This window comes from Schistocerca piceifrons, chromosome 2 (genome assembly GCF_021461385.2).
Source record: "Schistocerca piceifrons isolate TAMUIC-IGC-003096 chromosome 2, iqSchPice1.1, whole genome shotgun sequence".
Classification (NCBI taxonomy): Eukaryota; Metazoa; Arthropoda; class Insecta; order Orthoptera; family Acrididae; genus Schistocerca; species Schistocerca piceifrons.
The window spans coordinates 762,784,647-762,856,735 of record NC_060139.1 but is presented as its reverse complement, the minus strand read 5'-3'; the positions used below and the strand labels follow the sequence as shown (position 1 = coordinate 762,856,735).

The window sequence follows — 72,089 nt, the reverse complement described above, 5'->3', positions numbered from 1 at the left end:
CGTTACTACGAGATTCGCCAGGTAGAAGGACCGTATCGGTGTATTCTGCAATCGTGTGCTCCACCATGTTGCTCTAACATTCATAGACACATGAATGAGGCTCCAATCTGGTCAGAGGGTCGATGGAAGTCAAATGACTTCAGCCGATCTGACTTGATGCCCCCCCCCCCTCTCTCCCTCCCAACCATGACTACTCTGTTGCTTACCTACCTAGCCACATATTTTCAAAAGATAATGAAAAGTTGCGTTTGTAAAGACCCTGACAAGTGTATGCTTGGTGAAAGACAGTGGAACACCACCTAAAATGCCCATTTGTGGATGTATCTAAAGTATACTCAAGAGGACCTCCTTAACCTCCTTATTTATATCGAGACAGCTTCAGGTTACATCGAATTCCTGATTAGCGAAATAAGATGTAGTATAAAATCTTCTCGGTTTTCAAGCAGCGTCAATTCCGATAAAAAAATGATATATCTTTATCTTTAAATATGTATCTCTGAATTTCATTAGTGTGTTTTTGTACAAGTAAATCTAGTTTGCATTTTACATTAAATACTTCACTTTTTGAGTTGCTATATATTTTATGATGCAGTTCATACACGAATAAACAAAAAAATCATATGTATGCAAAATAAATGAAGTTTCTTTATTTGTCATTGTTCATAGAGTTGCGGTTTCAAAGGCTAGAAGTGGGTATATATGTGTCTATTTTATTTCTTGATATTTTTTTTATATTTTTTATATCTGTACACTATGCAAATGTTTCTCAGAGCATCGTATCCTCTGCACTTAAACAGCAAATGAATACTGCATGAATATCCCATACTGTCCTACTTCTGTATTTATTTAATGAATAGTCTACTACTTTGCCAGTAACTTTATTTAAATGTTAAGTACAACTGATAATACAAAATCATGGTAATTTAAGAAGTGGTTATTCACATGTGTTAGCAGAAACCAACATTGTAAAAGAGTACCAAAAGTTTCTTCTGTAAAAAAGGCATAAATAATAGTTCAAACGATGTTTAAAAGTATTCATTGTCATTTGTCTTGAGCTCATTCCCACAGGAAAGCTGGATTAGTTACGAACGAACTTATACATTTATTGTAAAAGATCTGAGGGTAATCGAATGTTCATTACATTTTTTTTTAATATTCGGCAATACGAGGGCTGGAATTTAAATAGCGGCAACTATTTATTCACAACAGACAAAAGAGTTAGATGTTTGCAACTGTTACTATCCTTCAAAGTAGTCATCAGCGTTGTGTAGGACCCTTTGCCAGCGAGGTGGAAGGCGTAGTATATGGTTAGAAGAGCCTATTCTGTAGATGGTGCGAATGGAGCCGTCACTGCCTGTACTAAAGAGCATGGTGTGTGAGCGTCGAGGTAAGGGGGGAAGGGTTTTAAGGATTTCTTTTGGTTTTGTTTTCCTCGAAGAGCTCAATAACCACGGCTTCTAGCGAAAATGTTCTTAGTGCAAGAAAAATCCTTATTTATTTGTTCTCTTGGACTAATACTTTTTGCTATCAAGAGGAAAGAAAAACAGTAATTATTAAAATTGTCGTTTTAATGATATAAAATTAATACTTATTGTTAAACTGAGTGGTTTAAGAAGAAAAGTATTAAATGGGTCTGCCACATGTAAGTGCATTAAAGCCGTATTAAAGGATAAGTTGTATTCTTGGTATTCTTGGGGGTGTAACAGGGGGACCGGGGGGCGGGGGGGGGGGGGGGGGGCGTTTGAAGGCAGGAGTATGAGGCAAGGCAGATCTTGACTTATGATCCTGCACTCGACTACTTCATAGGTCTGCAAACTGAACAGCGAACAAGAGCCGAATCCCCACCGTATACACAACACTACGTCACAACCACAGGGTGTTCAATAAAGTTATACCGACCCTTCCACAGCACACTCCATGAATCGCTGTCAATGCAATGAGCAGACATTTCTGGCCTTCCGTCTTACGTCTTCCCCCCCGCCTCAACATCCTTCAAAACCATGTCACATCCAAAACACCATTAATCCTTTAACATGATTCTACTGCACTTACATGGGATACATAGTTTTATATTTGTCCTTAACCCACTTTATTTAACATACCTCTAGAACACTATTTTTAATAATTTAGATTTTTCCACGCCCCGAAAACTTGAAACTATTAGCCCTATAGAAAAGAATGAATAGAACCTTTTTTGTAGGAAATTTAATGTAGTTTAATTTTGTACTGAGAAAAATTCTCTAGAAACTGCGACTTTCGAGTGGTTCACGAAGAACATTGAGTTACTTCTAAACGCCTTCCCATCTCCATACTCAGACCTCATCAGTCGGGGTTTTTAGAATGCTGTTCACGCCAAACCCTCGCACTACGCAAAAATTAGTGACTATATTAATTTTTTTGTTTAACTTCCCTCCGCTGAAAGGACTAAATGAAGAAAATACTAGTGAATGGGTTGAGTGATTGGAGTGAGGAGTTTCTAGCAAACAGAAGACAGTATGGCACCCTTCATGGAGGGAAATCTTCAGAAGTAGAAACAGCTTCGGGCGTGCCCTGAAGGAATATTACAGGACCATTATTATTTTCATTTTTTGGAAATAACCTAGTGGATATCTTTGGACGTTCCATGAAGCTTTTCTCCAACTGCCTAGTTGTCTGTGGGACATTAAACATTATCTCCCTTCTTTTCTGCGGATGAAGTATACAGAGAAGTCGCAGCACTAGACAATTGTAGCGAAATGAAGAGAGCTTTGCAGGGACTGGACTTTCGGAGAAGGGGCTGGCTGTTCACCCTCAACATTATTGCTCGATTGCAGGACAGTCACTGCCAGCGGTGCATCCATTAAATAATTGGTGGTATGTATGTGGAGTGCAAAAATGGTTCAAATGGCTCTGAGCACTATGGGACTTAACATCTGTGGTCATCAGTCCCTTAGAACTTAGAACTACTTAAACCTAACTAACCTAAGGAGATCACACACATCCATGCGCGAGGCAGGATTCGAACCTGCGACCGTAGCAGTCGCGCGGTTCCGGACTGAGCGCCTAGAACCGCAAGACCACCGCGGCCGACGTATGTGGAGTGATTTAAAGTGAAACAACCACATAAAACGAATCCCAGGTAAGATGCAGAGTGAAAATCCGCGGAAGAAACCTCAGGCATCCTCCAACCACAAAGAAGATAGCTTACAAACCATCATTTGACTGATACTTGAATACCGGTCGTCAAGATAGGATCTGTATCAGATAGAATTGTTAGAGGAAATAGAGATTATGCCAGTAAGAGCAGCGAATTTCGTTGTAGCATCATTCAGTAAATATGAAAGGTAGCACATGCCACAAGAAGGACGTTGTGCGTAACAGTATGGTTGTTTTAAGAATTGTGAGATGTACATTACTATAAGAGTCAACCAATATACTGCAGCCTACCACACATATCTTGCAAAAAGACCTCGGATGTACGAGCTCATAGAGATTCACCAACAATCTTTCTTCCTCCTATCTATTCACTAATTGAACAGGAAGGTAGGGAAGTGACGGTCATGCACAAAGAACCCTCCGCTACATGCCATGAGCTGGCTTGTAGAGTATAAATGTAGATATGTTTATGCGTGACGTAAATGCGAGTTGTCTCTGCCTTACACGGTCATGATGCGCGCATGGTTCAGTGGTGGTTAAACAGTGCTCTAACGATAATACGTCGTTTGCTTGATATTTACCCAAATCGAAATTCTATGCTTCTAAAGCCATGCTGTAACTAGATCTCAAGTTGTAAGAGAAAAGAGACTGGTTGGTATACGGTTTTCCGAGGATCGTTCCAGACTGTTCATTCTCAATAAGAGACTACTTCTGTGTTATACGCTCCCAACTACGCCAACGGGAAACTTACACTTGGCATTCCTTCTAGGGAGAATACAGCAGGAACATTGTATACTACTTCCATTTAGTGGAAGCTTAGAGAAAGTTCACAATCAACGTAACTTTTTGCTATGAAATATGCACTGGAGTTTTTTCAGAGTTTCTACAACGCCCTTAGGAAACAAACTAGCAAAGAATCGAAAATCGAGGTTCATATAAATCACAAGCTGGGTGATTTAAAATTCTTCTGGGTATTGTGCCACGTCATTGCTAAAAACTAACAATAATAAACTAAAACCCATGTTTCGGCCGAATTGCAACGTTCTTCCTCAGGGCACAACTGGTTTTGCATGGGGATAGGTGCTTCTATTTATTACAGACTATCGATGTCTGACGTCACTGTTGTAAAACTTTTAATTGGCCCTCTAATACAATTGGCTAGTCATGAAGTATGGGAAGATGGAAGGAAAGAGGCCATTCGTGGATGTCCATGCAGTCAACGATTGGTAGCTGTCTACCAATCAGCGTTCGGCTTCTGGCCGGCAAGTTCTCCTCCTGGTGTGCGCGGAAGTGGACTGACAGTTGCTCTACAGCTGTTTGTGCAGATACGCCCGTGTCCCGTGTAACTTCTGCCCCGCGACCGCTCGCGGCCCGTTGGACTTGGATGGCCGGCAGCCAGGACTCAGGGAGTTTGTAGCCATCTTCTCTGTTGATGAGGTCAGGCTGCTTAATAATTTCGAACGCCTACCGTATTTTGCGTTCTCGCATCCACGACTCTATCGACAGTACTCGGGCTTCCTAGAACCTGATAGGTTGTCCACAGTCACGGTGGTGTTCCGCTGTCGCCGATTTATTATGTTGTTGTAATCGTACATAGCGTTCCTGTTCTGCTACCTGTAAGCTGATAGGTGTCCCCGTTTCTCCTATGTAGGCAGCTCCGCACTCACACCGTAGTTCGTAAACACCTGCAGTGTTAAGATTGTTGATTACATCCTTGGTGGAACCTATCATTTCGTGGATCCTGTGACTGCTTCGAAAAATCGGTTTGAAACCTTGTCGGCGGAAGACGTTGCCTAGCCGTTCACTGACGCCATTTACATATGGTAAGTGTACCAGTGGGAGCTTCTCTTCTTTGCCTTCTTCTCGTGTTCTCCTCCCTTTGGTTTTAGCTATCTTTCATATGATGTTGTCATCATAGCCGTTGGCAGGAAACGTGTGTTGGAGCTCCTTTAATTCTTCCTTGATGTTATTTTCATCGCTTATCCGGTAGGCTCGGGCAGTTAACGTATGCAGAATATTTTTGAGCTGGGTGGTGGTGGCTCTCCGCGTGTAGGTACCGATTAGTGTACGTTGGTTTCCGGTACACTTTGTGTCCCAGTTTACATTCGGCAGCCCTGTATACTTCCACATGCAGAAATGGCAAAGTACAAATGTTTTCAGTCTCATGTGTGAACTTTATATTTTTGTGCAGACTATTGTGCTGGAGGAAGTTTCCCAATTCCGCTTCACAGTGAGGCCAGATAACGAATGTGTCGTCCACATATCGTAGCCAACAAGTGGAACGTAACGGAGCAGAAGCTAGGGCCGTTTGCTCAATGGCTTGCATGAAGATTTCCGCAGCTGCAGGGGAGAGCGGGAAATCCATTGCCACTCCATCTAACTGTTCTTAATATTTTCCCCGCTAGATGAAGTATGTAGATGACAGGCATAAGCGCACCAGATCGCAGATATCTGGTGGGATCCGATCCTCTAGAATGCGCATAGTCTCCTCAACAGGTACGTTCGTGTAGAGAGACTTGATGTCAAAACTGACCATAATGTCTGATGGCTTTATTCGCAACGCCATGATGCTTTGTATTATGGAATGACAGACCGTTGCTTTTTTCTGACAGTTATAGGTGGACCTATAAGTTTACCACATGCAGACTGTCATTTTCCACATTTAGAAACATTGTCGGCGGTGAAAGAAATTTTAAGTGGTAAATGTACATACTAATACTGACCAGTGCTCGAAAACAATATCTCTGAATCCATAGCCTGATGCTTTTACACTGAGATATGGATCCACCACAGTGCAGAAAACAGATCCTATGTATAAAAGCTTCTGAGATTTTGGTAGACTATTGGAAGAACTACAGAGTTTAATGACTCCTACTCCTACTCTCGGCAAAATGTGAACGGTTACAGGATCAAATATAAAGAGCTTAAGAGTATTCTATAGGAAATTATTGCGAAAAATATGTAGGCCTTTGAGAGAAGAAAGGTGTTTGAAGAGGAAGATAAAATCATGAAATACCGAATATTTTACGAGGGAAAGATGTAAATTTATCTAATAGTGAAAGATAACTGGGTATGACTATTGGAGAAGGTTTCGGATGACCAGATGAACAAATGAATAATGAAAACGAACCTCAGTTCCATCAGAATAAAGGGCCGATGAAACGCGAGATGGATGGAAAATGTGTTGAATGGCCTTGCTAAAAGATTATCGAAGTTGCAGGAAGAAGCAGGGAACAGAGCTGTTTGGAGGCATAGTATTGCGTATGTTCATAGTGATTTTAAATATTCCAGGCCCATGTGTTTGCCAAACGGACACGGCAAACCGTAAATTTTTTCAGCATATGGTCGCCTAATTCCTTTTATTGACTTTTGCAAATTAGTTCCTTGTGGTAACTTGTCCTATTATTCACGCAACAACCATTCGGCTGCTACAGAAGATACTGAAAATATATGGAGGATTACTGTACTGTGCTGGCACATGATATTTAAGAATCACAGTTGTAGTAGCAATTGTCAGAGATAAATATTACAACCGGGGTGAAACGTACAGAAACGAGAAAAAGGTATTGAGATTAAAAATTACTGCCGGAAAAAAGTTAGTACACCTGAATAGACTTCAGTTTACATCCGATGACGGTATATGCCACCTGGGGAAAGCAGAAGTACTCATAACGGTTTCAATGGCGTCCGCCAACAGATAGCCTAGTGTCATAGCAACCAGAGCGCCATCTTTGTCTACCTGTTAATATGGGATGCTCACAGCCAGAAGGCTCAATGTGGTGTAGACGTGTGAAGGAAGCAGGCAACCGTGCGACGGAGCCGCACTCAGTCAACTGAGCGAGTTTCAAAGGGGTCAAATTATGGCCTTCCGAATGGCATGGTGGTCCTTTCGGAAAACTGCCACACAATCTGGATGTGCTATGTGTCAGTTGTGTGACAACGCTGCTATCGGTGGTCACGTGTACAATCTCACACCTGTTCACGAGGTTCTGGACGTTCACGCACCACAGATGCCCGCCAGGTTCGTCGTATTGCAGGGCAGCAGTGGCAGATCGTACAGCTGGCACAGCACAGACAAGAGGGTTTGTGATCCTAGACTTGTCAACAGGAACTGCTGGGAACCGAATATTAGCACTGGAATGCGGGCACACACCACACACCTCCAGCCCGTCTTCCACTCATGCCACAGCATCGACGTGCACGGATAGACTGGTGCCGCTAGAGGATCACTCAGAGGATGGAATGGTGCGCCATGGTCTACAGCGGTGAACGCATATTCTGCCTGCACGCAAGTGATCGTCGAGTGCGCGTACGACGTACACCTGGTGAGCGTGTGTTCATCAACAAACACTGGCACCACCCCAGGCTTCATAGTCTGGTGTGCGATGAGCTAAAACTCTCGTTTACCTTTGGTGTTTCCAGAAGAGACGCTAATCAACGCTCGATACGTGCGGTTGTAATATCCATTCCTTTTGCCATTCTTTCAAATTGTTCAACCGGCTGTAAGCACCATGGGACTTAACATCTCGTGTCATCAGTCCCCTAGACTTAGAACTACTTAAACCTAACTAACCTAAGGACATCACACACATCCATGCCCGAGGCAGGATTCGAACCTGCGGCCGTAGCAGCAGCGCGGTTCCGGACTGAAGCACCTAGAACCGTTCGGTCACATCGGACGGCTTCTCATTCTTTCAACAGGATGTGTTGCTGCACTGGTATAATATTCGTCCACACGCTGCCCGTAAAACTCAACGTACTGTGCAAGGCGTGCAGCAACTTCTCGAGCCAGCAAGGCCTTCAGACTTCTCTCCAATTGATAACCCGTGGGATATGAAGGGACGCGTAGTGATTAACGCGACTCGTCGACCAACAGCTCTGACTGAATTACGTGAATATGTAGAGCATTCCAGGACAGTATTCGCGGTCTGTACGATCGACTGGATGCGAGACCTCAACGCCTGAATTGGCCCCAGTGGAGGTTAACCAGTTAATTAAAAGGGTGAGTTGTCACGTGTTGATATCAGGTACCTCAGAACTGCTTATGCTACTATTATGCAAATGTGATCGTATGGAATGTTGCAACAATAAATCGTGTGTGTGTCGGAAACGTCTAAAAGAGTGCTTTAATTTTTTCCGGCATTGTATATATATGAATTACGATGTGTCAGGAGAAACATCTACCTAGGCGTCGTACAGTGGATTGCAGAGTATGTATCCTGCATAACGCAGGATATGTTGCACAATTATCAGTCATTCACTTTTCTGTTCCACTTGCAAATGGAGCGAGCGGAAAACGACTAGCCGGCCGAGGTGACCGAGCGATTCTAGGCGCTGCAGTCTGGAACCGCGCGACCGCTACGGTCGCAGGTTCGAATCCTGCCTCGGACATGGATGTGTGTGATGTCCTTAGGTTAGTTAGGTTTAAGTACTTCTAAGTTCTAGGGGACTGATGACCTCAGAAGTTAAATCCCATAGTGCTCAGAGCCATTTTTGAAAACGACTATCTACATGTTTTCGTATGACCCCTTGTCTCTTGTCTTCCCGATCCTTACTCCAAATGTATGTTGGTGGCAGCGTACTGCTGTCAGCAACTAACATAGATTCTTTACATTGTCGTAGTAGTGTTGAGCGAAAAGATGTTCGTCATATCTCCAGGGATCCCCTTTGAGTTTTCGAAACATTTAAGTAACACTCTCATGTTGATCGAACAAGTTGGTAACAAATCTAGCAGCACGCCTCTGATTTCATTTGATATCTTCTTTTAAGAGATAAAACCACTGCAGAATTTTCAAAAAATTATCTTTTTGACTTAATTCTTCGAAATTCTAAAACGTGTGGCAAAAAATCTAATCCCTGAAAAAAATGTATTCAGTGGATTTCCGAGCTGCTCCTATAGCGTCTCGGAGAACTCAGCCTGCCTGCGCCAACTCGACACCCCCTGCAGTGTGTGCGTGTAGTTAGAAGCATTTCAAAACATTAACACATTAGCTTGGCGTTAGCAAGGGTCAGTACTTGCACGCGTACGAAAACGACTGTTCTTTCGCCTCGAATATTGATTTTTGTGTATAGTATTGACTTTTGGTAGTTTACTTATGATCTTGTAGCATACAGTTATGTATGTCAAGTACGAGTGGGTGGTAAGAGAGTATATTCGGGCAGGAAAGTTACGAAAACACCGTATCCAACGCGGCGTCGAAGCTCACAAAGAATAGATATGAGGTCGAGAGCAGCTAGGAAACAGTCAGTGCCTCTGCTGAGAAATTGAAAGCCTGTACAGGATTTTGATGAGAAATACAAATCAAGCTATAAGATTATATATTTTCTCGACGTTTTCTCTGTATTTTCTCAACACGTGAAATCCAATTGTACGTACAATGCTGACATCACGTTGCAAAAACGATGTTCTCGAGGCTTAAGCTTCACAAAGATTACTGCTTGCTCATACTGCCCATTAGTTGTCATACCATGTAGTAAGTTTATTCGGAAAGCATACGAAATCCACCGTCAAATCGTCCAAGCATACGCCTGCTTGGAGTAGGGCAAAATGGAATTTTATAGTTCAGTACATTCATGGAATTGCCACAACCGATATTACAATCGTTATATAATAAATTCATGGATATAATTTCGATCACAACAGTACGACATGCCAGCCCTGCGATAGCATATTAATGGTACGAGTTTTTTAAGAGCAGGATTTTTTCATTCGTTCATGTCTATAACACATTGCAAAACTTTAAATGCGGTTTGATCGTAATACGGTGTTTCAAAACTGTACGCAACGTAGCTCCAGCTTTTTATTTGAAAATTTAAGTACAACTTTGAAATAACTTTTAAAAGTAAACCACAAAAGGAATTTTCGATCAGTTGATTTAAGCGATACTTATTAAAGACGACTGTCCTTTTTGGTGAAACACTCAATAACTACGCAAAAATCAGAATTTATAAAATCCCCTACGTGATTCACTAGCTACACTTATGTAAAATACAAAGATTGTTTTTTTTCCAGATTCAGACTGGGATCAGTTTTATTGCGTGTCACAGATCGCCTCAAGTTCAACATGCCTGGGAGTTGCCATTTTCTTATATTTTCCGACAAACGATTTTTGTATACGTAAATATATTCTCAATCAGTACGTCAGTACTATTTATCTCTCATCTTTCCTTCTAGCAAAAAGAAATATATATATCTGTGTGTGTGTGGTTGTGTGTGTGTGTGTCATGAAAATACTTTTTTTTTGCCCTTTACAGTACAGTAGCATTACCCCATACCCTTGTGGAGCTCCCAAACACTAGAATATTACTGAAGTATGGATCTGACTAGTGCTGTATACGCGATCTCCTTTACAGATGGATTATATTTTCCTAAGATTCTCCCGCCAGAGTGAAGTCCATAATTTTTCCTAAAGGCATAATAATGAAACACAACACCATATTTAACGTATTTACTTCCATCCCGTTAAATAATAACGGTATTCTGAGTGATTACGACAGGAAAATCCTCAACGGTTGAATTATATCAAAGACTTACGCACGCGGTATCAAAATGTGCCTTGAATAAGAGAGCAATATTTGCTAAGCAAAATATTATACAAACGAATGAGTGAAAGTGGAGTAGAAAGACGACAAGGCTTAACGTAAATACGAGGTATGATAAATTATACGAAGTACAGAGCATGAAACAGTTCTCACCTTATAATAAAATAGTGAGAAATGTACTTCATTGAGATTAGAAGGAAATACACTCCTGGAAATTGAAATAAGAACACCGTGAATTCATTGTCCCAGGAAGGGGAAACTTTATTGACACATTCCTGGGGTCAGATACATCACGTGATCACACTGACAGAACCACAGGCACATAGACACAGGCAACAGAGCATGCACAATGTCGGCACTAGTACAGTGTATATCCACCTTTCGCAGCAATGCAGGCTGCTATTCTCCCATGGAGACGATCGTAGAGATGCTGGATGTAGTCCTGTGGAACGGCTTGCCATGCCATTTCCACCTGGCGCCTCAGCTGGACCAGCGTTCGTGCTGGACGTGCAGACCGCGTAAGACGACGCTTCATCCAGTCCCAAACATGCTCAATGGGGGACAGATCCGGAGATCTTGCTGGCCAGGGTAGATGACTTACACCTTCTAGAGCACGTTGGGTGGCACGGGATACATGCGGACGTGCATTGTCCTGTTGGAACAGCAAGTTCCCTTGCCGGTCTAGGAATGGTAGAACGATGGGTTCGATGACGGTTTGGATGTACCGTGCACTATTCAGTGTCCCCTCGACGATCACCAGTGGTGTACGGCCAGTGTAGGAGATCGCTCCACACACCATGATGCCGGGTGTTGGCCCTGTGTGCCTCGGTCGTATGCAGTCCTGATTGTGGCGCTCACCTGCACGGCGCCAAACACGCATACGACCATCATTGGCACCAAGGCAGAAGCGACTCTCATCGCTGAAGACGACACGTCTCCATTCGTCCCTCCATTCACGCCTGTCGCGACACCACTGGAGGCGGGCTGCACGATGTTGGGGCGTGAGCGGAAGACGGCCTAACGGTGAGCGGGACCGTAGCCCAGCTTCATGGAGACGGTTGCGAATGGTCCTCGCCGATACCCCAGGAGCAACAGTGTCCCTAATTTGCTGGGAACTGGCGGTGCGGTCCCCTACGGCACTGCGTAGGATCCTACGGTCTTGGCGTGCATCCGTGCGTCGCTGCGGTCCGGTCCCAGGTCGACGGGCACGTGCACCTTCCGCCGACCACTGGCGACAACATCGATGTACTGTGGAGACCTCACGCCCCACGTGTTGAGCAATTCAGCGGTACGTCCACCCGGCCTCCCGCATGCCCACTATACGCCCTCGCTCAAAGTCCGTCAACTGCACATACGGTTCACGTCCACGCTGTCGCGGCATGCTACCAGTGTTAAAGACTGCGATGGAGCTCCGTATGCCACGGCAAACTAGCTGACACTGACGGCGGCGGTGCACAAATGCTGCGCAGCTAGCGCCATTCGACGGCCAACACCGCGGTTCCTGGTGTGTCCGCTGTGCCGTGCGTGTGATCATTGCTTGTACAGCCCTCTCGCAGTGTCCGGAGCAAGTATGGTGGGTCTGACACACCGGTGTCAATGTGTTCTTTTTTCCATTTCCAGGAGTGTATACTCTCTCTATTAATCTGCATTGCGATGTCAATCCGTTGTTAGTAATGATATTTATCTTTTGCCCCCAGTTTGCAAATTTCTAATCTCTGATACTTTCAACAGACATTTGCGGACTCATCTTTTTGTTTCCGTAGGAGATTTGTGCTCATATTTGCTTCACAGTTGTGTCGTCACTGTAAAACAAATTGCCACTAACGTGACACGTCTCTATACTTGTTAGCTGTGTATTTAAATAACGTCACCCTTAATATTATTGTAATAAGTAGAGCTGCTTTTGGATTGTCACTATTAAATCAGTATTTCCACAGCACAGACAAGTTGTAGCAAATTGAGTATTAATAATAATGAGGAGAAGGGGGAGTTACAAAATTTACGTTTACGCAAGTGATTAATAGCATACTAACTTGTATTCTGTTTGCGTGTGGGGTCCTTGAAAGTACACATTAGCTAGTAAAAGACAGAAGGTCCTCGTCGCACTGCGTTGTCTGCCGAACTTTGTTGTGCGCGTTTGATTTCCAGGATGTTTAATAGTAATAATGCTGACACAACGCAGTTTTACTCTCTTGACTAAATATAGAGGCACACCATATTCAAAGAGAAGGGTGCTGCTTGTGATAATTAACAAGCGGAACGTACGTTCCTATGTATTAGTAACGGAATTGGATGCACAGACAGCATCCATTATAGAAGAAGCTTAACTAGTACTCGCTTTGCCTGTGCCAGCGAGTTGGATTGGCTTAGCACGATACCCAGTCTCGTAGAGACGTAAGAGTACTTCCAACAAGTAAGTTCCGGATTGCACTTATTTCTTCGATACTTCGTATTTTCCAACAAAAACAGAAGAGAAACGCTAATGTGGACAGGCAGACATATGTAATTAACATGGTATTGATTGTTCATCGTGCTGTTCAAACATTTTGGCTGAAAAAGCGTGCTGATATAGTCCAGAGACTTTTACAATTTTTTGTAAATGCAATAAAGAGTATAAGCGACAGTCGGTCCTAGAAATAACAGTGTATAGGCCTGTTACAGTTGGTCCTCAAGTCGATAATGTAGTTAGGGTCGCAGCACGAGCTTTTGACCAAGGATGGGGAAGAAGTCTCGTTTCCTTTTCTAAAGAATAAACCGAGAATTTGGATTAAACGATTTATGAAAACAATATAAAACCTACGTCTCAATAACCGGATCGCGCTTTGAATCGCTTCGACGCCTCAGTTCTACATCTACATCTACGTGATTACCCTGCTATTCACAATAAAGTGCCTGGCAGAGGGTTCAATGAACCACCTTCAAGCTGTCTCTTCCGTTCCACTCTCGAACGGCACTACCTAGAACATCCTACAGTCAATAAGTAGTTGGCTCTCAAGCACAGCAGAGAACAAGATAAAAATCACAGCTGTTCTCCTCCAATGGCATTAGCCACTGTCATTCCCACCAGTGTTATTTCGTAGACATTGATCTTATTTCATACCGAAACTGACCTTCCCATCATTTGGTCCTTCCTTTACTCGCGAAAAGGTCTTGCGTTATTCATGCTTACCTCTCATGCAATATTTCAGTCTACTTTTTTTCCACAGTTTCAAAAACAGTTGTTTCCAAACATTTGCTTTGGTTTATTATTTGGCAGCTTCACAGCTTCATTGAAAAAGGCGTTTACAAATTAAACATTATATGTCAATATATTATGTTGTTTTGTAATGCGCCATTATGTTTTTAATTTCACAATTACAACTATATTCAAGAAACTAGTAGCGAACAAGTCTACGATTTGTTTGCTGCAAGTTCTGCTCTGTACTTGAGGATGTATTGCATGTTGGTTTTCATATCGCGACCTTCGACCAAAAACGTTACTGAAAATGATGTAATAAACAAATAAAAAGCTAGTGCAGCATGTTTTATAAATACTGTATTCTATTTGTGAAAGTTTTTAAGAAACGTTCTCTGCTGCTGACAATTCTCGAGTCTTCCTTTTCACTATAGCAGTGTTTGTAGACTTATTGGACAACGGTAGGTGCAAAAAAAGAAAAAGTGCAGGCGTAATTCATTCCTAAAACCGAGTAATAACGTCGTTATTTGAAGCTACACGGGAGGATGGCAACATATTTGTTGAAGCAGTTGTAAATATACACAGATCAAAAACAAGTAATTAGCAACTCCAGTTATAAAAGTTGCTAGTACCTTTAACATGAAGAGGGTTTTCTTTCATTTTTTTTTTTTTTTTTACATGTCGGCTTTTACTCAATACAGCGGTTCTTTTCCGGTAAAAAACGGAAAGAAACTGATCCTTTTCTTTAAAAAAAGCCATTTATTACTTTTTCTAACTTTACTTCATTACAAACAATTCAGTGAATCTTAATAATATAAGCTGTAATTATGTGGTGTTTGGCTAGCGTATTTGTAAATATTGAATAATGTGGCTATATTAAGTAAATAATTAATGTTCTCGACAGCAGATGATTTAGATATAATACAAACACTAGCAAGTTACAGTAATTAGCGCTGTGGCATCGAATACAAATACAGCAAGGCTCAAAATACAACTTTTTCCTCTCCAATACTCATCTCTCTGGCAGGTCTAATCTAAGAGTTCTGTAGCGGGTTTAAATATGTGTGGAGTTCGTCTCAAGGCTACAGATATTTTCGTGTTTCAGCAGAGTGAAAATAATAATGCTATTCTATTTTTCACCTTGTCTTTTCTATAACTTTTTGTTATTATCACGTCACTCTCTACATATTTATTCCATCTCTCCGCAAGTAAATGTGCAGGGGGAGGGAACTCCTTATTAAAACACTCTACATAGATACATACCCACAATGTGTTTTCACAGGTAGCTGCTGTGACTATATATTGACGCTTCAAATAAATATCCATAACTAGTCCCTAATATGCTACAGATGTATTAACCAAACACGACTCGAACGCTACAATCAATTGTCAGGTGAAAACTTTAGTGCCTAATTTAGCAACATTGTTCTCAAGAAGACACTGTCGAGAAAAACTGTAAAAAAGAATATAGGTTTAGCTCTGTGAATACAATAGCATTGCGTGGATTAAGGTAACAACACATATTTGAACTGCTATGACGTACCTGTAGGTTATTCGTGCTTTAATTGCATATTTCCCCAGAGATGTCTGAATTTGAGCGCTACACTCCACATAGTGTTTACAAAATGTTCGAAATGTGTAATACGTTTCTCTTCGTATTCTGTCTTACTGAGATCTTAAAACCTATTGAAATCACCAAAAGTTGTTTTCTACAGTCCTAACTCATTTGGATGCGGAAAACTATCTATATAGCTAATTGATTCCAAGCGTTATATGTAGAATGGAAGGATATACTTTACTTCTATTTTTGTATGGAGACAAATCTTAGCAGATCGTAGCACTGATTTTATAAAAACCTTGCCTGTGTTGCATATAGCTTGGGCTCTGGCTGTAGTTTTCGCTATCGTTAGATTTATTTGTGTTGCCATAGATGACATGTGAGATAGGTGGAGTACGATGTGATTAGTACATTGGGTGTAAATCTGGTGTACTTATTAAGAAAACAAGCAACACAGATGCGACGAAACTAGACGTGCTACATCAAGTATGGAAATTTTGTTGATGCATCCGGAAAAATGTGAGGAAGATTAAGATTTAACGTCCCGTTGACGACTAATTCATTAGAAAACGCAGGAAAACCTCGTATAGAGCAAGGACGGGAAAAGAAGTCGGCGACGTGAACAAGTCCTTTTCAAGGAAACCGTTTCTGCATTAGGTCTGGTCAATTCAGGAAGACAAGGGAGAATCTGAATGTGAGTGACCGGAGGGGGATTTCTGTCCCGCACTTCAGGAACAGGATTTTGCGTGCTAACCACTATACCATATCGCTTCCTAGGTATTCGTCGAATACGTCTGCATTGTTTTTAGAAATTTCTGCAGTTTTGAGCCCTGGGATGACTTTGCAACAGCAGTAATTAATGTTTGTCACCTTAGTACCGAGAAAAGTCTTCGAAACATTATGGCTTGATATATTAAAGAGATTGTTATTTGCTTAAGAAAAGATTTTGTCGTTCAGTGAATAGTGTGTAACTAACAAAATTGAAACGCTCTCTCTTGTTTTGGTTACGATGAAATATAATCTGTTCAAATCCTCACTAGCAGCACAATTACAGCGACTAACCGCAGATGGTATGCATTATTACGTACCCATCACGTGATGATGGATCTGTGGCTCTAAGGCTGTTCAACGGAAGAATACGAAGTGTTCAACACATTATAATGCGTCTGGTTGCAGCTCTCTCACAATTCATTTCCTTCCTGATCACAGACGCAGAATTCATCTTCCAGGAGAGATATACCTTGATAATGGCCTCAGTTCGGTGAAGGAGAGTTTCTTCGCTTGCATCACATGCGACTAAAACCAGTCGTTCCCGTGTTAGAGCCCGTATATGTAACAAATATGAGGGTCTTGTAGAAATAAGGAATATTAACAGCCGTACTTTTATAAAATATATGAATTACAAGACCAGTTTCAACACTAGTGTCATCTTCAGGCCTAAATGCAAATTGAGGGGTGACATCCAACTTGTGTAATATCGATATTGGTCTCCTAATTAATACATTTTGTAAAAAGTACGGCTGTTGTTATTCTGTACTGCCAGAAGTTTATGACCAGACGCAGGCCCACGTCCACTTCGGTAAGGGATCATCTAAAATATATCAGCTGTTCCAAGTAATGCAGCCATTTAGTGGACCGCTCGAGGTGCCACCGGATGCCTAAATCTTCATCCAACCAGGAATGGGTGCATACAGCCCTGTAAACACTGTTGTTGTCATCTTCGTAGAATACGTAGAGGAAAGAGCAAAACTTCTTGGTTCATGTTCACGGAAACATGAATGGGTGGACGTAAATCATGATGCAAAAACCATCATAGCTTGACTACACTATCACAAACTGCGCGTCAAATACCTCATTAGGCCATTGATGCACTCGACACCCCTAAGTGTTTCAAAAAATTCAACTCGTGCGAGCATACAACACGTCTCCGTCTAATAACCTGTTTCTATGTCAGAATCAGACAGTTAATCGCTTGAGTTGTAACTAGTCTTATTGGTTCAAAATCACGACCGGTTTCGGGCTATTATTAGTCCACATTCAAGACAGAAAAAGGTAAGTTAAGGAAATATAATAAGAGACGGTAGATAAATGAAGGAGCTATAATAAGGGACAATATAACACTTAACACTTCTTTGCTGTAATACTAGCGAGGACTCACTGTCTACCAGTAAATATGAAACTGAACGGTCGAGTGAGTCAGATTGAAACACGGATGTCGCAACAGTCAACAAAATAAAGTAAGACATGTGAGCGGCCAAAGAAAGAACAAACGTGGAGAAATACAAAGAGGACACCACGCAACAACATAATAAACTTACACCACGAGGCGCGTGGTCGCCGCACACTAAACACCTAGCTGCGGACAGCCGTGCACGAAAACTAGCGATAACTAGCTCAGTTGCGCGTATCCTTTTAACAAAATCTTATGCAGTTTCTGTGCTGTTTGACCCACAGAAGTTCGGCTTTAAATGATATTTCTTTTTATATATATGGATATGGTGTCTGTTCTTTCGGACATGTCTGTCAGCAGGTGGAGGTATTAATATAATTTTAATTTCATTCTAGGCACCTGCCTGCAGGTCATCAATGGTGTCTGTTCTTTCGGACATTTCCGAATGAACAGACACCATATCCATATAAGTATGTAGTTCTGGCAATTCCGGCCATCTTCATCTACATCTACATACATACTCCGCAATCCACCATACGGTGCGTGGCGGAGGGTACCTCGTACCACAACTAGCATCTTCTCTCCCTGTTCCACTCTCAAACAGAACGAGGGAAAAATGACTGCCTATATGCCTCTGTACGAGCCCTAATCTCTCTTATCTTATCTTTGTGATCTTTCCGCGAAATGTAAGTTGGCGGCAGTAAAATTGTACTGCAGTCAGCCTCAAATGCTGGTTCTCTAAATTTCCTCAGTAGCGATTCACGAAAAGAACGCCTCCTTTCCTTTAGATACTCCCACCCGAGTTCCTAAAGCATTTCCGTAACACTCGCGTGATGATCAAACCTACCAGTAACAAATCTAGCAGCCCGCCTCTGAATTGCTTCTATGTCCTCCCTCAATCCGACCTGACAGGGATCCCAAACGCTCGAGCAGCACTCAAGAATAGGTCGCACCAGCGTTCTATAAGCGGTCTCCTTTACAGATGAACCACATCTTGCCAAAATTCTACCAATGAACCGAAGACGACCATCCGCCTTCCCCACAACTGCCATTACATGCTTGTCCCGCTTCATATCACTCTGCAATGTTACGCCCAAATATTTAATCGACGTGACTGTGTCAAGCGCTACACTAGTAATGGAGTATTAAAACATTACACGATTCTTTTTCCTATTCATCTGCATTAATTTACATTTATCTATATTTAGAGTTAGCTGCCATTCTTTACACCAATCACAAATTCTGTCCAAGACATCTTGTATCCTCGTACAGTCACTCAACGACGACACCTTCCCGTACACCACAGCACCATTAGCAAACAGCCGCACATTGGTATACACCCTATCCAAAAGATCATATATGTAGATAGAAAGTCCGCAGCTCGTGGTCGTGCGGTAGCGTTCTCGCTTCCTGTGCCTGGGTACCCGGGGTCATTCCCGGCGGGGTCAGGGATTTTCTCTGCCTCGTGATGACTGGGTGTTGTGTGGTGTCCTTAGGTTAGTTAGGTTTAAGTAGTTCTAAGTTCTAGGGGACTGATGACCATAGATGTTAAGTCCCATAGTGGTCAGAGCCATATGAACTATGTAGATAGAAAACAACAGCAGACCTACCACACTTCCCTGGGGGACTCCAGATGATACCCTCACCTCCGATGAACACTCACCATTAAGGACAACGTACTGGGTTTTATTACTTAAGAAGTCTTCGAGCCACTCACATACTTGGGAACCAAATGACCTTCTTCTTCTGTGCGGATGCACACATATTCCCTGAATCTTACGGGAATTGGTAAGAATGTTTTCCATTAATAATGAATGTGTTGGGGTGGGACACTACGAATGTAGTGTGTGGACATACAAGGTGAGAATGTGGGACTCGCGGGAGGCGTGCGCGAGATGGTCCCTGCAGTCGCGCTATCCTCTGTGCCCTCGGTGGCCCAGATGGATCCCAGCACGGTAGCTCAGCGTGTTCGGCCAGAGGGTTTAGCTACTCTCTGTAATAAAAAAACCAAGCGAACGGATCAACGAACAACATGAATGTCACCGGACCTCCGCTGCGAACAAATTCAACGAACAATATAGAACAAAATGAGATTTTTTTTTTAAAAAAAAGATGGATAGAGCGTCTGCCATGTAAGCAGGAGATCCTGGGTTCGAGACCCGGACGGGGCATACATTTTCACCTGTCAGCAGCTGGAGGTATTAATAGAATTCTAATATAAATGATTTTTTCCGTGGTTTCCGACACAAAATGCCTATTGCCTGCAGTTACTTTCGCATTGTTCACTCGCAAACTGGATGAGATGGACCTAATTTATTAGTTGCATCAGTTCTTGCCGGGTTTGAATATATTGCCATTGACAGACATGACACGTTTGCACCACCCTCTGATCAGGATACACCGGGTTACATGTCCGCGAGTGGCAGAAAATTCCTTATAGACACGTAGGACAGCACACGTTAGAGCGCTAATTGATCCGGCAATTTCGTTCACGTTATGGTCATGTACACATGTATGCCCGACAGCTCTTCTCTATCGTGCTGTGACGTCTCCACGCCGACTCATGTTACTGACCCGAACTGACTCTACCGCGTGGCACATACACACGACACTTCATTGTCATGACTTACGTAATCAGTGGAGGATCACTATCGCAAGGTACCAGTTCCACATCAAATGGAAACACAGTAGTCTTGGTAAAAAATATGATTTTTATTAACATTCCTTCGTTAATCATTTCGGGATATCCTTATCATCAGCTCTGTATTAGAGACATGCAATACAAGGTAAGATGCATACTACAAAAACGCAATGAAGTTGACACACGTATTTGTTGAAAACCATATACAGTCCTAAGTCATTTCCTAGTACTTTCCGGTGTACCATTAGTGCACAAGCTGACACAGGTAGTACAACACGGCACAAAGTAAACAATTTTGCCAGCAATTACAGCACTTATTGATATATAGAAAATTATAATTATGATTCAGGTTGTCCTAAAGCCGCTATTGCTATATTTCAAACTGCTAAGTTTTAAACATATGAGAAGCGTGAAAGGCAATGTTATGTGACACAGTAAAATTATAAATAACCGCATGTATAAATATTGTATAAAGACAGTGACATAAAACAGTCAAAGTAACAAAAGATCAGAAATACAATTTTAAAAATCGTGAAGAGGAAGGGAGCAAGGACATTTTATTAAACCATAAAAATTTATGGCTAGTAACACGTTACACTCACAGCATCATGGTCACCAGTCATCCCATTAAAGACAGAAAGCATCAACCGCCAGTTGCTTTAAATTCATTAACTAATAGGATGGGACACCTGTAGCATAAATAACATATAATTACAAAAATCAATAAAAGCTTATTTGTTTAAAACAGAATACAGTAAAACATTATAATTTAACAACCTCCGCCACACACCGTCGGGTGGCTTGCGGAGTATGGATGTAGACGTAGATGTAGAAAATGCTTAAGGCCAACGTCCTTGTCGCAGTGCTAACATTAGTTCTCGTCAGATCACTGAAGTTAAGTGCTGTGGGCTTGGCTAGCACTTCGATGGGTCCACGTCTGATGAGTACTGTTGACAAAAATTTCGGAAATTTGTGGTAAGTTTCTAAGGGACCAAACTGCTGACGTCATCGCTTCCTAGGCTTATACTCTACTTAATCTAACTTGAACTAACTTCCGCAAAGGACAACACACACACACCCATGCCCGAGTTAGAACTCGAACTTCCGATGGGGGAGAGCTGCGCCTTAAGCCGTGAGGCTACCCCGCGGGGCTACTGTTGGCAATCGGAGTGCACCCAGCATTTTACGGCCAGTTGAGGAGCTACTTGACTGAGAAATAGCGGCACCGGACACGAAAACTAATAACGGCCACGAGAACGGATTCCTGACCACATATCCAGCCGTGTCCGCATCCGGTGACGCTTAAGCCTGAGGATGACACGGCGGTCGATCACAACCGTTGATTTTTCACGTTCTGCTCAGACGGTGTTTATTTGTTTCTTCATGAGGCAGAAGCAATAAAAGTTAAAAAATAAAATGTGGTGAAATATAGAAGGAAGGCGAGAGTATGCAGAGGGGTCCAAAAAAGTTAATCACTGTTTAAAAGTCCATAACTGACAAACTAATTGACGGAGTTGTCTATCTTTGGTAGTGTAATAGTTTGTAGTTCCGGCAATCGCCACACAAGCGTTGTATTGCGTTGTTTTGTTTTGTCAGATGACAGTCAAATGGCTTGGTTCAAATGGCTCTGAGAACTATGGGACTTAACGTCTGAGGTCATCAGTCCCCTAGAACTTAGAACTACTTAAACCTAACTAACCTAAGGACATCACACACATCCATTCCCGAGGCAGGATTCGAACCTGCGACCGTAGCGGTCGCGCGGTTCCAGACTGTAGTGTCTAGAACCGCTCGGCCACTCCGTCCGGCGGATGAAAGTCGCCAGATAGTGTTTTTTTCTTAGTTGCACCTAGTTACTCGAGTAAACATGGCTGGCGCAAGGCTTACGTTCGATAAAAGGAAGTCAGTTTTGAAGTGGTATTTTAAGTACGAAAACATTAATGAGGTTCAACGGCAATGGCGAAATGAGTATCAAACAGAGCCACCGACACGTTTAACGATTCGTCGCATTCGAGACAAATTTGAAGCTGAAGGCTGTGTTAAAGACATACACAAACAACGATATGGACGACCTGTAACAGCAACAAGTGCAGCTAACTCCCGTCGTGGGTTACAACAATTCACTCGCTCACCACATACGTTTGTGAGACAGTGTGCCCGTGAAACTGGAGTGAGTCGCTCAAGTGTTCGGCGAATTTAGAAGACAGCAAAGTGGAAGTGCTACATCCCACTATTGCTACACGCAATGAACGAGGACGGCCCAGATCGTAGAATGGAGTACTGTGAGTGGTTTACTAACATGGTGCGCAACGATGAAGAGTTTGCCGAGATGATTGTGTGGTCTGATGACGCACAGTTCAAACTGAATTGTACAGTAAATCTCCACAGTTACATCTACCGGGACGCCGAAAATCCGAACGTTCATGTTGACAAAGCCGTGAATTTGACAGGAGTAATTGTGTGGTGTGGGTTGTCTTACCGGGTCTTGTTTGGGCCATTCTTCTTTGACAACACAGTTACCGTTGAGGTGTACCATCAGAAGCTTCACACATCCATTTTACTTGCTATCCGAGACTTGTATGGAGACGGAAGAGTTTACTTTCAACAAGATGATGCCCCAGCCCACTATCAAAATTGTGTTAGGGCGTATCTCGACGAAGATCAACCAAGAAGATGGATAGGCCGTAGAGGTGCTGTGGAGTATCCACCAAGTTCCCCAGACCTAACTCCTCTGGACTTCTACCTGTGGGGAACACTTAAGGACTAAAGGACGTCGTTTATGGAAAAAAGGCCACGCACAATGGATGAACTTGGAGAATCCATCGTACATCCATGTGCAGATATCCAGTCAGTAGTTCGTGCTGCAGTTAGGCTGCATCGTTTGTGTGTGGATGTTAATGGTGGCCATGTCGAACACCTACAGTGATATCCTTAAGTTGGACTTTAAGCTACACTTTCACCAAAAATGAGACAACTGCGTCAATTAGTTTGCAAATTATGGACTTTTGAACAGTGAATACAATTTTTTGGACCCCTCTGTATATTACAATTACAATTAAAAGTGTCAAGTTATGGCGTCAAAAGAATAAAAAAAAATAGAAAAACTGGAGACTGTTTATAGTTCTCCAAAGTGACCACCTTGCTTTTTTTGAGGGTCGACTGAGGTTAAAGTTGAAAAAGCAGTGAAAGTATGTAGATAAGGTTCTCTCACACCATCTTCGCTAACCTACGCAGTCTAACAGAGAGCGACACTGCAATGCGTTTGCTAAGCAGGCAGAAGACCTCGCTGGGCTTCTGTAGACAAAAGCCCACTCTCTCGGCAGAATTTTTCGCGGTGCCGGGTGGGGTGTTTTCTCTTCACGGGCCAGAGCCCCGCAGAGGCGGCAAATGAAGCCGCCGCGATGTTTCCCCTGGGTGGCGCGGCACCTCCACACTAAGCCAGCCACGCGAGGCGCCGCCGTTATAAGCGGACCGAGACGACGTGGCGCCGAGCCGCGCCGCACGCAACGCCCGCCGCCGCTATATGAGAAGCCCGCGTCCGCCTCTGGGATCACTCGTCCTCCAGACAGCACCATGGAGCACACGGTGAGTCGCGCCGCGCTCCAATTCCAGATCCTCCGCTTCTCATATTACTGTACAACACCGCCCACGTTTTCTGCAGTTTTCGCACGGACTTTTCATTCGCAAAAATTTTTCTTTTCATCTTCATTCAAGACATTCCTTTTACTTTTGAGTGATTTCATTCTGTTCATCCACCTTTTCCTATCTTGTGCCATTTCTTTCATCTCTACAACTACTGTACCCAAAATCCTTTATAACTTGTTTAGCACGTTTTCATTCTACCTGTAATCCTACTGTCTATCCTACTTTGGCCATTCGGAGTAATTACACTAATCCTCTCATATTTAACTTCAAAAGTTCTACAGCCTACATTCTTTTCAATATTTATTGTGTATTTTAGTTTGTTTGTGCTCCATTGGAAGAATCCTAAGGAAATGCAATCCGAAAACAATGGAAGTAGGTTACCGTACGCCTGTTCGCCCACTGCTGAGTACTGCTCACCAGTCTGGGATCCGTACCAGATAGGGTTGATAGAAGAGATAGAGAAGATCCAACGGAGAGCAGCGCGCTTCGTTACAGGATCATTTAGTAATAGCGAAAGCGTTGCGGAGATGATAGATAAACTCCAGAGGAAGACCCTGCAGGAGAGACGCTCAGTAGCTCGGTACGGGCTTTTGTTGAAGTTTCGAGAACATACCATCTCCGAGGAGTCAAGCAGTATATTGCTCCCTCCAGCGTATATCTCGCGAAGAGACCATTAGGATAAAATCTGAGAGACTAGAGCCCACACAAGGCACACCGATAATCAACTTTTCCACGAACAGTACGAGACTGGAATAGAAGGGAGAACCGATAGAGGTACTCAAGGTACCCTCCGCCACACACCGTCAAGTGGCTTGCGGAGTATCGATGTAGATGTCGATATACTGTCTCCCTTCGGCCATCATGTGTAGACTTGTTAATCTTTTATATGTCTAACTTCACAATTACTAAACCAAATATCCTCTACGATATGCTTTGCACATATTGTAATTATTAGGTGCATTTTCAATTTGATTGTTTTTTCTCTTTCCAAATTCTGAGAAGATACTTTTATTTAATTTCACTGTCTGCATTGGTTCCATTCTCTCCGGCATCTTTCCCTGTCTTGCGCTAATATTTTCATCCCTAACTTCTTGGCTCTAAGCACTATGGGACTTAACATCGGAGATCACCAGTCCCCTAGACCTAGAACTACTTAAACCTAATTAACCTAAGGACATCACACACATCCATGCTCGAGGCAGGATTCGAACCTATGACCGTAGCAGCAGCGCGGTTCCGGGCTGAAGCGCCTAGAACCGCTCGGTCACAGCGGCCGGCCCTAGCTTCGTCTTCAGCTTTAGAGCTGAATCCTCAGTGGTATTTTTAGCATTTTTTAAATTCTTTGGTACCCCTACTATCTACACTCCTGGAAATGGAAAAAAGAACACATTGACACCGGTGTGTCAGACCCACCATACTTGCTCCGGACACTGCGAGAGGGCTGTACAAGCAATGATCACACGCACGGCACAGCGGACACACCAGGAACCGCGGTGTTGGCCGTCGAATGGCGCTAGCTGCGCAGCATTTGTGCACCGCCGCCGACAGTGTCAGCCAGTTTGCCGTGGCATACGGAGCTCCATCGCAGTCTTTAACACTGGTAGCATGCCGCGACAGCGTGGACGTGAACCGTATGTGCAGTTGACGGACTTTGAGCGAGGGCGTATAGTGGGCATGCGGGAGGCCGGGTGGACGTACCGCCGAATTGCTCAACACGTGGGGCGTGAGGTGTCCACAGTACATCGATGTTGTCGCCAGTGGTCGGCGGAAGGTGCACGTGCCCGTCGACCTGGGACCGGACCGCAGCGACGCACGGATGCACGCCAAGACCGTAGGATCCTACGCAGTGCCGTAGGGGACCGCACCGCCACTTCCCAGCAAATTAGAGACACTGTTGCTCCTGGGGTATCGGCGAGGACCATTCGCAACCGCCTCCATGAAGCTGGGCTACGGTCCCGCACACCGTTAAGCCGTCTTCCGCTCACGCCCCAACATCGTGCAGCCCGCCTCCAGTGGTGTCGCGACAGGCGTGAATGGAGGGACGAATGGAGACGTGTCGTCTTCAGCGATGAGAGTCGCTTCTGCCTTGGTGCCAATGATGGTCGTATGCGTGTTTGGCGCCGTGCAGGTGAGCGCCACAATCAGGACTGCATACGACCGACGCACACAGGGCCAACACCCGGCATCATGGTGTGGGGAGCGATCTCCTACACTGGCCGTACACCACTGGTGATCGTCGAGGGGACACTGAATAGTGCACGGTATATCCAAACCCTCATCGAACCCATCGTTCTACCATTCCTAGACCGGCAAGGGAACTTGCTGTTCCAACAGGACAATGCACGTCCGCATGTATCCCGTGCCACCCAACGTGCTCTAGAAGGTGTAAGTCAACTACCCTGGCCAGCAAGATCTCCGGATCTGTCCCCCATTGAGCATGTTTGGGACTGGATGAAGCGTCGTCTCACGCGGTCTGCACGTCCAGCACGAACGCTGGTCCAACTGAGGCGCCAGGTGGAAATGGCATGACAAGCCGTTCCACAGGACTACATCCAGCATCTCTACGATCGTCTCCATGGGAGAATAGCAGCCTGCATTGCTGCGAAAGGTGGATATACACTGTACTAGTGCCGACATTGTGCATGCTCTGTTGCCTGTGTCTATGTGCCTGTGGTTCTGTCAGTGTGATCATGTGATGTATCTGACCCCAGGAATGTGTCAATAAAGTTTCCCCTTCCTGGGACAATGAATTCACGGTGTTCTTATTTCAATTTCCAGGAGTGTATATTCCTTCGTTTACCCTGTGTAATCTTGGTAGTCTTTTCGAGTCTAATTTCATAACTACTAGATGTAACTTCCCTACGGAATCAATTTCGCCCATATCAGTTTTTGTGTGCCTCTGCTATCCTCTTTGCTTCCACCATTGTGTGTAACATTGCTAATATTTTCATGCATAACTTCATAGCTACACCACATAACATCAGCTACAATCTACCTTGCAAGTTTAATCTTTGTGTGCCCCTACTATCTCCTGTACGTCAGCCATCGCATGTAATCGTCTCAGTGTTTTATGTCGAACTTCGCAACTACAACACCAGCCATCTCTACAATCTGTTATGAACACTTCAATCTTTGTGTGTCCCTACTTGCTATCCATCCGTTTTATCAGTCTACGTCTTCCTTATATCCAGACAGAAGTTGTTCTCAAGGTCAGCTACAAAAATTAGCATTGGTTTCTTTACCCCTTGCACTTTCATTCCTCTTCGGAATTTTTATGATTCTTCTACAATTAAGCATTTAAATATCAGTAGATTTTAATGTGTGGTTGTCGAGTTATGCGTATGACTCGCTATAGTCTATTACTGTTCCGTAAGTAAATTATTATTTCTGTTTACCTTATATGTTTATATATTATTTTCGCGATTATACTAACGTATGAATACTCAGTAGTTATTTTAGTACAACCATTCTTGAAGTAAGTTTCAACACTTGGGATATCATCACTTTGTGTCAGGAGAAAAATAGCCTACCAAAGTTGCTTCAATCCAAGATGCTGAAGGTGATATTGGAAAAGCTGAGTCCTATCACTCAGTTCACTTGGCTGCCTGCCTCTTCTTTACATTGATACTGTTGCGGAACACACAACACAAATACGACTTCCGTTCAAAGAAGATGCTACATTTTTTTATTCCACTGCGACATTTGTTTACTTTGTCCAAAACGTTATTCTGAGTACAACACTGTTCTCTAGGTAGCTGAGCTTTAGCGTAGTGTTGTGAAGCAAAGTGAAAGCTGTTATCTGGCTTTTTGGTCCATCAACTGAAGTGACTCAAAGCTGCCAGAGCATAAGGACGTTCCTCAAGTATCACAGAGGACGTTAAGATGCTAGAAAACCCCACCAGTCTTATCAGAGCTACTATTAGACACAAGTTACAGCATCAATGAGCAGTGTCGGACAGATGGTGGCCCTGGTTATTTGACGATTCGATCGTCCACTTCCGACTGCACACAGAGACCTACTGGAGTCGAACTCCCCCGTCGACAATAGAAAGCTCTTAACAGCATTCGAACATCACACAGAGTTTGCCAGGTCCTATAGTACAAATGGGTCCAAAGCTCATGTCCTCAGAGTCATTTGCATAGTCACGATCTCTCAGATATACAAAAACTATTCACATAATGTGACTATGTTCCTTTCTGCCAAACAATGGGCTACATTGCGGGTGGCTGCAACATCAGAACGTACCCATGTCGGCATGAACTGAAGGATGCTGCAGTATACTGGCAGGGTTATTGAGGTAGTAACATTTAATGATTATGCTTTCCGTCCATCTTCCTTAATCGGCTATTAACTTTTATAGTGTAAATTTAATGTTCATTTTATTGTTCTTTTAATATTTAATTTATTTCTCATTCTAATGTTCTTTTTATTGTTGATTTTAATGTTTTTCAGCCGTTTATTTTACTTTTCACTTTATTGTTCTTTTAATATTCTCTGCTGATTTAAATGCCCAGCGTACCATGTATGTCCAAGTGTTTATGCCAGATCATAAGGAAATAAATATGGCTTACGGATTCGAATGTCCTTAGTTCCTATCGAACTCCGCTGGCCGAAAATCAACGATGAACACCGGTGAGTTGTCGTTTTGTCGGTGGATCTCTCAGCTGAAACCATACGTTTTAGAAGCGAACAAATTGGCATCTATCTCCTGCGAGGGTTAATTCAAAAGTTCTGCACACAGTAAGACAGAACTGAAGAAAACTATTTGACTAAATACCTTAACAGAGCTTCAATATAATCTCAGTTCTTGCTTATGACGGCTTCCGAACGTTTTGGGAACTTCTGTATTCCGGATAGACCACGTTCAGTATTGAGCTGTCTGAGTGTTTGGGTCACCTCACTGGAAGCTGTATCAAAACGTTTGATGGACTGACAACAGAACCGTATGGTCGGTGGGGAAGTGTTTCCCAGCCATATTTGTCGAACTTTTCTCTCACTGGTAGGGCAATATGCGGTCTTGCGCTATCGTGCCAAATAAGGACACCTGCTACAAGCATGTCTGTCCATCTTCTACGATTTTCAGGTGTGAAACATTTTAGAGAAACAGCTTGTTACAGGTTTCCCCTAGGATACTCTATTTGTAGCTATGAGTCAGCTCGCATCATACATAAAGATCGTTATCAGTTCTACCTTTGATCTTTCTTTTTTCGGGCGTGGAAAGTCGGAACTTTTCCATCGTGACGTCTGAGACGTCTGTTCTGGCTGAAAATCTCGTATCAAGGTCTCATCAAGTGCAGCAATCGCTTGTGTTCCTTCTGTTCGACAACGTTGAAGCAATTCTTCTGTGATTCTTTTGCGACCTGCTTTCTGCCCTTCACTCAGATCATGCGCAACCCATCTGGCAGCAACTTTTCTCGACTTTAACTTTTCAGATATGTTTCTGTAAAATAAAGTCACGGGCGTTGTGGCCTCACAAGCAATTTCCTCACATGCTTTTCGTCGATTCTCTCTCAAAAGGTCATTAACAATAACCTGAAAGATGTAGTCAGTTGCAGTTGACGGTCTTCCACTTCTTGGGTTGTCCTCAGTGCTTACCCGAACTTCAAGGAAATGAGCAGACCACAGTGATACAGAGCTACGATCCACAACAATATTTCTATACACTTCTCTCAAAGTGTTGTAAATTTCCGCTGAGTTCTTTCAACGTACAGATTAGACTTAGATATAGGCCGCTGGTCACCATGTGTAATACGACATAATTCGATTTTGGCTTTCATTTTAAAGTTGAATTACTCACGACGCAGACATACACTTACACGACCGTCACGCCTTAAGTCTCGCTGACAACTGAAGAAAATTTCAACTTTATTACGCCACCGTAATGGCCGCGCATGCGCAGTGTGCAGGACTTTTGAATTGACTCTCGTGTTACCAGCTGGACACCTGTCTGCGCTATACTGTCATCCTACCGCAGTACCCAAAACAGTATCATAGTGTGAAAAGAACGGCAGCGCCAGCACTTATAGGCTTGTTTGATTAGCGTGAGAAATTTTTTCGGACAAGGATACTCAAATATCCTTCAGTCCGCTGCAGATTTCTCCCAAGCTGAAGGGAACGACAGATATATCAACTTTTGATAGTGTAAGAAGCAGAGTATGATAACCACTTTTTTTCGCAGGGTGTAGATGTAACTGCAGAAATAAAGTGGCATCTTCGTCGTAGCACAGTCTACGTGCATAAAAATGAGCTAATCATTGGCTTCAAAGCTATCTGAAATGGCACGAATGTGCGGGCGCAACATCCGTCATCAACACACGATGAGGCCGAAAAACCTAATGCGCAAAAGTAGTGTCCTGTTTTCTCCCAGGGTAGTTGGATTCCATTGGAACCTCTGTGTACAGAGACAGTAATGCAATTAAAACAGGAAGTAAGTCAGCAGTCAGTTGCGATCAAATCTGTACTTCATTGCAGATCTATATTTCAGCTACAGTATAGCTACCCGTTTCATCAGTGCGTAAACTGGACAGGGTTATAAATGCACATGTTACTACAGGAACTTACCATATAAGTAAAATCAATTTGAAGTAAGCTGTGTACCTTCACAAGTGCGTATTATAGCTGAAATCTAGATCTGCAATATAGTGTAGATTCAATCGCGGGCGATTTCTGACATCTTTCCTGGTTCAGTTTTGGCGGGTAGTGTTAGCTGTTGTCTTATGTGTTAATGCACTTGGCAGATGATGGAATTATCTCTAACGAAGTTTTATCTCTTAAGACTTTTTATAATAATCACCAGTTATATCTTGAAGAACTATCAGTCTTGAACAGAGACATCTACCAGATTCTGATGTATAGAAGTGTGCGGTACAGGTAAAAATGTAGCAGTCTTACACTGGAAAATTATATGAAAGCCTATAAATAACAATGTACAAGTATATGATGTGGAATCCTTCGATTTACTGGCACACCACTATGCAATTTATCTACGAAAGAATTGCTTATAAAACCCTTGTGCTTCCGAAACTGTAATATTGCTCATGTGCGTGGGTTCTATAGCAGGTCGACTTGATAACGTTGAACGTATATTGCATGTGAAATAACGTAACAAGAAAGATAAGAAACGAGACGTAAAATGTACACAAAGAAAGACGTTGTGTTCGGCGGAAACTGGTTTAGAAAATTCAGATATCGTGGTTTCGAAGCGAACATTAGGAATTTCCTTCAATTTCCTATGAATCTGTCAATCGGATACTCTGAAAGACAAACACTGGTACACTCATACAGGAACGTATGGGCTGTCATTCACTCCACGATCCATATGGAAATAAAACGGAAAAGAAATGTGATACAGAAAACGGTAAAGAATCCGCTTGATAGTGGTTCGTAACGCGGAAAAGTTAATTTTGTTGTAGAGATCAGTAAACCTCTTTCCAGATTTACCTTCTAGGTATTTAGATGCCCTGTGATAGGTTGTACTTCTCATCACGTGTGTTTCTTACACTTCCCTCTGCATCATAGACATGCAAAAATATTATCGGAGGCTCATTTTATTTCCTCCTGTGTTTTTTCTCAATTGTTGTTGCCTGTCTATCCACTTTTAGTTTTAAGAGTTAACACAAATCTCTTGTTATTACTACGTTCTTTGATGTAATCCAATGACTGTTCCATTTTTCAAAGGACAACCGCAAGTAGCACCCTATCCCATATAGCAGCCATCGCCATAACACCTTTAAAATCTTTCAGAGAGCATTTAAGGTGACGAGGCAGCGAGAACACGGAAAAATTTTGGATCTAGGTAATTAAGTCTGTCATCACTATATCAACTATACTCAAATGGGAGGAGTTAATCTTTGGTACGCTTACAAGCTGTACTACAGATGAAGTTCGCGATTTATGCTTCATTTCGTTTCTCTAAGCACCCCCTTTACTTTCTGTTTACAGTTTTGGAGATTTACTGTTCCATTCCAGTATCCATTACATTAGTGATGATAATATTAGATATTACCATTTCAGTTTGCTGCTTAGAGTTAGTCTTCGCTCTAGCACCATGTCCAATATGAGGTGGTAGTGGTTAAGGGAAAACGTTCATCAAATTGACTGAAAACGACAATTTTCAATTTATTTTGTATTTGTTGGTAAAACTCATGGACCTTACATTCCCAAAGCTTAAATAATTAAATCGCGCCTCAAATGCCAGAAAAATAATTAAGTGTTTGACGCGACCTTGCTGCCACGCACACTTTTTTAAGCAACTCTTCAATACCAGATCGGTGAGCAACGATTCCGTGGATTGTTTTCAAGCGAACTTGTACGAGATACACCTAGAAGGCCGTCATATATACTCTTTTACTTTACAGATCATCAGCGACTCCGTTTCATCTGTCAGAATCAATAATAAACCAGCTGCTTTGTTTACGAAAAAGCAATTCTTGTTCTGCCTTGTGCCACTGACGAAGATTTACGCATAAGTGAGTCTCTTTCATCATTCGGTAATTACATAACATGTACTCGACATGACAAATGCAGCTTGGGCTGGTGTAGATATCTGCAGACTCAGAAGGATAACAAACACTACTTTAACAAGAAGATGCTTTCACATTCCATCCTGGATGCGGTCAAACCCACATACAGGTTCTTGATTCACTCATATGCGGACGAAGCTCTAAAACCAGATTGTCATCAGCTAAACTTATCAGAATTGCAACTTATGATGCAATTCTTATATTTTATGACGGGAAAGTAGGGAGTATGAGGATAATAGGGATAATAGGCTTTATGACAGGAAATTTCACTCAAGACATCTTGAGTAAAATAGAGTTATAGCGCCCCTCTGCAGTAAAAAATAGTTGAAGACCTGGTAAAGCAAAGAAGGTAGAAGAGAAGCCCTGAACCGAAGGACGGCCCTGAGTTAAAACCTGGGGCCTTCTGAGAGGTTGAACGTTAAATTGGATTTCCTGAAAATCATGTTTTTTTGAAGTTTATGTGCCTTTTTCTCAGAGTCTATGAAGTCAAGAATTTTGAAATTTTGTACGCTTCGTTCTATAAACCCAAAAAAATATGGCCCAAGAGCAATTCTTGAAATTCTGAGTGTAAGCTGAGATATGGTGCCACCTGCTTTGAAATTTGCATGAGCTTTGTATTTGCTGTTGTTGTTGTGGTCCTCAGTCCAGAGACAGGTTTGATGCAGCTCTCCATTCTACTATATCCTGTGCTAGCTTCTTCATGTCGCAGTACCTGCTGCAACCTACATCCTTCTGAATCTGCTTAGTGTATTCATTTCTTGGTCTCCCTCTACGACTTTTACCCTCCATGCTGCCGTCCAATACTAAATTGGTGATCCTTTGATGCCTCAGGACATGTCCTACCAGCCGATCTCTTCTTGTACTCAAGTTGTGCCACAAATTTCTCTTCTCCCCAATTCTATTCAGTACCTACTCATTAGTTATGTGACCTACCCATCTAATCTTCAGCATTCTTCTGTAGCACCACATTTCGAAAGCTTCTATTCTTTTCTTGTCCAAACTATTAATCGTCCATGTTTCACTTCCATACATGGCAACACTCCATATAAATACTTTCAGAAACGACTTCCTGACACTTAAATCTATACTGGATGTTAATTATTATTTTTAATTATAATTCTGTAAGTATAATAATTTCGTGTTATACTTACAGAATTATAATTTAAAATTAATAAATTTCTCTTATGCCACATATTCAAAAATACTCAAAGAAGCTTACTATAGACAAAGAGATTACACGAATTTTTTTTAAATCTCTTCAATAGTTTCTTAGAAAGAGGTAAATGTGTTATATATTCAAAATAAAATTTTTGAATTGTATGAAAAAATTTAAATACATACAAGCCAGTGAACTTACGAATAAATGTGTTAATTCACGTAAAGTATGGTATAAAATTTCGTTGTCGTACCCTCAGATTTGTGGATTTGGGATATCTTTTAAATAGAGTGTGTTTCGCATGGCGTACCCCCCCCCCCTGCCCTCCTAATTGAGTAGTACTGTTTTCGTCGCACGCCCTTACACTCCAACGTTCACTGAAGGACATGATAAACTCTCTTCAGCTTCACAATGTTCGCTGGTGTTAATAAAATTAATTATTAGGGATGACTTTCTGGGAACTGCTGTGAAATTTAAAAACAGTGGTCTCTTTGTGGTGCGTGCTTTGTACCGCACAGTAACAGACGTGGCCGAACGAGCATCACAGAAAGCGGCGAAACGGGGACGTTTCCATCTCTGCCTCTCTATTGTCTCGCCGGCAGGCAATTAATTACGGCGGCGGTTATTTGTTTAATTGCGTTCCGGCCGCGCCGTCCACGCGCGCTGACCGTGGAGAGAGATACAGGGACGCGCTGCAAAATCTCTGCTCTGTCGGCCAAGGACGGAGATCCGCCCTCTCCCATGCTGCGCAGTTTCCCGTGACAAGTTACTGCTGGAAAGTTACGCTGTTGTACAAGGCAGCTTCACACTGGACCAGTAAAATAATTCTGTAATGTATGGTTTCGGACGTCTCCTAAAAGTTAGTGCGTGTGTTTACGGTATCCAAAACCACATTTCACTGAGAGGCAGGGAGATAATCTATTGCTATTGGGTGCAGTAATCAGAGCACCTGATGATGGTAACGTGGTCGATTGCCGAAATATTGTGTCCTATGCACACTCATACCAGGCTGTTCACCCGACATTTATTTCGTCAGGACACTAACACATACTAGATGAAGAAATTCAAGTGTAATACAACATACTAAACGCATGTTTGTAAGGTTCTACAAACCGAAATCACAGTATTCTCACTGTCAGCTCAAGCTCATTGATTACGACTTAGTTGGTAACAAGGGCAATTTGACGCTTCACAGACCCTGTTGTTCCACATTAACAGCACTTAAACTGACCGTCGCAACTTCACTACAATGTTCAGTGTTGGCGGTCACAAAGCAAAATGGATGATGATTGGCAACAGAGGGCTCTGGTAGACAGACGGAAACCAGACCGCCCCAGTCGGTACCCATCGATAGATAGATTTGACTGTGGCTATGGACTGTGTACTTCCCATTTTAATGGACTGCGCTGGCTGCTCTTTTAAATGACGCTGTTAGGTTTAGTTTCTAAATAACCGTAACTTGACTAAACTACTAATCCAACGTGAATGAAGCCTACAGCTTGTCCGGAACTATTTCCTCAAATGTCAAATCTTAAATCTCAGATGAATGAGGCGCTATGCTTCTCTGACAGTCAAATTTGTCTCTAGTATCTGCTGCGTATTTTTATTTAAATAATGTAGAGTTTTGTGTAAATTACTAGAAAGTAAAAGTAAATTCGTAGCTCAATGTGTTGGTTGTGATGAGCGAGAGTGAGTGTTTCATCTACCGTACCCCCGTTCGGAAGCATCTATGTTGAAATACTCTTAAACAGCTCAAGGTAAATAATCCTTCGTAAACGAGACCAGAGATTTTCTTCATTAACTTCCCGGTTGAATCAGTGCTCTAGATTAGATAACCTATTTGTCGGGACTTTACATCCTTCCTTCCTTCGCTCCAGTCTCGATTTCTTTGGGCATGACGAAAACAAATATTAAACAGATGACAGAGAGTTAACACAATTTCAGAATACAGTTCCAAGGAAAGAAATAAGCTGCCCGCATCTCGTGGTCGTGCGGTTGCGTTCTCGCTTCCCACGCCCGGGTTCCCGGGTTCGATTCCCGGCGGGGTCAGGGATTTTCTCTGCCTCGTGATGGCTGGATGTTGTGTGCTGTCCTTAGGTTAGTTAGGTTTAAGTAGTTCTAAGTTCTAGGGGACTGATGACCATAGATGTTAAGTCCCATAGTGCTCAGAGCCATTTGAACCATTTTTAAAGAAATAAGCTGCAACTACGAACGTGGTTCAAATCTACAAACTGGGCTTGTCAATCTGTTACAGACTAAGAAATATCAGCACCGAGCAATGTCACATAACGCACATGTCGCGCAAGGGATGCAGATCATTACAACCTGTTGCTCCTGCGAGGTATATATCAACACCCAATGGGGCTGTATTACTTAAATGCTTCTTTGTGCTACAACTGGCTGCCGCCACCGAGCACTAGTAACTTTAGGGAAAACACAGGCTAAACATCCCAAAAGTAACACAAGGGCAGTGGAATTGACGTAAATCAGATGATGCTGAGTGAATTACATCAGGAAATACGATACTAAAAGTTATGGAGAGCTTTGCTATTTTGGCAGATAAATAACTTATGATAGCCGAAAAAGAGTGGATTTAAAATGCAGGCTCAGTAGGAATAAAAGCATTTCTGACAAAGGGAATTCTGCTGATATCATAGTTGCTTCTCATTAAATCCTTTAGGCTCACCTAAAAATGCAATTTGGTAGTAACTAAACTCGCCGTGGTTGCGCTAAGGATATTGTTACAGTGCATTCCTGAATAAGATCTGCATATTGGCACTTGTTGTTCCTGGTATTGTTACTTTCGTTTGAAAAAGAGATGTATTATTACGACAAGATATGGATATACAAAGAAATAACGCTTGGTATTGCTTGAGCTAGACTTTCTTTACTTCACACTACAAATACATCGTAGATTACCTAGTTGGTGTTTCGGATTTTTTCAATTAATTTCGGTTAGTGAACCAGCCGTGTATGACTATCACTAAGGTCGATCCCACAAATGTATTCCTTCGGGAGGACGACGGTTCAATCCCGCGTCCGGCCATCCTGATTTAGGTTATCCGTGATTTCCCTAAATCGCTCCAGGCAAATGCCGGGATGGTTCCTTTCAAAGGGCACGGCCGACTTTCTTCCCCGTCCTTCCCTAATCCGATGAGACCGATGACCTCGCTGTCTGGTCTCCTTCCCAAAACCAAGCAACCAATCACAAATGTATTACATCAACAGACTGTTTCATACGGTCTGTTACATGATAACAGAGACTGTAGTGGGAACTTATTAGCAAACATTTTAATGCAAGAAAATACTCCCAGAAGCATCATTTCACATTTATAACTAATATTGGGTATGTACTAATCGTTTACAATATTATTGAACCTGGGGTGAAGGCGCTTTGTTCGGCTTATAGCGAGTTTATATTGTTAAAGTTTACGAGGATACGCTGAAAGTCTTGATAGTATATGCACATCTGTCTCTAAATCATTCACAATGCTATGTGTACCCTTTGTCACCAAAGTGCCTGTTCACTGTAACATCATCTCTTGTTTCTGAGGACGACGGTTCAATCCCACGTCTGGCCATTCTGATTTAGGCTTTCTGTGATTTCCCTAAATCGCTCCAGGCAAATAACGGAATGGTTCCTTTGAAATGGCACGGCGGACTTCCTTCTCCGCCTTTCTCTAATCCGATGAGACTGATGACTTCGCTGTCTGGTCTCCCCATTCTCCCCCTCCATAAACAACTCAACCCGCTTATTTCCGATAAAGGCTAAGAGAGGCCAAGTGCAATCATATCGAGGTTGGTTAGTGTGTGTAGTACAGTGCCTCCATGTGCTTATTTTCTGTGCAGCGTGTTGGTAACGTGCAGCTGTTGACGTCGCTGATGGTTGTGCTGGCTGCAGTGCACGCTGCCACTGCCGGCATTGGCGATCAAGCTCTGCTGGGTAACCAGGCCTATGGCGGTAGCGGCGACTACGGAGGAGACGCTTTCAAGCCCATCCACCAACAGGTGGCCGTGTTACACAACTTAGGAGCCGGGCCCAAGGTAAACAGCGCGCACAGCCTCCATTCAGTTCAAGATTTTATCACTGTAAGTAGCGTGAGAGTAAAGGTAATTGACGAAGACGACAGGTAAGTACAATTAATACGATACCTTCTACTGGGGTGACAATATCTAAGTTGTTAAATCCAGTAAAACAAATATTCAGAATCTTTCCTGTTTATGTAACCACGTTCCATCTCCATATTTTTCATTGGTTTGCTGACGTCCTGTAAATATACTAGAGACAGAAAAGAAATTTGAAGAGCATTTGTTCGGACTGGACAGTGTCCTGAAAGTAAAATATAAGATAAACATTAATAAAAGCAAAACAAGAGTAATGAAACGTAGTCGAATAAAATCAGGCAATGGTGAGCGAATTAGATTAGGAAATGAGACACTAAAAGTGCTAGATGACTTTTGCTTTTTGGGCAGTAAAAGAACTGATGATGTCCAAAGTAGAGAGGATATGAAATGTTAACTTGAAAACATCGAATATAAACCGAAGGGTTAGGAAGGCTTTTCGGAATGCATTTGTGTGGAGTATAGCCTTGTACGGAAATGAAACGTGGACAGTGAGTAGTTCAGATGAGACGAGAACTGCCGCGTGGTGTAGTCGCGCGCTCCGAGGCGTCTTGTCACGCTCAGCGCGGCTCTCCCCGACGGAGGTTCGAGTCCTCCCTCGGGCATGGGTGTCTGCGTATTCCTTAGCGGAAGTCAATTTAAGTTAGATTACGTAGTGTGTAAGCTTAGGGACCGATGACCTCAGCAGTTTGGTACCTTAAGACCTTACCACAAATTTCCAAATCTGAGAACTGAAGTTTTTGAAATGTGGTGCTACAGAACAATGTTCAAGGTTAGATTGGCAGATCGTGCCAAGGTATTCAACGTTACTTGGGAAAAAAGAAATTTGTGGCATAACTTGACAAAAAGAGGCGATCGTGTGGTAGGAGACATTCTGAGATGCCGGTGAATCGTCAGTTTATTATTGGAGTGATGCGTGGGGAGTAAAATTTTCAGAGGGAGACCATGAGACGAATGCAGTAAGCAGGTTTAAATGGATGTCGTTTGCAATAGTTATTTTGAGATATAGAAGTCAGCAGAGTGTAGAATAGCGTGGTGAGCCACATCAAACGAGTCTTCGAAATGAAGATGACAACAACAACAAGAAAGTAAACGTATTGCGCCATATCTCTGGAGTCGTGAGCGGGAAAACTAACTGTTGACTTCTGTCTCGGGTTCTTCGCCCGGCGTTTAATAATTTTTCTGACGTTTTTCCAGCATGAGTGGCTGACATTGTCAAATCTTCACCCTCTTTTGCTGCTGGTGCAGGGTCAAGCTTTGACAATGTCAACTACTCGTGCAGGCAAAAGGTCAGCAAATCATCAAACAAACTCGGCCGAAGAGCCCGAGACAGTAGCCAACAATCAGTTTATCAACAAGTCGCCACGAAAACCTTAACACTTTTGTGTCGTGATCGAGGTTTTACTACTTGGTGTCTAATAAGGCTGGGACGTTTGGGTGGGTTGGGGTGGGGGTGGGGGCGGGGGGGGGGGGGGAGGGGCTATCAGCGTCTCGCTGTACCTGTTACAACTGTCCGCAAGGGCTTGCAAAACAATAACCTAAAATCTCTAAACTTAATCCAACTTAGGGTTTGTGGAATCAAATTCATATCGCGTTCCTCTACCACAAATCCTTCATCTGCTATTGAGATCACAACAGAAATTACTACTGAGGATAAATATTTTAGATATTACATAAATAACACGAGACGTGATATGACTTCAATGTGGACCCTCACACTACAGAGATGTGTATGAGATATCATATTGGTGTTCAGGATTTCACAAGGAATGGAACTTTTAGTTTTGGCTACAAATTGCATGAGTTATAATGCAATCGGTTACTATGTTAGATTTTAATCGTTATTGACTGTCACTAAGTAACTATAAAAATAAAACTTTACGGGAGTAGCTATTGATGTCTGAGCTACATTCACTACGTTGACCCACTATATGGCCGCATCGGTACTGACCATGGATGCTAGGGTTTCTCCATAATGGCTCTGTGCAGATGCCTGTTACTAGAATATTAACTAAAGCTAAAGAGTTTCAGTACTTCTTGTGAAGATGTTTGTCTGTACGTATCCCTTGCACGGTAGATTCCTCGGAAGATTGCTGTATGTTCTTATATTTGTTCTAGAAAATAGATATTTAACTCTTACTTACTAACGTAGTAATTACAATCTATTATCTATACATATATCTACTCCAGTTTGTTGTAACAAACATACAGTGAGTCACCAATTTAATGTGAGTCATCAAACTGAACAATGGTTTTTTCATTCATAAAGTTAATGGTTACAGCTGCATAATAGTTCATTATTATTAAGTTTTCATTAGGATTTCTGCCACATGGAACATAGCTACAAAAGTCACATTAAATAACCTAGTAGTATCCATATGCACTGCTGGCCACCGTAAATGCAACACCCTGAAGGAAGCATCCGAATCAAGTGAAATTTACATCATGAGTTTGCAGCGATGAGATATGCAATTGATTAGAATTTCAGCGCAGACGCACATCACGCGCGCCTGTGGCGCCACCTCATAGCGCCATTTAAGGCTTGGCGATTTCGACGAGTGTACATTCGGCACGTGTGTTTATCTTGTGGTTGTTTCACAAGACGATCAGCTATGCCTCGTAGACAACAGCGAACATCTTTTGATCAAGTATCCGAGTTCGACAGAGGAAGGATAGTGGCTTACCGAGATTGTGGATTATCATACAGAGAAATCGCTAGTCGTGTTGGACGAAACCAAACAACTGTAATGCGGATATGTAACCGTTGGATGCAGGAGGGTACGACGGACCGACGTGGTCGATCGCATTCACCTCGGTGCACCACTGCACGTACTGATAGGCAAATTGTGCGCATGGCAGTGACGGATCGCTCAGTGACATCCCGAACCCTAGCACAGCACATTACGTCTGTAACGCATCATCCAGTGTCTGCGCGTACCATTCGACGCCGTTTACAGCAGAGTGGTCTGTCCGCAAGACGTCCATTGCTTCGTCTACCATTGACGCAGAACCACAGACGTCTCCGTCGTCAATGGTGTGATGACAGACGGATGTGGACGGCAGAATGGAATGACGTTGTCTTTACTGACGAGGCACGCTTCTGTCTGCAGCACCACGATGGTCGGATTCGAGTGTGGAGACACCGTGGAGAGAGGATGCTGGACAGCTGCATTATGCACCGCCACACTGGTCTTGCACCGGGTATTATGGTATGGGGCGGTATTGGATATTACTCTCGCACGCCTCTAGCACGCATTGCCGGTACTTTAAATAGCCGGCGCTACATATCCGAGGTGCTGGAGCCAGTTGTCCTTCCTTACCTTCAGGGCTCGGCCACAGCCATATTTCAACAGGATAATGCGTGACCACACGTGACACGCAATTTCCAAAGGTTCTTCGTCAATAACCACATTGAATTGCTTCCCTGGCCGGCTCGCTCTCCGGATCTTTCGCCGATAGAAAACATGTGGTCCATGGTTGCTCAACGAGTGACCCAGATTACATCCCCAGCTGCCACACCAGATGATCTTTGGCAACGTGTGGAAGCTGCTTGGGCTGCTGAACCCCAGGAACACATCCAACGTCTCTTTGACTCAATGCCGAGACGTGTGGCAGCGGTGATCTCCAACAATGGCGGCTACTCTGGCTACTGATTCTGGCAGGAACCACATGTTACAGACGTCTGTAAACGTAATCATTTGATACTTGGTCAACATGTTATCTACAAAATAAATGTTGTTGTGCCAGCTCTTGTCTTTCTTGGTGTTGCATATACGGTGGCCAGCAGTGTATATTATAAAAATGGATGTATGTATGTGTGATTATGTGTAAGTTCATCATCTGCTCCTAAATAACGACCGATTTCAACCAAACTTCGCTGTGTGGGTAAGAACTATCTGCGTATCATAGTTCAACAGATACGTAGTCATAAACACTGAGATGCGTGAAAAACAGACGCATCATGTATGACCTTAAAATTTATTACTTCTTTCCTTCAAACACTATTCATCGTAGCTGCTGGAAATGTTACTAAAAATATTGTTTATAATCCAGTACTGAGTTGAAAAGCACCATTACAGAGAATTTATGTTTTACGAACTATGTTTCTTAATTTGGTTAACGTACTTATACTTTGTACATATGCATATTTCTTTATACGAATGTTTCATAATTTCGAAGGTGTTTTCATAAATAGGTGGAAGTGAATTTTTTCCTGTATTACACTATAAAAGCAATTCATTTCTTCGTTTTCGTTTCTAATAGAAAATGGGTAAAATGAATACCCGGGAAATGCGAGGCTTGTCAGCTATTTTCTCTGCATAAGAAGAAGAACCTGATGTCAATAGAATACATTGTTGTTGTTGTTGTTGTCTTCAGTCCTGAGACTGGTTTGATGCAGCTCTTTATACTACTCTATCCTGTGCAAGCTTCTTCATCTCCCAGTACTTACTGCAACCTACATCCTTCTGAATCTGCTTAGTGTATTCATTTCTTGGTCTCCCTCTACGATTTTACCCTCCACGCTATCCTCCAATGCTAAATTTTTGATCCCCTCATGCCTCAGAATATGTCCTACCAACCGATCCCTTCTTCTAGTCAAGTTGTGCCACAAGCTCCTGTTCTCCCCAATTCTATTCAATATCTCCTCATTAGTTATGTGATGTATCCATGTAATCTTCAGCATTCTTCCGTAGCACCACATTTCGAATGCTTCTATTCTCTTCTTGTCCAAACTATTAATCGTCCATGTTTCACTTCCATACATGGCTACACTCCATACAAATACTTTCAGAAACGACTTCCTTACACTTAAATCTACACTCGATGTTAACAAATTTTCTTCTTCGGAAACGCTTTCCTTGCCATTGCCAGTCTACATTTTATATCCTCTCTACTTCGACCATCATCAGTTAATTTGCTCCCCAAATTGCAAAACTCCTTTACTAGTTTAAGTGTCTCATTTCCTAATCTAATTCCCTCAGCATCACCCGACCTATTTCGACTACATTCCATTATCCTCGTTTTGCTTTTGTTGATGTTCATCTTACATCCACCTTCCAAGACACTGTCCATTCCGTTCAACTGCTCTTCCAAGTCCTTTGCTGTCTCTGACAGAATTACAATGTCATCGGCGAACCTCAAAGTTTTTATTTCTTCTCCTTGGATTTTAATACCTACTGCATATTTTTCTTTTGTTTCCTTCACTGCTTGCTCAATATACAGATTGAATAACTTCGGGGACAGGCTACAACCCTGTCTCACTCCCTTCCCAAACGCTGCTTCCCTTTCATTCCCCTCGACTCTTATAACTGCCATCTGGTTTCTGTACAAATTGTAAATAGCCTTTCGCTCCCTGTATTATATCCCTGCCATCTTTAGAATTTGAAAGAGAGTATTCCAGTCAACATTGTCAAAAGCTTTCTCTAAGTCTACTAATGCTAGAAACGTGGGTTTTCCTTTCCTTAATCTTTCTTCTAAGATAAGTCGTAGGGTCAGTATTGCCTCACGTGTTCCAACATTTCTACGGAATCCCAACTGATCTTCCCCGTGGTCGGCTTCTACCAGTTTTTCCATTCGTCTGAAAGAATTCGCTTTAGTATTTTGCAGCTGTGACTTGTTAAACTGATAGTTCGGTAATTTTCACATCTGGCAACACCGGCTTACTTTGGGATTGGAATTATTATATTCTTCTTGAAGTCTGAGGGAATTTCGACTGTCTCATACATCTTGCTCACCAGATGGTAGAGTTTTGTCAGGACTGGTTCTCCCAAGGCCGTCAGTAGTTCTAATGGAATGTTGTCTGCTCCCGGGGCCTTCATTTGACTTAGGTCTTTCAGTGCTCTGTCAAACTTTTCGCGCAGTATCATATCTCCCATTTCATCTTCATCTACCTCCTCTTCCATTTCCATAATATTGTCCTCAAGAACATCGCCCCTGTATAGACCCTCTATAAACTCCTTCCACCTTTCTGCTTTCCCTTCTTTGCTTAGAACTGGGTTTCCATCTGAGCTCTTGATGTTCATACAAGTGACTCTCTTTTCTCCAAAGGTCTCTTTAATTTTCCTGTAGGCAGTATTTATCTTACCCCTAGTGAGATAAGCCTCTACACCCTTACATTTGTCCTCTAGCCATCCCTGCTTAGCCATTTGGCACTTCCTGTCAATCTCATCTTAGAGACGTTTGTATTCCTTTTTGCCTGGTTCATTAACTGCGTTTTTATATTTTCTCTTTTAATCAATTAAATTCAATGTTTCTTCTGTTACCCAAGGATTTCTACTAGCTCTTGTCTTTTTACCTACTTGATCCTCTGCCGCCTTCACTACTTCATCCCTCATAGCTACCCATTCTCCTACTATCGTATTTCTTTCCCCCATTCCTGTCAATTGTTCCCTTATGCTCCCCCCCCCCCCCCCAAACTCTGTACAACCTCTGGTTTAGTCAGTTTATCCAGGTCCCATCTCCTTAAATTCCCACACTTTTGCAGTTTCTTCAGTTGTAATCTACGTTTCATAACCAATAGATTGTGGTCAGAGTCCACATCTGCCCCTGGAAATGTGTTACAATTTAAAACCTGATTCCTAAAACTCTGTCTTACCATTATATAATCTATCTGATACCTTCTAGTATCTCCAGGATACTTCCATGTAGACAACCTTCTTTTATGATTCTTGAACCAAGTGTTAGCTATGATTAAGTTACGCTCTGTGAAAAATTCTACCAGATGGCTTCCTCTTTCAATTCTCTCCCTCAATCCGTATTCACCCACTATGTTTCCTTCTCTCCCTTTTCCTACTCTCGAATTCCAGTCACCCATGACTACTAAATTTTCGTCTCCCTTCACTACCTGAATAATTTCTTTTATCTCTTCATAAATTTCTTCAATTTCTTCATCGTCTGCAGAGCTAGTTGGCATATAAACTTGTACTACTGTAGTAGGCATGGGCTTCGTGTCTATCTTGGGCACAATAATGCGTTCACTATGCTGTTTGTAGTAGCTTACCCGCACTCCTATTTTTTTATTCATTATTAAACCTACTCCTGCATTACCCCTATTTGATTTTGTATTTATAACCCTGTATTCACCTGATCAAAAGTCTTGTTCCTCCTGCCACCGAACTTCACTAATTCCCGCTATATCTAACTTTAACCTATCCATTTCCCTTTTTACATTTTCTAACCTACGTGCCCGATTAAGGGATCTGACAATCCACGCTCCGATCCATAGAACGCCAGTTTTCTTTCTCCTGATAACGACGTCCTCCTGAGTAGTCCCCGCCCGGAGATCCGAATGGGGTACTATTTTACCTCCGGAATATTTTACCCAAGAGGACGCCATCATCATTTAACCATACAGGAAAGCTGCATGCCCTCGGGAAAAATTACTGCTCTAGTTTCCCCTTGCTTTCAGCCGTTCGCAGTACCAGCACAGCAAGGCCGTTTTGGTTAGTACTACAAGGCCAGATCAGTCAATCATCCAGACTGTTGCCCCTGCAACTACTGAAAAGGCTGCTGCCCCTCTTTAGGAACCACAGGTTTGTCTGGCCTCTCAACAGATACCCCTCCGTTGTGGTTGCACCTACGGTACGGCCATCTGTATCGCTGAGGCACGCAAGCTTCCCCACCAACGGCATGGTCCATGGTTTATGGGGGATGTCATCAGAGTACATTATTCAGTATATTAATGGTGTTTAACGAAGTATTAAGCATGAGAACATTACTGTATTCTAAATTACAATTTGTGTGTTGTCCTTTACCCTTTTACAACGTATAATTGATCACTAATGAATAGTCTTAGCGCGCCTTATGACAGTTCTGAATGAACTGTAGCACTAGATTCTATGCCCTAACGTACAAGTACGACTCAAAAACTTGGTCCGGCGTTGCATGGGAAGCCATACCTGTGCAGGCGTGTCGGTTAGAATAAACTAAAAGCGGTAAACTAAAAGAGTACGTGAAAAGGAGAAAATGCGTGCGGCCATTTAGCAATTGGTGTGTCCATGGTGACTGTCATACTCAATCAGATTTTTTCAAATACTGTTGCTCGACATCAGTAGTGCAGCTGGCTACTGCAGTCTGAGGGCGACAGAGAGACTGATTCTCTTTTCTCTAATTGGTTACATTTATCAGGGTATTTCAGCCCACAGAGAAATCTATGTTGTAGCTCTTCAACTCGTAATCAGTTGCATTAAAAGTCTCTACATCGTTTGAAAACAGAAGCTGGACTGCGACTGGGCGTGATTTTCAATCAAACCTGAACATTAACAACAGACTGCAAACTTTTTATTGACGGTTATTTTATGCATTAGATTACAAAAACACATTATGCCAATTCATCTGAGACATTATTGCGGAGAGTCTTAACGATAAAATAGTTAATCATTCGCTTTAGGAATTTCGAGGGCCTCTTTGCACGGTTGACTAAAACCGACACATCACCTGCCACAGCTTGCTCAACAAGATGATGCGTCAAACAGTCTGCCTGCGAGATTATTGTTTTCCATGTAATGAGGGACGCAACGCTTGCGTCATGTGTGAAACGCTGTGTATTATGTGGCCGGCAAATAATTTACCCATAAAGATTTTCGAAAACAATACATTGTGATCTTAACTTCCTTTCTTAGCAGAAGTATTGATATGGAGTTAAAAAATTGAACATCTCTAAAAACACGACGCTGGAACGCCATATTTACTTTGAGTACTGGGAGACGGCTGTAAAGTCGGTGACTGAAACGGAGTACAAACTAGAACAGTGCAGGTGCGTGGCCAATCTACATGCTCTTCACTCGACTGTAGTTCGTGAGAACGTCGCATAGCTCGGCGGAAGTTGCCGAAGACGGCGGATATTACCTGGCCTAATAATTGTGTGGCTCAATGCCCGGGGGCATGCCTTCCAATTGGACGCCGTTTCAGCCAATTGCGTGTCCCTAATTTCACACCAGTTATCGAACTGGGGAAAGGGGACCAGCAGTTCAACGTCGAATCCGAAACGCTGGTGGCTGTTGGGGAGAGGTGAAGCCCATATTAAAAGTAGAATGAACGTTTCCGTGATCCCGTGATGTTTCGGTTTCCGGACACGCATCTTACCACCAGCCCACCAGGCCCGACACGTCCTCTAAAGACGCAGCTCTTTCTCGGGCTCTATAGCCAAGCAGATTTCACATGACTGTACCAGCTTGCGCATTGGTTGGTGCTTCCTTCTAAAACAACTATCGCTGTGTGGTAATGTAGATAGCTGTCACGTTTCCCTTTCCTGGTATCTCGAACTCTGTCAGTGCTCCTTCGCAACAATGAGTGAATGAACTGTAGGCAAAGTGAAGACCCCAGTGCGGATAGCGAATGTTGGACAACGAGTGAGAATCATGTGGTTCCGCCATGCGGGTGCTGTAGTGTGGTACAAAACGCACACTGAACGTGAACAGCCTGGTTCGACCGCAACTGCTATTTGAAAGTAGAGCACCATACGTGGCTAATATTGTACATACGTCAGAAGTGCTTCGTTGGACAAGATTCGTAACTTGAGCTGAGATGCATTGTGAGCTTTTACTATGCTGATTGGTTCTTCTGTAGAAAGTTGCGTATTGTATATTAAATGAGTTTGCAGGTCATCCGAGGAAGGTACACATGTTCATCTTCCTGGTTAGTAGGAGAGTGATAACCAGATTCACACACAGGTTTCCATAAACTAGACAAGCAGCCATTACGCACATGAAACTCATTAGAAATTATGGCCAGATCCCAAGCTACTGCGTAAGACGATTGTGGACCTTGTACTTGAAGCTGAGATGCAATTTAGGGTACAGACAACCAGCTTTTCCTCCCAAACAGCGGAGTGCAGACTTCCATTCGATAGTATACCGAAAGATACAACCGGCGGAATGAAATGCGCAGAGCTGTGTTTTGGTGACGACAGCAGTATCCTGGCACCAGTGATGGTGCTCGGCGGGGAATACTGAGCCTGCTGATACCACAAGTCTGCTTTGACTGTTGAAGTCACCAAAGTGATGAGCACAGACCACTCAGGAAAAAACCAATGTGTGAAAATACGGTCAGTATCAAGAATTACCCTCATGGAATTACATTCGATGGAAGCGTTCAGGTGGATTAAAAGTAGATGATGGACCAAACCTGAAACCAGAACCTTTTCCTTTCATGGTCAAATGCATTAGAAACTTCTCAAATCGGACTTAACATCTCAGGCCATCACTTCCAGAATCTTCTCAGCGTACCCTATATGCCTGGTGGAGTTTCATTCTGGAGCATTCGATGCACGGCGTGACGTTTCACCTTAACCTATTCCTCATGGTAGCTTCATAGTATGTTACAATAAAATATAGTATACAGATTGACTGCCTTGGACAATTCTAGACTTTATTGTTGCTTAGCAGCCAAATCTAGACCTCGGGCTATGCTACATATTATATTTCACAAAATACTATAAAAGAAATTAAATATTATGCCCAGTAGCACATTAAAACATATCAACTATAGTACGCGTCATTTACGACGGCGACCGAGTTTAAGTTCGTTCTGCGCATCTGACGTCACAAGACACAGTCAGCCAATGAACAGAGAGCGACGCTGCCAGAGCTCGACTGCAGTGCAGAGCACGGACGAGTGTCTTCAGTTTTAGGAACGATCAGTCATAAATGAAGTAATTGAAAAAAACCAATGTGTTGATAGCAGACTTCATTTATAGAAAGTTTGGAAAAGCATTCTTTATACCGATTGATTTATATTCTATTAATTAATTAAACCAAACACGCAAAGAGCTTCCTAATTCAGGCGATAGCAAGGAAATGTGTTTGTTTTATTCCCACGAACCGTTTTTTCGCAATAAAGAACAGCGGTAATTGTTTATTTCCTATTGTACTTCGACGAAACGTGAGTAATTCATAGTCATACCAACAGTGTTTGTCGGTATTTTGCGTGATATGTTAGAGTCCTCCAGGAGGTCTGTTGAACGACGAGCTCCGAGAGCGTAATGGTTAAGGTGTATGGCTGCTAAGTTGAAGGTTGTGAGTTCAAGCATTGTTTGGTGCTTACTATTTTCTTTATTTAAAAACAATATCGAAGTGTCTTACTTCATTAATTTTATTCGTTTGAATGTAATTTTTTGAAATTTATAGTGCTTTGTCTCTTCATTATAATCATAAGTTTCCGGATTTCCTAATTTTCTCCTCTAATATTTCTTTTCACAGCAATTAAAAACAATGAAAAGGCACACATACAATATTCATGTTATCTGTCTTGTTTGTAAATCTTCTCTTCCGCAGTCACTGTTTTACTATTCATATTGAGATATATTCTTTTGCGACAGTATTAAAAGTATTATTTAGAGCAGAATTTCGGCTCGTACGTTGCCGAGCTACTTGATTGACGCCATTCTTTGCTTCGCTGCTTTGGCAACATCACCATATTCAGTGTTCTCGTCGACTGATCTATGTTTTGGCAAGTATCTGCTGTCCGTTGTGACAAACACAAATTGTTTGCGCCATGCGCCTCACTGACAATATATTTTAGTTTCTATGTTTTATTACGTCCACAATTCAGTTTAGTGTACTTCGCCAACTTTGTTTTAATCAGAACTTTTTAGAAAAAAGCAAAATTACTCTGGTATAAATAAAACTTTTATTACAGTCGCGAAAGACGGAATATTTCTCAACATTACATACGACACCTATTTGGTACTTAAATGAGATATTGTTATACAGTAAATTTTATATGAAATTTTGGTATCTTGTCCACATTTCGTTCTCAACATTATGGCAACTAAAATCGACCATAAGGAAAGTATACGCTATGGACTTTTACGTTTGCAAACTCTTCAGAATTTTGTGCAATGGTTTATTACATTTAATGCTGCACAATAACTGCGTTGAACATCGAAACAAAATTAAGTTATATATGGGGGGAAGGTATCAGTCAAGAAGATGTGTAAAAATCTAATTTTGGGCCAAATAGTTTTTGTGAAATCGAATGATAAGTGTGTCAAAGCAGTCGGAACACCATGTGTGTGCACAGGCGAGCAGTGTAGTGATGAGAAAATCGCGCACAGCGCGGAATGCGGGGAGAACGCCTCTGTAGCAGCGAAAGAGTTCATGCGGCCGTGGTGGCTTTACTTCATCAACTGCGCGCTCCCCCCTAAACGTACGTTTGCGAACTTACTATACTATGGCGCTGCTTCTCTCTGCAACTGGCAACGCAGGAGTCTCCCCCGTTTGGGCGGGGATGCGCGAGCCGCTAAGATAAAAGAATTGAATTACAGTGGCGAGCGCTCGTCGTGAGTCGGACTTCGATACCACGTCCAGTAGAACACATGCTCGCAACAGCCACAACCCATGTTCGAGTCCTCGTACTGCGGAATGAAATTTCATACCGAAAATAAAAGTTTACATTGCTTTCTTCAGTTTCTGTTTGTGCTCGTACAACGTTACAAGCAACAACATCATTACTCGGCCGCTCAGCATCGACGTCGGCAAACGACAGGTTAAATCCACCGACATTGCAGAGCGATATCACTTAGATGAGCAACTAATAGAGTATGGTAGTCAGTGACATATAGAAAGGTCTCTGGCCTTAGTTTTCTCTAGCGTAACAATGCAATGAGTTCCATCGTTTCATCATGCAGGCGACGATGTGCCTCGAGGAGTTAGGAGTGTGAGTGGCAGCTCGGCTGTAGCGACACGCAGCCAGTGGGGTGCTGTGCGGCTCACCGAGACGTTCGCTGCAGCTTTGCTTCTGTTTGCAGGTGCAAGTGGTGCGCGTACCGGTGCCGCAAGAGGTTCCGGTTCCGGTGGCGGAGCTGGTGGGCGTCCCCGTTCCTCACCCGTACCCGGTCTACGTTCAGGACGTCCAGCGCGTCGAAGTTCCCGTCACGAGAACAATACACGTCCCAGTTGAAAAGCCGTACGCAGTCGAAGTAGAGAAGAAGGTGCCTTACCCTATAGAGAAGCCGTACCACGTCGAGGTAGAGAAGCCCATTGAGGTGCCGGTGCCGAAGCCCTACGCAGTCAAGGTGCCCGTCTACAAACACGTGTACCACATCATCAGGCAGAAGAAGACTGACGACTGGCGATAGGAAAGTGTTCGTAGCGCTGTCAACAGTTAATGTTACTCAGTATTTATTTCTATGATGTGAGTAACATATGCATTGACATTTGTTTTGTTATGTAGTAATATTATTAATTTTTTGTTTTGTTGTTGTTTATTGCAGATTCATCCAAGTTACTGTCATTTGTGTTCTGTTATGTTATACAATTCGTTAAATAAAATGATTTACAAGACAGACTCTCACACTGGAATCATCCTACAATGAATGTAAGTGAAGAAATTTACTTATGCTCTGCAGTTAGTTTCGTCCTGAAGGTTTTGCTGCCAGTAAACAGTTACCGACATTTTTATGATTTGTACCGGAACAGGCTGCATGGGGGCTTAATTAAAATGCAATAATTTTAGTAGCTGAGTGTCCGGTTACGAAGTCTCGTAACCGGTTGGCCCTGAGTAGTATTAGTACGCAATATGAATGCATAAAATAACAATAAAGAATGAAAGGAAATTTCCGTTAACACAATTGATTAATTAAGTCCCCTGCAACTATAAAAGCACGAAACAACAAAGCACAAGTGTAACTGTTCTGTGTGTGGAAGTGTGATTCAACGTACATGTATCTGGCACGGTTCTTCCTCAATACGACAAGATATTTTAAACACCATTTACAATGAACTAATTGAAAAACCAGAAATACTTTAATTGCAAATAGAAACCAGAATTACAAGTCTAATACATGAACACGAGCCAGATGCTTTGTTGACTGAACCTGTGACCAGAGGCATTGTCATTAAGGAAATGTGAAATAAAAAAATTTTTTTTTACCTCCATATATATTGACGAAAAATACACTGCGATCATTCCAACATCTTCCATCTATACAATACACCAACCGAACAGCATCTATTGTCTCGCCCAACAGAACAACAACTGCACACAACATCCTCTGAACTAGTACTGCTCTCGACATCCTCTCAACAAGCACTGCCCACGGCAACCTCTGAACTACTGCTGCACCAGTGGAGGCGGCGGAATAATAATCTTTGGCTAAATCTCTGGCGCTGTGACTCGGTGTAGCCACCTTTCAAGGCATGATACACTAAGCTGGCTCACTAACTTTTAATATCTTGGAATTTATCTCTGGTACTCTACCGAAAGCTCCCGTATCAGCATATGATACAAGTGATAGGCTTGAACTCGATCTTACTGCAAGAAAATATGACTGTGCTACGTATAATAGATTCAGTAGCTTGACCATTTTGGATACAGCGATGAGGATAATGCAACCTGCAACATTCTGTACAGAAAATGTATTGTTTCTAGCACAAATAAAATATGATAGGAAATTTCTTACGAGCATGTGTACCATGTATGTTACTAGGGACTATCCCGGAACCCGGAAACCAATACCACTAGCAGGTTTCCTAACTAAAGTATTTGATTCCCAATAATTTGCATTATTATTGGCCGATTTTAAAAACTGGAAATTCTGCCATAATCTAATCACAAACAGCTTATGGTAAGAGTTAACACAATAAGACAAGTGTAGGAGTTAGAAACTATGTGAGTGTGTTGAGGCAACTTAACTGACGGCGAGCAACTACTCGGACTCTACTCAGAAAATGGTTCAAATGGCTCTGAGCACTATGGGACTTAACTTCACAGGTCATCAGTCCCTAGAACTTAGAACTACTTAAACCTAACCAGCCTAAGGAGACCATAGCGGTCTCGCGGTTCCAGACCGTAGCGCCTAGAACCGCTCGGTCACCTCGGCCGGCTGACTCTACTCATCCAGTAACAAACAATGAGAGCACTGCTAGCAACTTGGAACATACTTTGCACATAATTTCAAATCTTTACTGAATTTGTTCTTGCTGTCACACCCTACAAGGTGACGACAGGACAAAAAATTTACCGGTACTACATTCTCATAGAGTAAAACTTAAGCATCACACATGACATTTTCATTTATTGCTTATGTGCTACTAACTCTTTCCAGACAATTTCTACATATAACACTGAATGTAATTTCAAAATTACATCACAGTACGATCCATTGTTCCGGGCATTTTTTTCGAGTCGTCAGTCTTCTGACTTGTTTGATGCACCCCGCCACAAATTCCTCTCCTGTGCGAACCACTTCATAGAGTAGCAACTACAACCTATGTCCTTTATTATTTGCTGGGCGTATTTCAGTCTCTGTCTTCCTCCACACTTTTCGTCCTCTACAGTTACTTCTAGTACCATGGAAGTCATTCCCTGATATCTTAATAGATGTCCTATCATCCTGTCCCCTCTCCTTGTCAGTGTTTTCCACATATTTCATTCCCCTCCCCTTCTGCGCAGGAACTCCCCATTCCTCACCTTAACAGTCCACCTAATTTTCAACATTTCTCTGTGGCGCCATATCTCAAATGCTTCGATTCTCTTCTGTTCCGGTTTCCCCACAGTCTATGTTTAATAAACATACAATGCTGTGCTCCAAACGTTCATTCTCAGAAATTTCTGCCTCATATTAAGACCTGTGTTAGATGTCACGAGACTTCTCTTGCCCAGGAAACCCATTTTTGCGATTGCTGGTCTGCTATTGATATCCTCCTTGCACCGCTCGTCAGAAGTTATTTTGTTGCCTGTGCAGCAGAATGGCTTAACTTCGTGACCATCAATCCTGATGTTAAGATACTCGTTATTCTCAGATCTGCTACTTCTCATTACTTTCGTCTTCCTTCGATTTACTCTCAGTCCTTATTCTGCTCTTATTACACTGTTCATTCCATTCAGCAGATCATGTAAATCTTCTTCACTTTCATTCAAAATAGCAATTTCATTAGCGAATCGTATCACTGAATCCTTTCACCCTGAATTTTAATTCCACTTCTGAACCTTTCCTTTATTTCTATCATTCCGTCTTCGATGTACAGATTGAACCCTAGTGGCGAAAGACTACATCCTTGTCTGACACCATTTTTAATCCGAGGACTTCGTTCTTGGCCGTCTAGTCTTCTTATTCCCTGTTGGCACTTACACATATTGCATACTACCCGTCTCTCCCTGTAGCTCACCCTTATTTCTCTCAGAATTTAGAACATCTTGCACCTTTTACACTGTCGAACACTTTTCCCAGGTTGACAAAGCCTACGAGCGTGTCTTGGTTTTTCCTTACTCTTGCTTCCATTATCAACCGCACCGTCGGAATGGCCTCTCTGGTGCCTTTACATTTCCTAAAGTCAAACTGATGTCATCTAGCACATCCTCAGTTTTCTTTTCTTCTGTACATTATTCTTGGAAGCAACTTGGCTGCATGGACTGTTAAACTGATTGTGCGATACTTCTCGCACTTGTCAGCGCTTGCAGTCTTTGGAATTGTGTAGATTATATTTTCCCAAAAGTCAGATGGTCGGTCACCGGAGTCATATATTGTACATACGAACGTGAAAAGTAGAATTGTTGCTACTTCCCCCAATGATTTTAGAAATTCTGATGGAATGTTATCGATCCCTTCTGTCTTATTTGATCTTATGTCCTCATAAGCCCTCTTAAATTCGGATTCTAATACTGGATCCCCTGTCTCTTGTAAATCGACTAGTGTTTCTTCTTCTGTCACATCAGACATCTCTTCCCCCTCATAGAGGCCTCCAATATACTCATTCCGTCCATCCGCTCTCTCCTCTGAATTTAATAGTGATATTCTTATGGCGAAAATCTTCGGCCGCTTTTAGTGATGATTTTTATTAAATTTAAGCAATTGGGGGTTCAAACTCGAGACCGAGAAAGTTTTGACTTTTTTAGCGCTATTTTTTTTGAGGGCGGCTTATCTCCTTATGTAAGTAAGTTTCATCTCCAAAAATAAAATAAAAGGAAATCAAACCTATACCTAGTTGCATCACCGCTTTACCCCTATCATAAAATAATGTGCTATCCCTCTTCAGACAGAAATTGTCCCAAAGAGATGGGCTCCACGGGTCTATATTTTTTTTATTTACGAATTTATTTATTTATTTTAATTAAGTCATTGTAATCAGTCAACGTGAACAACTGAAAATTCCATCAAATCTTATGTTACAGTAAAAATGTGATTCGAAGTATAATCTAAAATACCTTGTATATGGCTCTCATAGCTTCAACTAAAGTGACCTTTCTGCAAGAAATGGTGCAGCCGAAGTTTTTGTCCGCTACCATCGGCGTTATCTTTTTCCAACAAAGCTGTCCAAAATATCTAAAACATAATCATACTTCATTGCTAATGCTTCAATGAATGCAGCGATCATTCAGTTAACCATCCTCCTTCCTTTCTCACTGCTTGCAATTGAGGTAATTTTGTCTGGGCGGTGCATTTCACTGATCCTGGCACTCTACGCGGTGGTTACGAAATTACTGCATAAATAATTTGCAAAGAATGTAAGGTACATCCGTGTGAGCAGTTTGCTGGAACTACTAGTAATAAAGCTTCACTTTCTTCCTTTCGACGAAGATACAGTCGATTCTTATTTCCTTGAGATGATATTCAGCAAAAGGGAATGCAATGGTCATCTGGTCACAGAATGGACGAAAGTTAATGACGTCAGGTGTGGCATGGAGGTAACAAGTTAAGATTTTCTGACGACGGCACGCACTTGAAGCGGTGCTCATCGGTGTCCAGGAGACGACAGTCGGAGCAAATTCGGGAGTTCGTAAATCCGACAACGTGGAGCCGGCGTTTCGTCTCATTTATTTGTGATACTTTGATACCACGTCGCGCACACGGTTCTTGTCAGAACGTGGACGTGCATCGTTTTCCACACTCGTGGTCAGTTGATAGTAGGGTACTTGGTTTCTAGCACATTACACGGGACTGCCCACAGAAGGGTAGTGTAAAAATGGATAGACCAGAGACCACATAGCTGCATTCCAGAATGAACGTCGATGTCTGGGAGAGCTGCGTCCCGACGTGCGCCACTGACACCGGCGGGACGTGAGAGACCGGCACCTGGACGTCCAATAGACGACCAGTGAGGGAGGCTTGTTGACTGGCCCATCGTTTCCACTTATTGCTCACATAAAGGGCCGCTGCCTTTGCTGGGATGTTGAGTCCGAGCCCTCCATCGCCTAGGAAGGGGCGGAGAGTGGCATAATGTACTTCAAGTAAGTGTCCTGCGGATAGGAAATAACCGAAGGTCGCCTGAAGTCTTTCACCTGGAGTCAGTGACCTATCGCCGCCGATGGGGGAGGACCTGTGCAACGTGACTGAGATGCAACATAAGAGGTTCAGGTATTCCACACGTTGCAACTGGTTCAAGTCCCACCATCAGGCGTACAATCTGTAGTAACCGTCGACAGTTTTCCGCAGCCGTTCCGCACACATCCACCGTAGGCGTGACACCCAAAGATCACTGTTCAGTAACTCGCGGGAGGAAGGCGACAGTGCCCGGCTCGAGACTGCGTCCGATATCTTGCGCTGCCGACTTGTCGGCGTTCAGTAGACTGCCCGCAGCCTGTCCATATCGCTCTATCCAGTTTATTGCGCGGCGTGCTTCCTCGGCGGAACGAACCAGCAAAGGAGGTCGCCGGCGTACGCCCTTTAGCGGAAGGTGATGTCCCGCAGGATGACACCAGGTAGCTTTTGGCTGAGACCCCAAATAGTCGCTCGAGCACGATTGCAGAAAAACAAGTAGAAAGGGGGAGACCTTGTCGCAGAGACAAGTATCTGACCTACTGTCCGTCCTTTGACCTGGACCCGAGAGTCCGTTCCTGCCAGAAGATGCCGCAAGGTATCGATGGGTACGGGGGGGGGGGGGGGGGGGGGAATTCCATATAGTCCATTACTTGTAGAATAAGTTGTGGTGCACTCTGTCGAAGTACCGATTGAAATCGGTGGAGACGATCGCCACTCGCAGGTGGCATGCCGAGACGATCACCTTTAAGTCCCTGCAGTCGTCGATGGCCAAATGTACGTTCGCTTCTCTCTCCTAAGATGTGTTTTCTGCAGAGAGAAATCTTAGTAAAGTCCGTTTCATAATGGCGTTTGCATGCAACGTTGCAAGATTGTAAGTGGCCTAATTACAATCCTTCAGCAAAGGAAGGTGGCACTGGGCACGCCGGGGACAAGAGTTCTCGGAAAATTGTAACGTAGTGGGACATCACGATGTCACGGTGCCGGCCCTTGTGGCCGAGCGGCTCTAGGCGCTTCAGTTCGGAACCCTGCTGCTGCTATGGTAAAACTCGACTGGTAATCTGCCGGGGTCTGGAGACATTGAACGCAGCTGCGTCCAAGGCGTCCCCCACCCACTCAGAGACATTCCTCACGACTGCCGTCGCCGATGTCCTGCCGGACAGTGCTTGTCACCTATTGTAATGCTTCCGCAGTGGACTCGTCGTTTACGGCTCTTTCCTGGTAAAGATCACAAAATTTGATCGTCTGTGTCTTTCACTACGGTTGCTTCGATCCCACAGGAGCGACTTTTTTCCTTCTTAAGGGGTGTAATTAACTATCGGTAGTATCGGTACATATCCGCCATGATTTGGGCATGGTGGGGACCTATGCAGCCAGTCGGTCGTGTCGTCGCGAGCGGACTACGGCCCCTACTAAGCGGAGCTTCATCAATGATGATATTTAGTCCTTAATTTGGTGTGTTCTCCTTGCCTGTCCGGCGATGGGGTTAGAGCGCCGCATAGTAAAGTCCAGTTTCTGCCAGTGCCGGCAACAATATCCTTGCCAGACACTGCATAAATGTCTTGTCGGTTTGACGCTGCGGAGGCAGCACGCCAAAGTCGAGTGATATCGGTAGGGACGTATTTCACAGTTGGCCCAAGTTGCGGCGACTTGCTGACGGCAGTAAAGATCCTGGAGGCGTGTTACATTAATCATCCAAAGGCTGTTACTATGTCAGACTTGCTGAAGACGCATCGTGCAGACGTAGCCAAAGTCATTAGAGAAGGCCATAGGCGATCGTTCAAGGCCCAAAATTCCCTAAGATCTTGAAACGTATATATGCTATCCAGTCGGCTAGCCGAATAACTGGTAAGATGCCTGTATCAAGTGATTTCGCTGTGTATCTTTCCCCATGTGCGCACAAGTGTAAATCATGACCCACCATACCCAATTCTGGACAAGGCTTGTAGTGCGGGATTTCGTCCTAGGGACGAAGTAAGTAAAAAAAATCACCAGCGAAGTCGCTGTGTTCGTACTGTCCTAGAAAAAGGGAAGTAATGTCAGTGGTGTAGAGTCTGACCCGGTCTCGACGTTTGATATTGCCCTACAGCGAGTGAACATGAATGAATAGAGTTTCAAGTGCCGTGACCAATAATCCTCGTGCAGAGGGGAGACATGTGAAGTCGACGGCTTCGATACCGTCACGCACTAAAAATCGCCAGCCCGGTGTCTGTGGGACCACCAGGCACCACGTACGTTGCGCAGGCATAGAAGCTTGAGACTACTGTTGATCGCTCTTCTTGCAGGAGTGCAAAGTCGGCTCATACGGCTCGTATTGTTACTCTCAGGATTTGAATCATTGCATGCGCCTAATCATATTGATATTCATCGTTGCCAGACGGTAAGATTGGCGGTGCGGCAATTGGGTTGCATTATTCCTGGTAATGGTGGAAGAAGCGGACGTCGCGAGGGACGTTCAATTGCTCTTCCAAGTCCTTTGCTGTCTCTGACAGAGTTACAATGTCATCGGCGAACCTCAACGTTTTTATTTCTTCTCCACGGATTTTAATACCTACTCCGAACTTTTCTTTTGTTTCATTTACTGCTTGCTCAATATACAGATTGAATAGCATCGGGGAGAGGCTACAACCCTGTCTCACTCCCTTCCCAACCGCTGCTTCCCTTTCATGCCCCTCGACTCTTATAACTGCCATCTGGTTTCTATACAAATTGTAAATAGCCTTTCGCTCCCTGTATTATACCCCTGCCATCTTTAGAATTTGAAAGAGAGTATTCCAGTCAACATTGTCAAAAGCTTTCTCTAAGTCTACTAATGCTAGAAACGTGGGTTTTCCTTTCCTTAATCTTTCTTCTAAGATAAGTCGTAGGGTCAGTATTGCCTCACGTGTTCCAACATTTCTACGGAATCCAAACTGATCTTCCCCGTGGTCGGCTTCTACCAGCTTTTCCATTCGTCTGAAAGAATTCGTTTTAGTATTTTGCAGCTGTGACTTATTAAACTGATAGTTCGGTAATTTTCACATCTGGCAACACCTGCTTACTTTGGGATTGGAATTATTATATTCTTCTTGAAGTCTGCGGGAATTTCGACTGTCTCATACATCTTGCTCACCAGATGGTAGAGTTTTGTCAGGACTGGCTCTCCCAAGGCCGTCAGTAGTTCTAATGGAATGTTGTCTGCTCCCGGGGCCTTCTTTCGACTTAGGTCTTTCAGTGCTCTGTCAAACTCTTCGCGTAGTATCATATCTCCCATTTCATCTTCATCTACCTCCTCTTCCATTTCCATAATATTGTCCTCAAGAACATCGCCCCTGTATAGACCCTCTATAAACTCCTTCCACCTTTCTGCTTTCCCTTCTTTGCTTAGAACTGGGTTTCCATCTGAGCTCTTGATGTTCATACAAGTGACTCTCTTTTCTCCAAAGGTCTCTTTAATTTTCCTGTAGGCAGTATCTATCTTACCCCTCGTGAGATAAGCCTCTACATCCTTACATTTGTCCTCTAGCCATCCCTGCTTAGCCATTTGGCACTTCCTGTCGATCTCATTTTTGAGACGTTTGTATTGAAACGTCCCCTTTGAACAATTATACATGACTGTGCTTAAACTGACACACAATACTTTGTTAGCGCAACGCAATCTGACTTTCAAAATTCCCTACAAAAGAATGGCCCTGACTAACATTAAACTATACCTTTCACAAATCACTTACCTCACAAAAATCTTCGCTGCTCAAGCTACTGCAATACAGCAAGCGCCACTACTGCCAGCTAAATAAAAGATTCAAACTACTAAAGGCACTAACTACTGATAGGGATAGTTAGCAAATGAAAGATATTAATAGAGAACAAACAATGTATTTACCTTAATATCATCACAAGTCATAATATATATATCAGTTCATGACAAATTGCAAACCTCCGCCATCTCTCTCCCCACATCCACCACTGCTGGCGGCTCACCTCCAACTGCGCAACGCTACGCGCTGTTCACAGCCAGCTGCCTAACACTACAATGGCGAGTATTACAACAATGCAAAGCAGACACAGACTGCCCACAGCACAGCCAGTGATTGTCATACAGAGGTGGCGTTACCAATAAAAAACCTAAACAGCCTACTTACATAGAGAAAACATAAACAGCCTACTTACAGTATTCCTTGTTGCCTCCTTCACTTACTGCATTTTTGGATTTTTTCCTTTCATCAATTAAATACAGTATCTCTTCTGTTACCCAACGATTTCTGCTAGCACTCGTCTCTTTACCTACTTGATCCTCTGCTGCCTTCACTACTTCATTACTCAAAGCTACTCATTCTTCGTCTACTATATTTCTTTCCCCCATTCCTGTCAATTGTTCCCTTATGCTCACCCTGAAACTTTGTACAACCTCTGGTTCTTTCAGTTTATTGGGTCCCATCTCCTTACATTCCCACCTTTTTGCAGTTTCTTTAATTTTAATCTACAGTTCATAACCCAGAGATTGTGGTCAGAGTCAACACCTGCCCCTGGAAATGTTTTACATTTTAAAATCTGGTTCCTAAATCTCTGTCTTAACATTATATAATCTATCTGAAACCTTCTAGTATATCCAGGGTCCTTCCATGTAGACAACTTTCTTTCATGATTCTTGAGCCGGCTGCGGTGGCCGAGCGGTTCTGGGCGCTCAGTCCGGAACCGCGCGCCTGCTACGGTCGCAGGTTCGAATCCTGCCTCGGGCATGGATGTATGTGATGTCTTTAGGTTAGTCAGGTTTAAGTGGTTCTAACTTCTAGAGGATTGATGACCACAGATGTTAAGTCCCATAGTGCTCAGAGCCATTTGAACCATTTGATTCTTGAACCAAGTGTTAGCTATGATTATGTTATCTCTGTGCAAAATTCTACCAGGCGGCTTTTTCTTTCATTTGTTAGCCCCAATCCATATTCACCTACTACGTTTCCTTCTCTTCCTTTTCCTACTGTCGAATTCCTGTCACCCATTACTATTAAATTTTCGTCTCCCTTCACTTTTTATCTCATTAGCATGGTCATAAGTGATACAAAATGATGTGTTTAGTAAGCAAGGAAAACAAATTTCAAGCTGCCCAACTGTACACACTTGCAGTGTAAATGGAAACGGCAGAACCGAGATAGGCTACAAGTGGTTGCGTTATTGCTTGTGCATTGTTTGTAAAATAATAGCCCAAGATATTTTGCCCTTCCACACTTGCAATTACTTCTCCATCTATTATCCAAGTAATTTACTTTTTCCGTTCCAACAACCTAGTACTACCACTTCTTCATGTTGTCTTCAGGCTACCCTTATTGTATTTATTGTAGGTCAGATCATCATCAAATTCTGCTAATATAATCGGTCATCTGGAAAATGCAGGCTAAATATCTTACTGTCCTCTACCGTCAGTCCTATAACCTGGCGTTTTGTATGCCAACTTTGCAGGACTGCTCCTAGGTGCAGCTTAAACAGGGTCGGTGACTGGCCACATCCCTGCCGTAGACCGTTATTCCCTCGAATTCTAGTTCCCAACTATTCCCTGCCCTTACTCTCACCGTATGACTTTCATATCATTTCATAAGAGCCTTTAGCAATCTTTGATGAAACAGCACCTCTTTCAATTCCTCCCCTCACACTCCCTCTCCCCCTGCCACCGTTCATTCAAATAAAAATGTTGAAATGTGCGTGAATTCCTAAGGGACCAAACTGCTGAGGTCCTCGATCGCTAGACTTACACACTACTTAAACTGACTTATGCTAAGAACGACACACACACACACACCCATGCCCGAGGGATGAATTGAACCTCCGGTGGGAGGGAGCGCCCAGTCCGTTATACAGCGCCTCAAACCGCGCGGCCACTCCGTGGAGCCCCGTTTAGTCCTGGGTGCGTCATCGTATGCTCTTTATGGCTCAACCAATGCCACATGCGTCTCCAGTTGAAACTTTGTGCGTTTTTCATATATTAATTGTAGTGTGAAGATAGTGTCTGTTACCGAATTTCCTGCTGGGAAACCGGCTTGCACTTCTTGCTGTTAGTGACTTGTTTCTTTCTCTATGAGATCTTTCAGTACATTACATAATTGTTTTCAAATGAAAGGGATTACTGCCAAACCCCTATAATAATTTGGGTCGTTACGTGAAACTTTCTTATGCGCCGGTGTAATGTAACATATCTATCCATCGGTTACCAATAAAATAGCGCGATTTTGTAAATGACTCTGTGGCAGTGGTTCCTATTAAGAGTTTGGTTTTTACCCTAGATTCTTTCGGAATTTTCCCTAAGATATCATTAAAAGTCTTAAAAATTCCTAGTTTTAGGGCGTATTATTATAATAAAGAATGGCATGTTCAAAAATGGTTCAAATGGCTCTAAGCACTATGGGACTTAACATCTGAGGTCATCAGTCCCCTAGACGTAGAACTACATAAACCTAACTAACCTAAGGACATCACACGCATCCGTGCCCGGGGCAGGATTCGAACCTGCGACCGTAGCAGCGAAAGACATATTATTTCACATACTTAACACCATAAAATACATCACTGAAGCATTACTTTTACGTCTTTTCACTTCATTGAGCATGGCACTGTCCGGTTTTAAAATTGAGAAATTGTTTTCTAGCTTTTCCAGATCTGTCTGAAGCTACCCATTAAGGATTCCGTTGTTAAGTCTATTCCTTTGGTTTCTTTTTACATTTTTGAGACCACTGAATGATCTTTCTACGTCCGTGTTTGAAGACGGGACTCCTCCTAAAACTTGAATGATTATTTCGAGGTTTACGGAAGAAAAATTCCCTCGATCGCTGAAGATTACTATGGTGTTGAAAAAATTTAAACTGGAAATTTTTTTATTTCTTCCTCACCTTCAACCCCAACTCCAAAATGCTCTGCTTCGATGAGAGCTTGATTTCTGCTTTTTGGATATTGCTTTTTGTTATATAAAAGTAGAGTGTTTAAAAACAGCTTTCACAGAGTGTTTATTTCAGATTTCATACTGCTTGGGAATTACACTTTTACACGAAGGTTGTAAACGGTGAACTTTTCATGCGCTTACTGTAGGCATATTACGACTAAGTTCCTACTTGGCTCTTAACGAACTACAACTATAAATACAATAAGCTGAAAGTACACGGATTGCGTTCAATAAGAGATTGAGGGAATCACCTTTAATAAATCAGTGGGGCGAAAGAGTATAGTAATGCACTGAATGGTGGCTACCATATATAATAGGGTTACCACCGTATGTCCGATTTTACTCGTAAAATCCTTAAATCCTTGTCAAAATAAAATAGCTCTAAACCACACATGATATAAGACGGTTCACCCTTAAAAAGGGCGAAATTCCTAAAAGTGGAAACAATGCTCTATGGCAACGCCTCATTGTTGTCACAGCTCTAAAAATGGCTATTGTTTACTCCTGTAGCCATTTGTACTTCACAGGTGACAGCCGGAAACAGTGTTTTTAGCTGTCAGTGATCTCACGCCAACTCGATTTTCTTATCGTACTTACAGACCAGTATGATTTCCATAAGCATTCATCATATAACATCCACGACTATAACGTTTTGTTGGCAATTGAACCAATCAGGAACAACATAGTTTTGGTAAAGCTCCGACATGTGCCCTTGAAGTGTGCTAGTTGTCCACTAAACAAGTTATTTCGAAGTATATTTTTTATCTCAGTAGATATATAGTTAGATTTTAACCTCATCATCATGAATTTTTTGAAAGCCAGATCTTCAACAAACTGAGGTACGTGATTCCTTTAACCGACGTTTCCGTGAATTAAACGTGCCTGCATTCTTTTATCCGCATCGGCGAAAAACGCATGAAACTGTGGAGACTCCCTCATGATCGAATATGGTATGTGGCTGCTGTGTTCCACCTATTCTTTTTATTGTGGCGGTTCCCTTTTCAGCTCAACGTGAAAGGGAATTATTTCTCATTTTTATGTCGAGAGTTAATTCATAAAACTGTACACGTTGCTTGCAGCAGTTGGGTCATGTGTTGTTTGAACCTCGGAAGACACCGTTAAAGAGAAGAAACACATGAGGAATGGTTAACAGTCGGCTGGCACGAAGAGAAGATTTTCTAGAGTACGTGCTAAATTCTGTCGAGAGCGCTCTAAATCTTGAACGAGCACATGTTATTGACCTACGGATTTCCCGTCACGTAAACAGCAAGTGTATTGAAACCTACGGAGCTACCGTCGAATGCACTGAACTGCAGGAGGTGAAATGCCGTGCTCTCGGTGAAAATCAGGCCGCACTGTTGTAACAGAATTGCGACTAATGAAACGAAAAGCACAAAACGTCTTTCTTTCTGTGTTACGGTCAATTCAACTCGACGCACCGTGGGTAACGAACGACCCAATGACGTACCTGCGCAAGGTGGACCCTACCCAGGAACCAAATGAACCGGAAACATACAGCTGCCTCCAAGACAAACCTTTAACTTCGATGCGTCAGTTAAAATGCATCACAAGTTTTCAACTTCATTCAAGTAGAATGTAGAATATGAATCCAGTTGAATCTTTTTGAGATACTTAGTGTTATTTAGTACTGGTTGCACATGCCAACGTAGGCTTCGAGTTTTGTACTTTTTGATGTTAGATTTCTTCACTTTTAAATTTTCCTTAATTATTCTGTAAATTAAGTTCCATAACCAAGCAGAACCGGCTAGCATGCTACCTTGCAACTTGGAATAAAAATTTTACAGAAAACTCTGTAAATATCGCACTAAGGGATCAGAGCTTCTTTCACTATAACATGCGATGAAAAACATGTTATAGGAAAACTAGGTGTTACACGATGCTACGCTCGCATGTCAGTAGTTTCGTTATGTTGCTTGGTGGTGAATAAGTAAGCTAATAAATTATATAGTGGTGTAGAGACATATGTATAAAAATGTATGCAGTGCGGTATGTAAGTTCATTATGAAGGAGTTTCTATTATTTTACCGTACTTCCAATCTTAAAGCATGCATTAAATGTCTCGATTCATTACATTCCTGCAGAAGTAGAGTTTATAGCGATTTCTCTGGTTTATCTAGTACTAGATGTGAGATTTTGCCACCGAAGCAACACATACGAAACGTTTCTCCCATTTTAATGCGTTAGGGTGCCTACGTCTTTTATCTATCCCCCTATGACGACAATGTATGATTAACATAGTCATTTAGTACATCGTAATCAAATTCAGCTTTACTAAAAGCCTCTCACTCCATATGTAAATATACGACTCTCTATTTGTCGTACAGTCTTTAAATGACGCCGTAGTTGTGGGTCTTCAAGTGTTATTGGAAGCTGTAAAAGACGAATAACGCTCATCGTATAAAATGCGACGAGCTTGTGACTGTTCTAACTACTCTGTAACTCTTTAGTCAGCCTGACATTCTTCATCCAAGCTCCGGCGGACATGAGATTTCTCTCTTTAGATCCCAGTAACTTCCACAGCTTGAGCTGTCTTAGAACTATGCGCTAAATCAGATTTAAGTTTTCGAGGCTTATAGCAGTAGTTTTAAACATTATTCTCTCGCTGACCGTCCGATTCGATGATTGCATCTCCACCAAAACTCCCCAGCCAAGCCACGTAGTGTAGGAACTCAATACCACAAGCCACATGCACAAGAAATTTGGATTTGCGCTGTCACGGAATAATTTGTAGACACTAAGAGTCGCCGACCATCGCGGAAGCATCGTCTGCGCGCAACTCACGTATACCGTACCTAAAAATGACAATAATACTCAAAAAGATAAGGCTTTCAAAAGTAGCATACCGTCTTCCTCAGGTTTCAAGCTATCTTCACACGAAATACGATCGGGGTTGGTTCAGCGCTAAAGCAGTGAAACTGTAATAGCGAGTCGGTTTCGCAATACTGGTATTATATCAACCAATAAAAGAATTTGTGTGGTAGCGCTCTCGCTCCCCGTGAGCGGGTTCCCGGATTCGATTCCCGGCGGGGTCAAGGATTTTCTCTGCCTCGTGATGACTGGGTGTTGTGTGATGTCCTTAGGTTAGTTAGGTATAAGTAGTTCTAAGTTCTAGGGGACTGGTGACCGTAGATGTTAAGTCCCATAGTGCTCAGAGCCATTTGAACCAATAAAAGAATTTACAGAAATATGATAAAGTTCAAAATTAAAAGAGTAAATAACTCTTTCAAAGAGCAAATATTTTCCCTTAATTTGCGAAAAATTTTTCAAATCAATAAATGTCTTGTGCTACCCGCGTATGTTCTTCATCACGGTTGAAACTATCTCAAGCCGTATTTCACGGCTATCGGTTCAGCAGTTTAGTCATGAAAATGTAACAGACAGAGTATTTTTCGCGTTTGTAATATTAGTATGGAAGAATGGATTGGCATGGATTAAGCACGTTGAGGATTGTATAAGAATTGTATTCAAGCTGTTACCCAACGTACCAGTAAAATGAAACGAAATGTGCATATGGCTTTATTGGTCCAGAGACTCCGGTTGGGATGTTCGGGAGCTGGATCCAACTCTTTGTAGTTGAATCCACTTCGGTGACTCACTTGCCGATGATGACGAAATGATGATGAGGACAACGCACACATCCAGACGCGAGAGGAAATGACCCGACCCGGCGAAAGTTAAACTCAGGAACCCACGATCGTCAAACAGCAAGACTAAACGCATGACTAAGAAATGTTCACCCGAGTTTGAACGCAACAAACAAATTATAAGAGTCGCGAGCAACTAAAATGTGACTGATTTGTGACTGATATTAGTGTGGAAGTATGGGGTAAACATATAGAGGATTGTATAAACATTGTGTTCATTACGCTGAATCGTATTACGCAGAACATATCAAACAATAAAAGCATTTTCACAATATGATAAAGTTCAAAAGTCAAGGAGTAAATAGCTTTTTCAAAAAGTAATTATTGTTTCATATTTCACTTTATATTTTTCGACCTATAAATATGTTCAAGTACACACTTTCTGAAGCAGCCTTCGTCCAAAACAGTGGTCAAACAGACCAGACTCTTCGAAACCACTACGTATTGAGTAACAGATTGTCAAATGCACAACTTCGATGGCTTGTTGTCATTATTTAAGACTACCACTTCCATGCAAGGTTTTTAAATATTTTTTTGTTTTGTTTATATCTCTGAAACAGCTAACGTGAAGAAGAAACTTGTAAATGGTAAGTGTCTGCACCGTTACACAAATTGCTTCCTCTGCCCACGAAATTAAACGTTCCTCTTAAACCTACAGCAGACTGGTTTGTGGAATATAGAACACAAATGAAAGAAATTTGAACAAAGTGTTTTTACGTAGACAAAAGCAAGGGGTGCATTAAGCTGCTCTCGAAAATATTTCCCAATAGAGAATAGCAATCAAAACTGTGTTTTGATAGTGATATAACTTACCTTGTAATTCACATTGAAAGGTGCTGGTAACACAAAGCAAGTAGTCATTGAGAAGCCCACGACTATTTTAAATATTCATCGTTGAATTAGTCTTTGCAGCTTCGGTCGCAGTGATGAATTGCTTGCCTGGTCACTGAACGATTAATTAAGATTTTCGCAGACTAGTCATTCATCAATTTGCGGGCGCGTAAATTTGAGCAACTCGGAAAGTGACGTAAGGATTAATAATGAGCGACAATCTTGGTGTTGTCGCAGCTGATACGCCACTGGAGCCATTACTTTCAATCAGCCGTTTCATTTCGCCGACTAATAACCTTGAAACGTGGATGAAAAAACTAGCTAGTAGGATAACAAATGGCTTCGGCTAGCTGTCAGACTTTAATAACGTTTTCATAATACGAGACAGACAGAGAGAGAGAGAGAGAGAGAGAGAGAGAGAGAGAGAGAGAGAGAGAGAGAGAGCAAGAGAGAGGGGGGGAGAATGCGAAAACTGCTGCTTTCCGACTCCAGGCTCTCGTGCAATGCGTACCTACGTCAGAAATATGCAGGATGACTGCGAATGTTTCAAGTTCAAATCTCTTAATTTCACGAATATACCGAATTACTGAGAAAAACATATTTTATTTGTTCATTAAATATGAATTACGAAAAATAGAAACGCACTGCGGATGTCATTCGTTAGAGGAAGGTTCAAAATTTTGACACAGCTGCGTAGTTGTTTGTTCATAACAATACGGCGCCTACACCACAGAAGAAATACTTTTGTGTGTTGGAATTTGTGTCAAGTAAATCCATTGTTCAACTGGAACGTGCATTCCGCCCTCGATTTAGCTACACTCCGCCTCTACAAAAGTAGATTTATGACTGGCATACAAAATTTTTTGAAGTTGGTTGCATACGCAAAGAGAAGAGTACTAGTCGGCCAAGCACGTCTGCTGAAAATGCCGAACGTGTCCGAGATGCGATCACACAGAGCTCTCGGGTGCCTACAAGACAGGCGGACAAGAGACTTCAACTTCCTCAAACAACTGTGTAGCGTGGTCCGACACGACGCCTGCATACGAATCCTTGCAAGTGGCAGTTACTGCAGCAGTTTCGTCACGGCGACCATAACAGAAAGTACAAATTTTGAATTTTTGTTCTCCAGGATATGGCAGAGGATACTTTTTCCGAACGACCCACCCATTCGGACGAATCGACTAATTCGGGTAAAGTTAACCGCCATAATGTAAAAACTTGGGGGTCAGATAATCGCGGAGTCGTCATCAAGTATGAAAGTGATTCACGGAAACTTAATGTGTTTTGTGACGATTCTGTTCACAAAGTTCATGGACCTTTCTTTTTTGTGGAGGAAACTGTGACAGAAATGTCATACCTGGACATGCTGAACTTCACGAAGATACCAATAATTTAATTTTTATTTATGACGGCATCCCGCCTTACTTTCATCTTGAGGTGTGGCCTAATGTTAATAACACCATCTCACAAGTTTGAGCTGGATGGGGTGATCAACCAGATCTTGTTCATTGCCTTGGGCTTCCGCGTCACCAGACGTCATGCCTTGTGATTTTTTTTCTTTGAGGATACACAAAAGACAGTCTTTGTCCCACGTATGGCGGTTACTCTTCAAGAGCTGAGAAACCAAATTCTTGACGCTGTCGATTCAGTAAATATGAACTTGTTGATTCTTTTGCAATGCACTACCGTTTCGATGTTTCTAAAGCATGTTGAGTATATGGTACAGTGTTTGTGTTAACATAAAACTTTGAATCTTCCTTTATCCAGTGACATGCGTAATGTGTTTCTATCTTTCACAGTTTGTCTGTAACAAACAATTGAAATCTTTGTTTTCTATTTGAAAACCACTTTACTTATATTGTAAATTATGCTGGATAAGAGATGGAAACCATCAGTGAGTAGTTCATAGGATGTGAGTGTTTAATTTCTACTGCACTCGTCGTATCGAGAGGGGGGACACTGGTTGACACAATTACTCGCATGTAGGAAAGTTAAGATCGTTATCTATCTTACCAGTCCAAAAAGTTTCCAGGCTGGATTAATAGATTAACGTTAGGATGGTGGTCTTAACATTTCACAGGTAGGAAATTTGGAAATTTGTGGTGAGGTCTTGTGGGACCACCTACACTCTACGTAATCTAACTTAAACTAACTTACGCTATGGACAACACACACACACACACACACACACACACACACACACACGCCCGAAGGAGGGGTCGAACCTCCGACGGAGGCAACGGAACGGACCACGACAAGGCGCCCATGACCTCGCGGCTACCCCGCACGGTGCTTCACTTGTGTTCTACACATTCTCCACCCCACTTGAATACAACACAGAGAACGTTCTTACAACAACGGTAACTGTAAGAGAAGTCCTTCTTTGGGACGTTATTCAACTTCCACGTCAGATTGGCTTGGCCGCCGGTGTGGCCGAGCGGTTCTAGGCGCTTCAGTGTGGTGCCGCGCGACCGCTACGGTCGGAGGTTCGAATCCTGCCTCGGGCATGGATGTGTGTGGTGTCCTTAGCTTAGTTAGGTTTAAGTAGTTCTAAGTTCTAGGGGACTGATGACCTCCGATGTTAAGTCCCATAGTGCTCAGAGCCATTTGAACCAATTTTTTTTTTTCAGATTGGTTTAAATGTCGGTTATGTGGTCAAAGTGTTGACCCGGGCAGGCGTCCTCGAGTGACTCATTTTGTGCGAGGATCAAAGTGTGCGGAACTAACTTTGCCCACATTTTTCTGTTCTTCAAAACATTCTGGAGACTTTATTGTAGACTTGGTTTAGAGTTGTGCTCCAATGCGATTAGCAGAATAACAACGTTGACACACTATTGGCGCACGTCCACTATTTCACATTGCCTTCTCACAACTGTATGGTCGAACGCTGACCTGTTGTTTACTGTTGTTGCTTTCAGCTGTCACAGTAGTTACTGCGCTGACTTCGCGTGTACGCCAGGAATAGACGCAGTCTCGGAGCTTTTCGGATGGCCAGTGTATGTCCTATCATTGTGATTTACCTTACACTTAGTCTCAATACTCACTGCTGGAGATAACATGAGTGGTTCGTTGGACAAACCCTCTTCCTTCCTCTATTTATTTCCAGCCTGACCCACCATCGACGAATCTTAAACATATTCGCATCCAGAGTTGTCCACATTTCCCTTTGTCCCCGCTACACAGTGTAAATCCTATTAACATCCACAGCACTGTGGTCTTTCTAACATCTTCTTTTACATTCTTCTGTATTGTAGTGGCACTACCCAGTATCCTAAGTAAAAGTATTACACCTGTAGTGTATAGTGAATATTGCAGTAACAGCGCTGGCCGTCAGCCTCTCTATGTCGACATGAAGGACACAATAAGAAATGCCCAAGAGAGTTTCCAAGCGAGGAAACATGAGCGCAGCAGTAAACTGTACCGCGCAACAAAGATCGAAACGGTCGTTGCCACCGCACTTGAACGAGTCTCCTTTTAATGGGTGACGTGACTAGGCATCAGGTTTTTTTAGAGAAACAAATGGGCAGTAAAGGAGTATAAATGAGGCTGAATTCCTGAATTCGAGGACAGGGCATCAATCGATTCGGGGACTTTGTTACCTCTGGGTAGCCTCACCACGTCGCTGGAGCACCGCGAGGAGCTGGGCAGCGCCAGCAGGAGTCTCCGGTTCGAGACCAGGCTGCGTCTGCAGGCCGCACTGGGTCCTTCACGGAACTTGTCGCCACAGCCCAGCCAGCTTGATGTCCGTGCCAACAGCCGCCGACGCTGAGGCTGAGGGAGGGAGGCGCCACAACGCCAGCCGCCTTTCGCCTCCTGTCCGAGGAACGCGGGTCGAGACCCGTGCACAGCTGCCCCCGCCACTGCGGAGAGACGAACAGCGGGGCCGCCGCCTGATATGTCGCTTCCCAAGAAAACGCCCCTGTCGCAAATGGCTATGGCTTTGCTTTGGCCGTCGGACCGGAGTCCTGACGCAGCATCGCCGGGCGCCGTCCTAGCAGCCGACGCCAGCTACACCGTCCAGAGCTCACAAGGAGAGACGAGCCTGCCTCGTGCAGTATTGAAGATACAATAAAGTTATATTTTCAAACTGTCCACAGAGTTTCCATGGTTCCGCACCACCTACGGCTTCAACACACGCTCAGCACCACTTACAGAGGTGCCACCACACAATGGTCCATACAGAGTGGCGTCAAGAAGGCCGACGTTGCAGCAATCAACAGTGGCGATTGTGCCACATCTGCAGCGCGTCGTTCTGGTCGTATCCCGCAGTGTCGTCTTTGGAGTGAATGAGACTATTTTGTTCTTGTGTGATGGTAACCATTGGGGCAAGGTTTAGAGGAAGAAATTTAATGAAAGTTACATTTACGAAACCGGAGGAACCTATGGTTCTGTGGCAATATAGGAGTAGTGGTAAAGACGAATGGCTAGTATCTACACTCCTGGAAATTGAAATAAGAACACCGTGAATTCATTGTCCCAGGAAGGGGAAACTTTATTGACACATTCCTGGGGTCAGATTCATCACATGATCACACTGACAGAACCACAGGCACATAGACACAGGCAACAGAGCATGCACAATGTCGGCACTAGTACAGTGTATATCCACCTTTCCCATGGAGACGATCGTAGAGATGCTGGATGTAGTCCTGTGGAACGGCTTGCCATGCCATTTCCACCTGGCGCCTCAGTTGGACCAGCGTTCGTGCTGGACGTGCAGACCGCGTGAGACGACGCTTCATCCAGTCCCAAACATGCTCAATGGGGGACAGATCCGGAGATCATGCTGGCCAGGGTAGTTGACTTACACCTTCTAGAGCACG

At 42.9% G+C, this 72,089-nt stretch overlaps 1 protein-coding gene across 1 annotated transcript; it reads left to right on the top strand.

Annotated features, from left to right (window-relative positions):
- The first annotated feature begins 23,724 nt into the window (after positions 1–23,724).
- LOC124777537 (MAGE-like protein 2) lies at positions 23,725–50,913 on the top strand. Its single transcript, XM_047252988.1, has 3 exons — positions 23,725–23,806; positions 37,395–37,589; positions 50,416–50,913. Exons 1-3 carry the CDS (start codon positions 23,795–23,797, stop codon positions 50,743–50,745), a joined length of 537 nt encoding a protein of 178 aa, XP_047108944.1. The 5' UTR covers positions 23,725–23,794; the 3' UTR covers positions 50,746–50,913.
- The last annotated feature ends 21,176 nt before the right edge of the window (positions 50,914–72,089 follow it).

Bases quoted from the DNA above. Each gene is read 5' to 3' on its own strand.
- LOC124777537 (XM_047252988.1), top strand. The intron at 37,590-50,415 runs GTAAACAGCGCG...TTCTGTTTGCAG, and splicing joins ACTTAGGAGCCGGGCCCAAG to GTGCAAGTGGTGCGCGTACC.